The following is a 72,089-nucleotide window of genomic DNA, read 5'->3' as shown; positions in this document are numbered from 1 at the left end:
TTTTTTTTTTTTGCTAAACTCTTGTTAAAAGCAGAATCATTCTCAGTAAACAAAACATGGTTTCACTCTGTTTTAATGACCTGGATTCACTAGCCAGCATTACAATTAACAACTACATTAATTGTAATCAATGTTGTATGTCATTTTGAAGTAAGATTAATTAGATCATTAGACATTAAACTTGACAGCACTTGTTACAAAGAAAATTCATATGGTAACATCAGGACTGCTAGTGTCGTTTGTTTAGCTAGGGAAGAATGTTTATTAGATGAATAATGCAAATATTTTTGTTTATTTTTGTGACATGTGACTGTTAACAATGGGCCATTTATATTAGAAAATCACATGATTCATTCACATAGTTCAACTAATATGTTAAACCAAATCAATTGCATTAAGTACAAGAATAGTAATAGTATCCAACAACAAAGTATGTACTATTCTCGTCAAGTGTCAGTTTTCGTGAAGAAGAACATAGATTTGCTAGTCATTATAGCAAAGATCTACATGGGTTCCAAAAAGCAAATACTCTGATGGAGCAGTAGAGGTATAATAGACTATTGCCAGTCAGGTATGTGCTTACGAGGTAGATTAATATATTTATGCATTTATCTGTAAATATCATATGGTGCATTTCAGGAATATAGAGGTGAGATTCAAGCGATGTGGGCTGTGAATGTAATAGGGAATAAGAGGTTACAAAACACTTTCCTCTGTTAGAATATGTCCACAATGATGTAGCTCTCATGCATTTCATATGAGAACAGCTTATATTATTTGGACATTCACCATTGACATAACTGGCATAAAGCAAAGGATTTGTCTATTTCACAAGCTATACTGTTTTTTACCTACGGTATTTTTCTGCAACTGCATATCTTTTGACCCAGGTAGCTTGACTGCTCTATGAATTCAGATCTGCTGTACAGACTTCAATCCAACTCTGCTATTCCTCTATGTTGTTTTGCCTAAACCTCTCAGCTATACTCCCACTACACCTGCAACAAAATTGGTACACTCTTCTCTTCCCTGATTCTGAGTTCTGTTAAAATGCTTTTTCCAGCTATAAATACGTAAGACCTAGGGGTCTATGTAAATTTCACAAGTATATTCTTGGATGAACCCATCTATCCTTTGCTCTAGTAGATTTTGGCACAGCCCATCTTGTTTTAAGTTTGTTTCTGGGTTCAAGTCTATTCCCCGTGCTCTACATCTCGACTCTGCTACTCCACAGTTAGAAACTTGGCTCTGCATGAGTCTTCCCTATTTGTTTCTAGACTGTCTGGTTACTTAGAGAATAAGTTTCTAGCAACAAGTAAAAATAAAAATCTAAGTTTATAGTATATCCAATAAAAACAAGTGCGCATTACAGCAAAAAAATGACTTACTTGTTTCCTATCCTCTCAGGGATTCTTAATCATAATCATGTCTCAATAGAAATCAGTAACTTACATAAGTGAAACAATAGAAGAGGTTGGATTAACCTATACCGTGATAGAAACATATCAAAAGTGAAAATTTTAACCAGCTACAGATAGCAACCAACAATAAATAAATATGCATATATGCACATAAATACATAATAAATTTATATATACGTTACATTGGATTTGAAATGATTATTTATTAAAGTGACATTCATTTCATGGCGCTGTACATATCATAAGTACAGATGAGCAAATTTCTCAAAAATTCGATTCAGTCGTTTCTCCGAATTTTCAGAAAAGATTCGATGTGATCCAAATTTCACTTCGCACTTTACTCATTTGGTCAATTACGGGGCCAAAACTGACCAAATAACTCAAGTGTAAACAGCCTTACAGGTCAATGTTAGCGCCAGGTATAAAGAACTATGCAGAGGCCTACTGTAGATCCTACTATAGCGTGAAAGTGCGCACCCCTTTTACACCATTGTCAGCTGATTCCACATAGATATCTATAGTAATTCATCAGTATTGCTAAAGCCAAAACAAAAACAGTAGTGGATCCAAAACAGATATGACACGTGAATTGAATATTTGAATGTCTTGAGTGTTTTGTACTCACTCCTGCTTTTGGCTACCAAATCATAAACCAATTCTGATTCAAAATAGGGACCATGTCATACAGGCCTTACAGCTGCTACATAGCCAGGATGCGTTGTGCGTCTCATTTTTATTTCCTTCTGACAGATCAGAAGAAGGTTCAAATAAATGATGATGTCAACCAGGCCAGAAAAGCTAAATAGTGGCCCATTCATGGAATGGGGAGGGTGGGAACAGCATGAACAGTCCACAGAGTGGCCCAGTGACAGAGTGGTGAGGTAGCAGCAGCATGAGGAGACCACAGAGTGGTCCAGTGACATAGTGGTGAGGTGGCAGCAGCATGTGGAGACCACAGAGCATTGAGGTGGCAGCAGCATGAGGAGACCACAGAGTGGTGAGGTGGCAGCAGCATGAGGAGACCACAGAGTGACCCAGTGACATTGTAGTGAGGTGACAGCTGCATAAGGAGACAACAGAGTGGCCGAGTGAAATAGTGGTGAGGTGGCATCAGCATGAAGAGACCACAGAGTGATGAGGTGGCAGCAGCATGAGGAGACCACAGAGTGGTGAGGTGGCAGCAGCATGAGGAGACCACAGAGTGGTGAGGTGGCAGCAGCATGAGGAGACCACAGAGTGGCCCAGTGACATAGTGGTGAGGTGGCAGCAGCATGAAGAGACCACAGAGTGGCCCAGTGACATAGTGGTGAGGTGGCAGGAGCATGTGGAGACCACAGAGAGGAGAGATGGCAGCAGCATGAAGAGACCTCAGAGTGGCCCAGTGACATAGTGTTGAAGTGGCACCAGCATGAGGAGACCACAGAGTGACCCAGTGACATTGTAGTGAGGTGGCAGCTGCATGAGGAGACAACAGAGTGGCCGAGTGAATTAGTGGTGAGGTGGCATCAGCATGAAGAGACCACAGAGTGATGAGGTGGCAGCAGCATGAGGAGACCACAGAGTGGTGAGGTGGCAGCAGTATGAGGAGACCACAGAGTGGTGAGGTGGCAGCAGCATGAGGAGACCACAGAGTGGCCCAGTGACATAGTGGTGAGGTGGCAGATGCATGAGGATACCACAGAGTGGCCAAGTGACATAATGGTGAGGTGGCAGCAGCATGAAGAGACCATAGAGTGGCCCAGTGACATAGTGGTGAGGTGGCAGGAGCATGTGGAGACCACAGAGTGGTGAGGTGGCAGCAGCATGAAGAGACCTCAGAGTGGCCCAGTGACATAGTGTTGAAGTGGCACCAGCATGAGGAGACCAAAGGGTGTCCCAGTGACATAGTGTTGAGGTGGCAGCAGCATGAGAAGACCACAAAGTGGCCCAGTGACATAGTGTTGAGGTGGCAGCAGCATAAAGAGACCACAGAATGGCCCAGTGACATAGTGGTGAGGTGGCAGCAGCATGTGGAGACCACAGAGTGGTGAGGTGGCAGCAGCATGAAGAGACCACAGAGTGGCCCAGTGACATAGTGTTGAAGTGGAACCAGCATGAGGAGACCACAGGGTGTCCCAGTGACATAGTGTTGAGGTGGCAGCAGCATGAGGAGACCACAGAGTGGCCCAGTGACATAGTGTTGAGGTGGAACCAGCATGAGGAGACCACAAGGTGGCCCAGTGACATAGTGTTGAAGTGGCAGCAGCATGAGAAGACCACAGAGTGGTCCAGTGACAGAGTTGAGGTGGCAGCAGCATGAGGAGACCACAGAGTGGCCCAGTGACATAGTGGTGAGGTGGCAACAGCATGTGGAGACCACAGAGTGGTGAGGCGGCAGCAACATGAGGAGACCACAGAGTGGCCCAGTGACATAGTGGTGAGGTGGCAGCAGCATGTGGAGACCACAGAGAGGTGAGGCGGCAGCAGCATGAGGAGACCACAGAGTGGCCTAGTGACATAGTGGTGAGGTAGCAGCTGCATGAGGAGACCACTGAGTGGCAGAGTGAATTAGTGGTGAGGTGGCAGCAGCATGAGAAGACCACAGAGTGGTGAGGTGGCAGCATTAGGAGACCACAGAGTGGCCCAGTGACATAGTGGTGAGGTGGCAGCTGCATGAGGAGACCACAGAGTGGCCAAGTGACATAGTGGTGAGGTGGCAGCAGCATGAGGAGACCACAGAGCATTGAGGTGGCAGCAGCATGAGGAGACCACAGAGTGGTGAGGTGGCAGCAGCATGAGGAGACCACAGAGTGACCCAGTGACATTGTAGTGAGGTGACAGCTGCATGAGGAGACAACAGAGTGGCCGAGTGAATTAGTGGTGAGGTGGCATCAGCATGAAGAGACCACAGAGTGATGAGGTGGCAGCAGCATGAGGAGACCACAGAGTGGTGAGGTGGCAGCAGCATGAGGAGACCACAGAGTGGTGAGGTGGCAGCAGCATGAGGAGACCACAGAGTGGCCCAGTGACATAGTGGTGAGGTGGCAGCAGCATGAAGAGACCACAGAGTGGCCCAGTGACATAGTGGTGAGGTGGCATGAGCATGTGGAGACCACAGAGTGGAGAGATGGCAGCAGCATGAAGAGACCTCAGAGTGGCCCAGTGACATAGTGTTGAAGTGGCACCAGCATGAGGAGACCACAGAGTGACCCAGTGACATTGTAGTGAGGTGGCAGCTGCATGAGGAGACAACAGAGTGGCCGAGTGAATTAGTGGTGAGGTGGCATCAGCATGAAGAGACCACAGAGTGATGAGGTGGCAGCAGCATGAGGAGACCACAGAGTGGTGAGGTGGCAGCAGTATGAGGAGACCACAGAGTGGTGAGGTGGCAGCAGCATGAGGAGACCACAGAGTGGCCCAGTGACATAGTGGTGAGGTGGCAGATGCATGAGGATACCACAGAGTGGCCAAGTGACATAGTGGTGAGGTGGCAGCAGCATGAAGAGACCATAGAGTGGCCCAGTGACATAGTGGTGAGGTGGCAGGAGCATGTGGAGACCACAGAGTGGTGAGGTGGCAGCAGCATGAAGAGACCTCAGAGTGGCCCAGTGACATAGTGTTGAAGTGGCACCAGCATGAGGAGACCAAAGGGTGTCCCAGTGACATAGTGTTGAGGTGGCAGCAGCATGAGAAGACCACAAAGTGGCCCAGTGACATAGTGTTGAGGTGGCAGCAGCATAAAGAGACCACAGTATTGGCCCAGTGACATAGTGGTGAGGTGGCAGCAGCATGTGGAGACCACAGAGTGGTGAGGTGGCAGCAGCATGAAGAGACCACAGAGTGGCCCAGTGACATAGTGTTGAAGTGGAACCAGCATGAGGAGACCACAGGGTGTCCCAGTGACATAGTGTTGAGGTGGCAGCAGCATGAGGAGACCACAAGGTGGCCCAGTGACATAGTGTTGAAGTGGCAGCAGCATGAGAAGACCACAGAGTGGTCCAGTGACAGAGTTGAGGTGGCAGCAGCATGAGGAGACCACAGAGTGGCCCAGTGACATAGTGGTGAGGTGGCAACAGCATGTGGAGACCACAGAGTGGTGAGGCGGCAGCAACATGAGGAGACCACAGAGTGGCCCAGTGACATAGTGGTGAGGTGGCAGCAGCATGTGGAGACCACAGAGAGGTGAGGCGGCAGCAGCATGAGGAGACCACAGAGTGGCCTAGTGACATAGTGGTGAGGTAGCAGCTGCATGAGGAGACCACTGAGTGGCAGAGTGAATTAGTGGTGAGGTGGCAGCAGCATGAGAAGACCACAGAGTGGTGAGGTGGCAGCATTAGGAGACCACAGAGTGGCCCAGTGACATAGTGGTGAGGTGGCAGCTGCATGAGGAGACCACAGAGTGGCCAAGTGACATAGTGGTGAGGTGGCAGCAGCATGAGGAGACCACAGAGTGGCCCAGTGACATAGTGGTGAGGTGGCAGCTGCATGAGGAGACCACAGAGTGGCCAAGTGACATAGTGGTGAGGTGGCAGCAGCATGAGGATACCACAGAGTGGCCCAGTGAAATAGTGTTGAAGTGGCACCAGGATGAGGAGACCATAAGGTGGCCCAGTGACATAGTGTTGAGGTGGCAGCAGCATGAGAAGACCACAGAGTGGCCCAGTGACACAGTGTTGAGGTGGCAGTAGCATTAGGAGACCACAGAGTGGCCCAGTGACATATTGGTAAGGTGGCAGCAGCATGTGGAGACCACAGAATGGTGAGGTGGCAGCAGCATGAAGAGACCACAGAGTGGCCCAGTGACATAGTGTTGAAGTGGAACCAGCATGAGGAGACCACAGGGTGTCCCAGTGACATAGTGTTGAGGTGGCAGCAGCATGAGGAGACCACAGAGTGGCCCAGTGACATAGTGTTGAGGTGGAACCAGCATGAGGAGACCACAAGGTGGCCCAGTGACATAGTGTTGAAGTGGCAGCAGCATGAGAAGACCACAGAGTGATCCAGTGAATGAGTTGAGGTGGCAGCAGCATGAGGAGACCACAGAGTGGCCCAGTGACATAGTGGTGAGGTGGCAACAGCATGTGGAGACCACAGAGTGGTGAGGCGGCAGCAGCATGAGGAGACCACAGAGTGGCCCAGTGACATAGTGGTGAGGTGGCAGCAGCATGTGGAGACCACAGAGAGGTGAGGCGGCAGCAGCATGAGGAGACCACAGAGTGGCCTAGTGACATAGTGGTGAGGTAGCAGCTGCATGAGGAGACCACTGAGTGGCAGAGTGAATTAGTGGTGAGGTGGCAGCAGCATGAGGAGACCACAGAGTGGTGAGGTGGCAGCATGAGGAGACCACAGAGTGGCCCAGTGACATAGTGGTGAGGTGGCAGCTGCATGAGGAGACCACAGAGTGGCCAAGTGACATAGTGGTGAGGTGGCAGCAGCATGAGGAGACCACAGAGTGGCCCAGTGAAATAGTGTTGAAGTGGCACCAGGATGAGGAGACCATAAGGTGGCCCAGTGACATAGTGTTGAGGTGGCAGCAGCATGAGAAGACCACAGAGTGGCCCAGTGACACAGTGTTGAGGTGGCAGTAGCATTAGGAGACCACAGAGTGGCCCAGTGACATATTGGTAAGGTGGCAGCAGCATGTGGAGACCACAGAGTGGTGAGGTGGCAGCAGCATGAGAATACCACAGAGTGGTGAGGTGGCAGCAGCATGAGGAGACCACAGAGTGGTGAGGTGGCAGCAATATGAGAAGACCACATAGTGGCCCAGTGACATACTGGTGAGGTAGCAGCTGCATGAGGAGACCACAGAGTGGCCCAGTAACATAGTTATTGAGGTGGAAGCAGCATGAGGAGACCACAGAGTGGCCCAGTGACATAGTGATGAGGTGGTAGCAGCATAAGGAGACCACAGAAAGTCATAGCGACATAGTGGGGAGGTGGGGGCAATACCAGTACCAGCTGAAGATGGTGGGTGGCTGTAGGAGCACCTGGTAGCAGGTGTGGCATCAGGCGGGTAGCATCAGAATAGTAGCTGAAGCAGGTAGCCAGAAGAAACATGTCTCTTTTGTCAAATTGTAGGTGTGGCACCATGGATGATCTAGTCTGATGCATCAGGCAATAGTGTTTGAAAATCCTGGCTGATCCACACCTCATTCATCTTCACAAAGGTCAGTTTCTCCACATTTTGGGTGAACAAGCGAGTTCTCCTTGGGGTAACTGTATGGCCCCCGCCGCACTAAACACCCGCTCTGATGCCACAATGCTGGCTGGGCAGGAAAGCTTGTCCAGGGCAAACTCGGACAGTTGCGGCTACAAATTGGGTTTTGCTGTCCAGTAGTTAAGAGGATCTTCAATGTGGGGTGTCAAGGTGCACTCTAAGTATGCCACAACCTGCTGGTTCAAGTTCTGCTCTATGTTCACCTGCTGCTGCTGGTGAGTAGTTTCTTCAGTAGGCCAGTGAAGAAAACTGCTCATCAGCGACTCTAGACTTAAGTTGCTGCTGATGGGGCTGGTACTGCTCCTGCCCTCCAACCTTCCCCCCAGCAGTCATGGCAGTTGAATGTGAGCTCAGAGAGCCCCCCTGGTCAGACCTGCATGAGGACTTGGTGATGGCGCACAGGCAGCAGCCAACTGACTATATAGGATGTCTTGATAGTAGTTCAGTTTGTCCTCCTTCTCAGCGGTAGTGAGGGTCTAACATGGTGAAGAGCCAGTAGTCATTCCTCTGCCGAATGGTAACAATTCGACTGTCACTACGCAAGCAACTAAGTATGCATTTTGCCATTCTTGCAAGTGACTCGGAGGGACTCCCTGCCTCCATCTCCACTGCACACTGAAACGGTGTGCCTGGGTCATCTGCCTCGTCTTCCTCATTGCCCTGTAGCTCCTCTGGCTGCTCCTGCTTCTCCTCTCCTGTGTAGAAAAAACTGTCATTTCTCTACGCATTGCTTGTGCTCCAATGTCCTCCTCCTTCTCCAGTTCAGCCCCCACAGGGCTCATGTGGCCATAAGATGTAGTCACCCCATCTCCTGTCCCCTGGCTAGCCAGATTTAGCAGCATCTGTTCCAGGACATGAATCAGTGGAATGACATTGTTCATCCCATAGTCCTCCCAAAGTTACCTCCTTACCAAAGGGCCCAAGCAAACGGCAGGTGTCACGCATGAGCTGCCACTGGCTAACATCGAAGTTACACAGGGGACTACCTCTGTCCGCCTGTATCATCAAGAAATTGTTTATGGCCTTTCTCTGTTCATATAATCGGTCCAACATATGGAGTGTAGAATTCTAACAGGTGAATATGTTGCATATCAGCCTATGTTGGGGGATGCCGATCTGCAGCTCAAGGAGGGTGTGCTTTGCGTTGTACAAGTGGCTGAAGTGCATGCAAAGTTTCCTGGCCATTTTCAGGATGTCTTGCAGATAGGGTAAAGACTTCAGGAACCGCTTTACAACCATATTGAACACGTGCGCCATGCAGAACTTAGCCCTCCTTGACGCAGCGCCGACATCATGTTCTTTCAGTTGTTGGTCTCCATGGTTCCGATTTTGAGTTGTCGAGGAGAAAGCCAGGATTCGATTTCTTGATGAAGGACGCAAAGCAGTTCCTACCCTGTGTGACTCCATTCGACCAGGCAAACTAAATGCAGAACAGCGTGAAAGCGAGGAGCACTGTGAATTGTCCCTGCAGTGGCGGATGAGGAGGAAGAGGCTGACATTTTCGTAGGACCAACGGCGTGAGAAGGTGGAGGCGGAAGCGGCATGCATCACCTGGCCAAGTTGCTGGTGTGGATGGGCAGGAACCACATTTACCCAGTGGGCCGTAAAGGACATATATTGTCCTTGACCGTAGTTACAGCTCCATATGTTGGCGCTGCCGTGCACTTTGGCAGACGCCGACAGGCTCAAGGACTGGCCCACCTTCTGCTGTACATATGCTTACAGTGCTGGTACTGCCTTTTTTGCAAAGAAATGACGGCTTGAGACTCTCCACCTCGGCTCGGCACAAGCCATGACTTCTCTGAAAGGTGCAGAGTCCACCACTTGGAAAGGAAGGGACTGCAGCACCAGCAACTTGGCCAGGAGCCCATTCAGCTTTCTCCTCCATTGGATGAGAGCATGCATATTGTTGTTTCTGGGCAATCGCTTCGGTGATCGATTGCTGACAGAATGACTAACAAGGAGCAGAAGCATCAAGACTAGCAGATGATGGGAAAGACAGACAGATCCCTTCAGCTGAGGTGGTGGAGCCTTAACTGCATAAAATTGGGCGCGTGCCACTGGGTGATGCAGCGGTTGCTGCGGCAGGCTAGACAACCACATCGGAGCCACAGTTCTCACAGGCCACTTTATAGTGACGCTGCATATGTTGGCGCGGGGCCGTGGTGCCAACATTGACACTTTGTCAGCGCTTCACTTTCTGCCCACAATTTCTGCGGCCTAACAAAATATTGGCATACCGCCGAGTATAGCATTTTGCCCCAACACTCTGCTCTTACTGCCTGCTACCGCTGCCTCCGTGAACCCCTGCACCGCTACTTTTGGGGTTGGTAGGCTCCTGCTAAGTGGGTGGTCTATTCCCGGGCATGTTTGGCTCCCAACCTCCCACTGCTGACTCACAGCCAAGCTACCACCCTGTTGGCATCACTGATGTCCCCCTCAGCAGTCTCAGGGTCAGAAGCCTGACCGCTCGGAACACCTGCCCCCCACGTGACTCTTCTTGAGGCACCCCTGAGGAAGCCAGCAGAGCCTGGCGATACACGTTGGGCTTGTTTCCTGACCACCATGCATACCTCCACCATGTCATCTTTAATGATAAGTATTACAGCTTTCCACTAATTTCATTGTTGATTGATTACATGCATTTTACTTTTCTGCTCATTTGTATGTGTGGGGATTTGCTCATGGTGTTGTGGTGAGTCAGGCAGGGCATGTTACGTGATTTGTTCACATGGCCCATATTCATTGAATACAATGTTTTTAATTCAATTTCTGTTGTGTCTGTTGTCCTTAATAAATTTGATACTTTTATAGATGTGCGGCTATTATCTCGGTATTCTTTTTTCTCTTGAATTACATAGTGTGTTTTATACCGTGTGCCGACACTCTTACTCTAATTTTGATGTGCCCCCGTTCCTTTGGATTATACACGTGACTCTTCTCATCACTACTTGCCCGCCTACCAGAGGAAGCGGCAGATGTCTCCTCCAGATCTTGGCTCGGCAGTAGCTGATGACTGTCCTCTAGTAGCTCGTCCCTCACTGAAAAGTGGAGCCGAGCCTACGGCATATAATACTTCTCACGCTGAGGGAACTGAAAATGACAGAGGAAGGTTCAGGACAGGTGGAGGCACAGGGCCTGCTCCCAGGCCATGCCAACTAAGTGTTGTGTTAGAGGAACCCACCAACTCTTGGCTGGGGCTGTCTGAAATCGAAGACCGAGTCAACCATTCAAACACCGCTGGGTTGCTGGTCAAGAAGACACGACAGCTAGATGACACCAGGAGTTCAGGCCTCTCGCTGCAACTCCTGCTGCCACCCCCCCTTCTTCTGCTGTCTGTGACAGAAACATTTTGGCCACTGCCCTTTCCCTTTGAAGGGCCTGTCACCTGTGTGTCTGACATACTGTATAATAAAATATTTAAATTAAAATTAAATTAAAATAATACCCCCCAAAAAGACTGTAGTACAAACTTCACCGCTGAACTGCAATTAAGACATATATTTTTTTTTCTGATTAATAAATTTCCCCCCCAAAAAAATATAATACCAATCACAATTCACCGAAGAACGGCAATTAAGGGTACTTTTACACTTGCTTTAAAGTTTTCCGGTATTGAGTTCCATCACAGGGGCTCAATACTGGAAAACAACGCTTCAGTTTTATCCTAATGCATTCTGAATGGAAAGCATTCAGTTCAGTATGCATCAGGATGTCTTCAGTTCAGTCACTCTTACGATATTTAAATGAAAATCCGGAACACTTGCCGGAATGCCGGATCCAGCATTAATTTCCTATTGAAATGTAATAAAGGGGTTATCCCATCTTAGACAATGGGGGCATATCTCTAGGCTATGCCCCCATTGTCTGATAGGTGGGGGTCCTACCTCTGGGACACACACCTACACGGAGAACGGAGAAAGTTGAGGAGGGCGCACAGCGCATGCTGCGTAGCCGCCCTCCATTCATTTCTATGGAGCCACCGTCGGCCCCATAGAAATGAATGGGAGCGGTGGCTGCACATGAGCGGTGCTCTCCCATTCACTTCAATGGGAGAGGCGGGGAGCTGCGTCTGGTGGTGGACGGACCCCGGGAAACCTGGTGTCCTCTAGCCACAACTCTATCCGGCTCTGAGATGGGACCCACACCTATAAGACAATAAGGGCATATCCTAGCGATATGCCCCAATTGTCTAAGATGTGATAACCCCTTTAATGCAGGATCCAGTACTAAGTGTTCTGGAAAACCGGATCCATTTTTTCCAGATGACACCAAAGAGATGGATCCGGGGTTTCAATGCATTTGTCAGCCGGATAAGCATCCGGATCCGGAAACAAATTCTATCCGTTTGCATATGGATTTCCGGATCCGGCGGGCAGTTCCAGCAACGGAACTGCCTGCCGGAATCCAACAACGCAAGTGTGAAAGTACCCTTAGACGTATTCTTTTTCCTATTATTACACCCCAAAAAAAGAAATATACCAGTCACAATTCACCGCAGAACGGCTAATGGGACGTACGTATATTTCCTTTTAATACACCGCGTAAATGGCTGTAGTATAATGCATAATGTAACTTCACCGCTGAACAGTAATTATGACATATATTTTTCCCTTTTTTTTTCCTATTAATACACCCCCAAAAAAATAAACTATGTGAAATCAATGCAGAATGGCTAATGGGACGTGCGTATCTTTCCTATTAATACACCATGTAAATGGCTGTAGTACAATGTAACTTCACTGCTGAACAGCAATGACATATATTTTTTCATTTTTTTCCTATTAATACACCCCCCCCCCCCCCAAAAAAAATAAAAAAATAAAAGTAAAACAATGTAAAATCAATGCAGGACGGCTAACGTATGTATCTATTAATACACCCAGTATATGGCTGTATTACACAGCACTTGCATCCTAATCACAAGCAAGGTTTGTTGGAATTAGTGATGTATCATATAGTGAAAACAACCTAAAAGCAGCAGTATAACTGTAATTTGGATTCCCAATTAGTGCAGCAAGGTGTAATAGGTTTGCTCCTATTACCCAGGCTTCACACTCTCCTATTCTACCCTGTTCTCCTTTTATAGTGTAGATAATGCCTCCCTATCCTTTCCCTACACCTTGAATAACCTTTCCCTAAACTTGTAAATCGTTTTTTTCAGCACAATAAAGTCTTTTCTACCACTTTCCCTAGCGCCTGCTGACATGTCTCCCTGCACTAAGCACACTGGAAAATGGCAGAATCCAAAATGGCTGAGGCTATTTATAGGGTTGTGACATCACAGGGCTGGGTGGCTGCTGATTGGCTGCATGCATGGCATTGTGGGTGATCCCTCGTTCCCAGAGTTCTTTGCTCCATGTCATAACATGTGCAGCAGCCATTTTAGGAAAAAATGTGATTCGTTACCACGATTCGTGAGGAAATTCGGATTCCCTCATTTTCAAGCCCACCTGCACAAATCTTACATCAAAACGTTCAGCTATCCCTGCTGTCACAGAAAATGTCCACGGCTAAGCCATAGTCCTGATAGTTTTCACAATATGACCATTTGTTTGCAACTCACGCCGCCCATTGACATTCATTGAAACTCCACTCTAGCCACCTCAAATTTGAAGGGCAATTTCTAAACTGCGACTGTGCCTTCATTGTTAGTATGTCAGAGACAAAATGTAGGTCTGGGTCTTGTGATTTTTACAATATAAAGCTCTTCACTGTAGGATTTATAGTTTTTAAACTACAACCGTTTGAAGATGGCAACCGCCAGTGAAGTGACCTCTCTTTACTGCTGGGACTGGGGTGTGCTTTCTATTGCTGTGTCTGTACAGAAGTCTGAGGGTCTCTTGTCTCTATAGGAACAGAGGTGGGCGGGGATATCATGTGACTACTCCTCTGAAGATGCTTGCTGCAATGCATGCTGGGATATTTACTTTCACTTTCCAGCTGTAAATGTATGTTTTAATGTAACTGTGAAGCACTTTGGGCAACAACATTGCAATTAAATGTGCTATATAAATAAATAAAAGTTGAAATGCATTTCTCACTCTACCAAGCTTGCCATGTGCACTTTTTAAATTTGATCAATCAATTGGTTAGTGTAATGTTTACTATCTTTACTCACTCCAAATACTCCACACAGTTACTCTGCCCAGTCCAAACTTTCCACAGTTACTCCAGCCACTCCAACCACACAACAGTTACTCAAGCCACTCCACCCAGTTACTCCACCCACTCCAGTTCTAAGCTACTAGTGGAGGCAAGATGTCATGCCCTGCTCAGGTTATGTGCGAAGGTCTGCCAAATTAGCAGCACGTGTGTAGTTTGTTTTGTTTTGGGTTTGGATTTGAGCTGTATCCACCTCCTTTCAGGTGCACTGGGTGGGGTCGTTTGTATAAGTTTAAATTACGCCCCTTCCCAGAGTCCTGTGCGGGTTATAGCTTCTATCTTGCTCTGAGGAAGGAAGGAAGGAATCGCTGTTTCTGCTGAGCTACAGATAAGTTGGTTTTGTTTCTCTCTTGTGTTCTGTCTAGGCTGTTAGGGAGACACCTGCTCCCTCCTTGCTTGAGAAAGCAGGCTGTCTCTTTTCCCCTTTTCCACCATCTTAGGGATTTTAGGGATTCTTCAGTCTTAGGCATGGGGGCACGTATAGTCCCACCTTCAGGGTCTGAACGTGGGCACAGAAGTCCAGGGAGAGTTGGTAGGGATTTGTCAGGAGATGACCTTTATCCACAGCTTCTGGCTTAGACATTTGTTTTATGGTTTTCTGTGTTTCTTTTGTATCTTGTATCCTACCCAGCGTGACACACGAACACTTCACACAATTTCCCCAGAAATTGTAGCTTTTCTAGTTATATTAGCAATTGTATGAATTTCAGTAGAGAAAAATACAACTTGCAGACAAGTTGTACTTTCTAATGCCACCATTATTTATGGCATATAATGTAGTTGGAAGCAGTAGAAAAATTCTAAATGGTGTGGAATTAGAAAAAACGCAATTCCTCCACCATTTTACGGGTTTTGTTCCCACGGCATTCCGTTTGCAACAAAACTGACCCATGTCTCTTCATTTTTTCCGCTATGCAATTTGCCATATTGGAGAAATATTTTTATATTTTAATAAAACAGACATTTTCAGTCGCGATGATACCCCTGATGCTTATATTTTTTATTTAGGTATTTATTTTTTTTATTATACAGATGGGGGAGTGATTTAACCACTTCACATCTGGGTCATTTCCCCTTTCCTGACAGAGCCTTTTTTTGCAAATCTGACATGTTTCACTTTATGTGGTAATAACTTTCAAACGCTTTTACTTATCCAGGCCATTCTGAGATTGTTTTCTCGACACATATTGTACTTTGTGACAGTGGTAAAATTAAGTAAAAACATTTCATTTTTGTTATATATAAAAAAATACCAAATTTACCAAATTTTTTTAAAGATTAGCAAATTTACAAATTTCAATTTTTCTACTTTTATAATAGACAGCAATTCTTCCCCAAAATTTTTATTACTATACATTCCCCATAGGTCTACTTTATGTTTCGATCATTTTGTGAATGTCATTTTATTTTTTGGGGACGTTAGAAGGCTTAGAAGTTTAGAAGCAAATCTTGAATTTTTTCAGAAAATTTCCAAAACCCACTTTTTAAGGAGCAGTTCAGGTCTGAAGTCAATTTGTGAGGCTTACATGATAGAAACCACCCAAAAATGACTCTATTTTAGAAACTACACCCCTCAAGGTATTCAAAACTGATTTTACAAAGTTTTTAACCCTTTAAGTACTCCACAAGAATTAATGGACAATGGAGATGAAATTTCAGAATTTCACTTTTTTGGCAGATTTTCCATTTTAATCATTTTTTTCCGCTAACAAAGCAAGGCTTAACAGCCAAACAAAACTGAAAATTTATTGCCCTGATTTTGTAGTTTACAGAAACACCCGATATATGGCCGTAAACTGCTGTACAGACACACGGCAGGGCGCAGAAGGAAAGGAACACCATATGGTTTTTGGAAGGCAGATTTTGCTGGAATGGTTTTTTGACACCATGTCCCATTTGAAGCCCCCCTGATGCTCCCCTAGAGTAGAAACTCCAAATAAGTGACCTATTTTGGAAAATGCACCCCTCAAGGTATTAAAAACTGATTTCACAAACTTTGGTAACCCTTTAGGTGTTCCACAAGAGTTAATGGAATATGGAGATTAAATTTTAGAATTTCTATATTTTGTCAAATCTTTATCCATTTTTTTCCAGTAACAAAGCAAGGGTTAACAGCCAAACAAAACTCAATATTTATTGCACTGATTCTATAGTTAACAAAAACACCCAATATGTGGTCATAAACTGCTGTACGGGCACACGGCAGGGAGCAGAAGGAAAGGAGCGCCATGTGGCTTTTGGAAGGCAGATTTTGCTGGACTGGTTTTTTGACACCATGTCACATTTCAAGACCCCCTGATGCACGCCTAGAGTAGAAACTCCAAAAAAGTTACCTCTTTTTGGAAACTACAGGATAAGGTGGCAGTTTTGTTGGTATTATTTTAAGGTACATATGATTTTTGGTTGCTCTATAATACACTTTTTGTGAGGCAAGGTAACAAAAAAATAACAGTTTTGTCACATTTTTTATTTTTTGCTATTTACAATGTTTATCTGACAGATTAGATTATGTGCTATTTTTATAGACCAGGTTGTTACGGACGCGACAATACCAAATATGTTTGTTTGTTTCAGTTTTACATAATGAAGCATTTTTGAAAAAAAAACATTTTTTTAGTGTCTCCACATTCTAAAAGCCATATTTTGGTTTTTTGGGCGATTGTCTTACGTTAATTTTTTCCGGTCTAAGATGACGGTTTGATTGGTACTACTTTAGGATGCATATGACTTTTTGATCGCTTGGTATTACACTTTTTGTGATGTAAGGTGACAAAAAATTGCTCTTTTGACAACGATTTTATTTATAATTTTTTTTACGTGTTCACCTGAGATGTTAGGTCATGTGATATTTTTATAGAGCAAGTTCTTACAGACACGGCGATACCTAATATGTATACTTTTTTATTTACTTAAGTTTTACACAATAACAGCACTTTTGAAACAAAAAAATATATATATTTTAGTGTCTCCATCTTCTGAGAGTCATAGTTTATTTATTTTTTGGGCTATTGTCTTATGTAGAGGCTAATTTTTTGCGGGATGAGGTGACTGTTAGATTGATACTATTTTGGGGGGCATACACCTTTTGATCGTGTGGTGTTGCACTTTTAGTGCAATAACATGACCATAGGGTTGGGACAGGAAGCGCATAGCGCTGTATACACAGCACTCGGTGAGCACTGTGTACACAGCGATCTAGAAGGCAGGGACACCTAGGAACTGTTCCTGCCTTCTCTCTGGGTTGCCCTGCTGTCACTGACAGCGGGCAATCCGCTTTTCAGCTGCACGATTAGCTTGCAACTGCGATCTCTGAATGGACGTTCCAGAACGTCCATTCAGAGTTAAACATCCACCCATAGGACGTTTATATTCTATGGGCGGATGTGAGGTGGTTAAACTTTTATATATAATTTTTTTAAATCATATATTTAAGTTTTTTTTGCTTTTTTGTAATAATTTTGAAGCTTGTATTTGAGCATACAAAATCAATTTAATTTTGAACAATCATGTATTTTTAAAATCACTTTATTACAGTCTATTGCTCATTTCTTAAGTTGGCCTGCCACCTGGTGGCCAAAGTAAAAATTGCAGTTTAAAGGCTCTTGGCCTCGTCAGCAAGGCTGAGCACTTACAAATCAATTACCAGCATCCTCACAGGCTACAGAAGATGCCTGTAATACCCCCAGAATCGTGAGCGTCCTGGTTTTTGCACATTTAGATACTGTGATCTCAATTGATCACGGCAACTAAAGGCTTTAATTACTGCGATCGGCAAGGTTGCCATAGCCACATGTTCGGTATAGGGCATGTGTCTGCAGATTTGTACCTATGAAACTGGCTGACCTGTTACATGTGCACTTGGCAGCTGAAGGCATATGTGTTTGTCCTATGTTCATATGTTCTAGCAGAGAAAAAATAGATTTTAATATATGCAAATGTAAGTTCCCCATAAAAGATTGGTATTAAAGGGGTTATCCATGTTATATAATGCCCCCCCCCCCCCACCCTCTCCCAATAGAGGTTGTACTTACCTCACTCCCCGGCACCCGTGTTGCTTCTCATACTGGCTAGGGAAGCTTGTTCCTGTTGCGGCCTGCTCTTGGCGCGACAGGAGATGCAGCGGAGGCTGTGCCAGCATCGGAAGTGACACGGGTGCTGGGAATCAAAGTACAACCTGTGTGAGGGGCCCTGGCATATGGGTGGGCATTATAGAACGTGGATAACCCCTTTAACATTGAAACTATTGCAGTCTCATGAGCTGAAGCTGACGTTTTTTCTTTTTCTTTTTCATATGGAGAGATTTTAGATTGACCGCTGTGTGACTGCAGTATTCACACCGTCGCCATTTATATACCTTATTGTTTTAATAATTTAAATCATTGGTAAATTTGGATTTATTAATGGCAAGAATTGATTTCACCAGATATACCAAACCATTGTACAGTTTTGTTTCCATAGCGCTATATTACAGATGCAGTGGAAATTTCTTAATGACTATTAACCTCGCTGAGGACATACATATTTATAATTGTGAATTCATGCAATGGGAGCATATGGATCACAGTAAGCATGAATAAAACATAACTTTTAATGTTAAATATTAAATATTCAATGATCCACCCACTTCAAACAAACAAGGATACATACAAACATATATAAGACCTGATAGTCTCAATAGTACTTGAAGGGGAAGGCAGAATAAGAGAATGAGGACAACGTGAGGGACCTCACTATCCCTATGGGGACCCTCACTATTGCCTCAACCCACAGGAACACCATGATGGTGGATGGCCTGTGGTCCCGTACCTGCCCTAACTCTCCCTCAACCGACCCTAAAACCTCCCAACGCGTTTCCCCTTGAAAAGGTTCATCAGGGGAGAGATAATGGGTAAAGAAACAGATCAACACATACAATAACATATACGTCTTGGATGAAAGCTTGATATATCACCCAATACAGGGTACAGATATTACAATCAATCAAAAGCACCTAGAATTGATAATCTTGCTTATGACACCAGCTCATGTAGTTATGATAAATATACGATTTATATAATATGTCCAGGAGTCACACCAATGTAAAGAGAGATATATTGGTCACCTTACTGATCATTAATCAGATGTTTTAAATTAATTAATCAAGCACTTATTCCTCAAAGTCACACGTATGAAATTAGCGATGTCACATATTGTGAACCTTATTTTGATGCAAGCACCTAATTTTACAGGACCACATGCATAAGATTAACACTGCAGACCTTATTGTCAATGCATACTAGGACCTGAGTGCATAATACTCCTGTTCACACCCTATAGAGTACATATCAATCTTATATACGGCTTCAGAATAGAATAACAGGTTGTGGTCTGAGGACCTCTTACTTGTCCTTTGATAGGGAACCTGGTGTATACATTACATGGCCATGTCGCTGGTGGAGGGAGCTTTTATGGAGGCGGATGCCCTGTGAGGTTTTAGGGTCGGTTGAGGGAGAGTTAGGGCAGGTACGGGACCACAGGCCACCGACCATCAGGGTGTTCCTGTGGGTTGAGACAATAGTGATGGTCCCCATAGGGATAGTGAGGTCCTTCGCGTTGTCCTCATTCTCTTATTCTGCCTCCCCCCTCAAGTACTATTGAGACTATCAGGTCTTATATATGTTTGTATGTATTCTTGTTTGTTTGAAGTGGGTGGATCATTGATTATTTAATATTTAACATTAAAAGTTATGTTTTATTCATTCTTACTGTGATCCAGAAATTCCCTAATGGTGTGCTGTAGGGTGGTAATTGTTCAAATGCAGTTTTTAAAGGGGTTGTCCCACAAAAAATATTCTACAGTTTTCAAACTAGATCTGAATACTTTATTATTGCATGTAATTAAACATTTTATATAGCCTCTGAGATATTCTATAAAATGCATCTGTATAGTGCCACCCCTGTTCTTTTTCTTATTTCTTTGTCCGGCTCACTGCGATGGCTGCACATGCTCAGTTTCATCCTTCATCTGCCTCCCAAGCTGTGATAGGGAGAGCTGAGACACGCCCCCTGAGCTGCAGCAGAAAAGACACACACCCTGAGCTGCAGTAGAGCAATGAATTGGGAGATCTCTGGATCCAGGTGAGGTACAGGGCTGGTTCTAGATTTTTTAGAAAGAGATTGTACTATATGATTTTCATTTTTTACATTAATCATGGGATATCCCCTTTAATGATAAGTTCCATTAACTTTAAAGGGAACCTGTCATGTGGATATTTAATTATAAGCTAACTAATTATATGCAATCATTAACTACTAAAAAGTACCTTAGATGTATTCACTTACTGGTCTGACAGATGGTTACCTCATAATATACACACAAAGATGCCACATGCCGCATGCTAATGAGCTGATTTGAATCCAGCGTGATGTCAGTGAGTCCAGCGTTTATTTAATTCAGAGCTATAGCCACTCCCCTGCCCACCTGCTGCTGATTGATATGGAAAATAACTGTCAATCAGCAGCAGGTAGGCGGAAAGAGTCATGAGCTCATAAATATTCATGACTCATCATTATCAGCTGGAGCTTTTCAATACAAGATGTTGGAAGATTTTGCTAACCTAGCATTTTGCCAAGAGAATCAGTCACTTATTTATGTTGCCCTTGGTTAGGACACCATAAAACTGGTGACAGGTTCCCTTTAAAGAACTGTTTCTTAATATAACATTGCATATCTCTGTAAACTGATCATTGTACACAGTGGTTAGGGTTTTCTTTAGGACCACATGGGATCAGATATTTTTTTTCCCTGTACTAGTGCAGTGTGGTTACATTCTACCAAACACATAGCCCTTGTTAGGCTACTTTCACATTTGCGGCATAGTGATCCGGCAAGCAGTTCCATCGCCGGAACTGCCTGCCGGATACGGCAAAACGTATGCCAACTGATGGAATTTGTAAGACTGATCAGGATCCTGATCAGTCTTAAAAATGCCTGATCAGTCAGAAAAACGCATTGAAATGCTGGATCCGTCTTTCCGGAGTCATCTAGCAAAATGGATCCGGCATTTTTTTTTTTCGCCTTTTTTTCGGTAAGGACAGATCCGGCATTCCAGTATTTTGAACTAATACATTCCTATGGGAAAAAAATGCTGGATCCGGCATTCAGGCAAGTCTTCAGTTTTTTGGGCGGAGATAAAACTGTAGCATGCTGCAGTTTTATCTTTTGCCTGATCAGTCAAAAAGACTGAACTGAAGACATCCTGATGCATCCTGAATGGAATGCTCTCCATTCAGAATGAATGGGGATACAACTGATTAGTTCTTTCCCGGCATTGAGCCCTTTTGACGGAACTCAGTGCCGGTAAAGAAAACTGCAAGTGTGAAAGTACCCTTACTTTACTTTTTCCAGGTCTTTCATTAGCCCTGTACGGTTTATGAAAGAAATATCCAAATTACCCTCAGTAAACAGTGCCTGACTTCCATAGTCCATGTTCCAGTTTTGCTGATGCATTTGCTGAAGGATCCACATTCCCAATGTTGTAACATTGCTTTTGCTAAACATTAATCCATTGACTGCATATTTTATCTTTAATAAAGTAACGTAAAACCAAAACACACCATGCACCTTGATGGCTTATAAGGCTACTTTCACACTAGCGTTCATAGGTCCGTTCGTGAGCTCCGTTTGAATGCTTGCAGCGTTCAGCTGTCCGCCTGGCCGTGCGGAGGCGAGCGGATCCGTTCAGACTTACAATGTAAGTCAATGGGAACGGATCCGCTTGAAGATGACACCATATGGCTCAATCTTCAAGCGGATCCGTCCCCCATTGACTTTACATTGAAAGTCTGAACGGATCCGCTCAGGCTACTTTCACACTTAGAATTTTTTCTAAGTTATTAATGCAGACGGATCCGTACTGAACGGAGCCTCCGTCTGCATTAATATGATCGGATCCGTTCAGAACGGATCTGATCGAACGCTAGTGTGAAAGTAGCCTTAGTATGATAATCCATCAAGTCTAATCTGTGGTCTCCTGGCCAGTTTTGACTATTACTGGTGGAAGACAGTCTCTGAAAAAGGTAAGAAGAGCTTATAGGAACCAAAGTAGCATGTCGAATTCCTTGCTCCACTGCCAGTTAATTCCATCAATATGCAGTGGTCAGAGCCTCACCATTTAGAAATTGATAACATATCCTTGTGATATGCCACTGTTTGAAGTGAGACAATACTAGTAAAAAGTATTTTCTCTTGGTATCACCCTGTATATGTGATAGCTCTATTTGGTCAAGCATTCATTTAGAAAAAAAAAATGTAACTGGCCAGAATTTTCATCTTTTGTGTAAATGAAGAATAAAGCTAGCCATACACAGTGGCATACCGACCATGGAAGCAGACAACTCAACTGCTATGGGGCCCATGGTGAGGGTGGGGTGAGGGACTTAACTCTTGAATATTGTTGACAGTATAGGTCATCAATATCAGATAGGTGGGGGGTCTGACTGCTGACACCCCCATCAATCAGCTGTTTGAAAAGGTCACAGCACTCAGACAGGAGTTGCACTCTCATGACAGTATACTATGCACAGAATTGTACATTGCACAGTGGCTGTGCTGATTATTAAAGCTCAATCCCATTCACTTGAATAGTACTGAGATGCTCAAAGGCCATGTGATCATTTATTGTGACGTCACAGGCCATGGAAGAGACTGCAGTGTTCATGTGAGCCCCTTTGAACGACTATTTGGTTAGAGTGCCGAGAGTCAGACCTTCCATTGATCAGATATTGATGACCGACCCCAAGGATGGGTCATCAATATTTGAATTCCAGAAAAAAAACTCTTTAACCATTTCAAGGCCAAGCCAGTTTTCACCATAAGGACCCAACCACATTTTGCAAATCTGACGTTTCAGTTTTATGTGGTAATAACTCTGGAATGCTATTACTTATCCAAGAGATTCTGAAATTGTTTTCTTGTGACATATTGTATTTCATGTATTGGTGAATTTGAGTCAATATGTTTTACCTTTATTTATAAAGAAATCCCAAATTTATGGAAAATTTGGAAAAATGCACTATTTACAAAATTTCTATTTATCTGCTTTTAAGACGGATAGTTATACCTCATAAAATAGTTACTACTTAACCTTCCCCATATGTCTACTTTATTCTGGCTTCATTTTGTAAATGTCACAAAAAAATTTAAGATGTTAGAAGGCTTTAAATTTTAGAAGCAGTTTTGAAAATTTTCAAGAAAATTTCCAAACCCACTTTTTTTGGAGTACTAATTCAGCTACAGGGTCATTTTGTGGGCCTTAAATAGTAGAAACCACCCATAAATTACTCCATTTTAGAACCCACTCCAATTAAATTATTTAAAACTGATTTTACAAACTTTGGTGTTCCTTAAGAATTAAATGAAAATGGAGGTGGAATAAAAAAATATATTTTTTTGCAGATTTTCCATTTTTAAAAGTTTTTCTTGTAATACAAAAAAGGGTTAACAGCCAAACAAAACTCTATATTTATTACCCTGATTCTGCAGTTTACAGAAACACCCCATATGTGGTTGTAAACTGATGTATGGGCACACGGCAGGCACAGAATGGAAGGACCGCCATATAGATTTCACTGGGATAATTTTAAGTTGCCATTATTGCTACTATTTTGGGGTACATATGATTTTTGATCTCTTGATATTATGTTTTTTTATGGACGTGACGGTAATAAATATGTGTATTATTTTTTTTTGTTTCAGTTTTATATAATAAAGCATAAAAAAAAATTATTACACTAGCCGGTAATCAGATTTTCCAGACCCCACAACAGCACCACAGAGAGAGAGAGGATCCGCCCCAGGGACAGGAAACCTGCAAAATAAAAAAGTGGAGCCTCTCTCCTGGTTTGCAGAGCATGAGGGACTCCAACCTAGGTTAGTTTACCAATTATGTAATAATATACTATATATATTTTATTTATTGATTTATTTATTTTTTTGCTACACCCTGTGCAACTTAACCAAGAACGGTGAACACCAGGGAGGGAATAAGGAAAGGTGCTGTCATGGATTCTGGAAAATCCCATTAATAGGGAGTGTAATCATCATTTTTCACTTACCCCACGACAGCACCATAGAGAGAGATTACAGATAGAGTTGAGCGGACACCTGGACGTTCGGGTTCGACGGGTTCGGCCGAACTTCACAAAAAAGTTCAAGTTCGGGACCCAAACTTGACCCTGAACCCAAACCCCATTGAAGTCAATGGGGACCTGAACTTTTGAGCACTAAAAAGACTCTAAAAATGTCATGGAAAGGGGTAGAGGGCTGCAAATGGCATCAAAATGTGGTTAAGAGCATGGCAAGTGTTCTGCAAACAAATGTGGAAAAGGAAATGACTTTAAATAACATAAAATACATAAAAATAAAAAATAATAATCTTGATCTAGGAGGACCAGGTCCATATGGAGTAGGAGGTTGAGGAGGCGGTGGATGTGGCGGTGTAGGTGGAAGCGGCGGTGGAGGAGGTAGCCTACACTGGTTTTTGGTTTTACGTGAGCTTGTCCACATTAGCTGTGGACAGGCGGATGCGCTTGTCTGTGATAACGCCCCCTGCCATGCTAAATTCAGATAATACACTGGCTGCAGGGCAGGCCAGCACCTCCAAGGCGTAAAGGGGAAGCTCAGGCCATGTGCCCAATTTGGAGACCCAGAAGTTAAAGGGGGCAGACCCGTCATTCAGTACGTGTAGGTGTGTGCACAAATACTGCTCAACCATGTTGGTGAAAAGCTGCCTCCTGCTAAGACGTTCCATATCAGCTGGTGGTGCTGGTTGTTGTAGCGTGCTGACAAAGCTTTTCCACATTTCAGCCATGCTAACCCTGCCTTCTGAGGTGCTTCCACTGTGCCCCCGCTGTCAGGTGCGAATGCCACCAGCAGTGCGTCTACCAGCGTGCGCTTGTACTCGCTCATCTTACGATCACGCTCCAGTGAGGGAATTGAGGACGGTACGTTGTCCTTGTAACAGGGATCCAGAATGTGTGCCAGGCTGCCCAAAGGCAACGAAAAGCTGTCCTCTGTGGCAGGTGTATTGTCTGCGTCCTCTGTATCCCCCCAGCCACGCACCAGTGATGGCCATGAGCTGGTCTGGGTGCCACCCTGCTGTAAACATGGTTACTCCTCCTCCATCTCCTCATCCTCCACCTCGTCATCCTCCAGAACTGTGCCCTGGCTGGATAATTGTGTACCTGGCGTTTATGGGTGCAGGAACCCATCCTCGGAGCCTCTTGTGAATGACTGGCCGGAAACCCTATGAAATTACTTCCTCTTCCTCCTCCTGTGCCACATCCTCTTCCATCATCACCACCAGCGTTTTTTCAAGGAGGCAAAGAAGTGGGATAGTTACGCTGAGAACAGCATTATTGGCACTGGCCATGTTGGTGGAGTACTCGAAACAGCGCAGCAAGGAACATAGGTCTCGCATGGAGGCCCAGTCTTGGTGGTGAAGTGATGCTGTTCCGTCGAGCGACTCACCCGTGCGTGCTGCAGCTGAAACTCCACTAATGCCTGCTGCTGCTCGCACAGTCTGGCCAGCATGTGCAAGGTGGAGTTCCACCTTGTGGGCATGTCGCATATGAGGCGGTGAGCGGGAAGGCTAAAGTTACGCTGCAGCGCTGACAGGCGAGCAGCAGCAGGGTGAGAACGCCGAAAGCGTGCACAGACGGCCCGCACTTTATGCAGCAGCTCTGACATATCGGGGTAATTTTAAAGGAATCTCTGCACCACCAAATTCATTACATGCGCCAGGGAAGGGATGTGCGTCAAACCGGCTAGTCCCAGAGCTGCTACGAGATTTCGCCCCCATTATCGCACACCACCAGGCCGGGCTTGAGGCTTACTGGCACCAACCTCTAATCGGTCTGTTATTCAAGGCCCGTCCACAGATCCTGTGGGGTTTGTCCCCCAAACAGATAAGTTTTAATACTGCCTGCTGTCGTTTACCCCTGGCTGTGCTGAAGTTGGTGGTGAAGGTGTTATGCTGACCGGATGAGGAGCCGGTAGAGGATGAGGAAGCGGAGTAGGAGAAGGAAGCAACAGGAGGCAAACTGAAGCGCCCCTCAATCCTTGGTGGTGGAAGGACATGCGCCAAACTGCTATCCGCCTCATGCCCAGCCTGTTATGGAGATATAACGTCCCTTACCGTGCTTACTGGTCCACGTATCCGTAGTGAGGTGCACCTTGCCACAGATGGCATTGCGCAGTGCACACCTGATTTTTTCTCCTACTTGGTTGTGCAGGGAAGGGATGGTTCGCCTGGAAAATTAGCGGTGTCTGAGCTCGAAGCACTGTTGGACAGCCACCGCCATAAGGCCTTTAAAACTATTTGTCTACAACAGACAGAATTACAGCATTTCAAAGGCCAGTAATATAGAAATGCCGGCATTCAGGGCTAGGGATCGTGGGTGGGTAGGGGGGTCCAGTGTTTGGGAGAAGGAGAGCTTAATGCTTCCGTGGAACATTGTGGAAATGCTTGGTGACTCAGGTGGTGGTGTTGCTGGCAGATCCTCTGTTTGCGGGGTGGCAGGTGGTACTATAACTTCAGAGGTGGATGAAGAGGCCGAGACTGCAGCAGAAGAGGAAGCAGGAAGAGCCAGAGATGTTTCTTGGTTTTTGAGGTCTCTACTCCACTGCAGCTAGTGCTTAGCAACAGGCAACAGAAAATTGCATTAGGCTTGTCAGTAAAAGCAAAAAAAAAATGGAAGAGACCACTGTGGTACTCAGCAGAAGTGGCCCAAATCATTAAAAACAAAAATATAGCATTTAGTAATTATAAAAAAAAAATTCAAATAAAGAATGGAAAGATGCTTTCTCGGCTACAGCTAAATTCACTAGATGCGCAGACCATTTAGAAAATGCTAGGAAAATTTTCTATAGGTGGTATAGAACTCCTACATTGCTTAATGCAATATTCCCTGAAGTGTCTTCATTATGTTGGAGATGCCATAAGGAAATGGGTAATTACCTACACATGTGGTGGTCATGTCCTCGTATCAAACAATTATGGCATAACGTTTTTAACCTCCTGTCAAGTGTTTTGCATATCACAATATCTCTATCTCCAGAGTTGGCCCTCCTTTCCATAGGCTTGAACTCAATTCCTATCAGCATGAGATCCTTTACCATTCATCTCCTTATTGCCACTCGGAGCAGAATTGCAGCCTGCTGGAGATCCAAGTCCATCCCCAACATTAATAGAGTCACGAGAACACTAGACAATAACTGTGTACTTGAAGGTATCTGGGCTTCCTCTAGAAACAAGAAATCAAAATTTAAGAAAGCATGGGAGCTTTGGTTGGATAGTCATATATGTCAAATTGACGTAAACTCATTTATCAGGTCCTAATTCTTAATTTCACTACTTTCACTTGTGATGATCACAACTAGGGATGAGCGAACCCGAACTGTATAGTTGGGGTTCGTACCGAATTTTGGGGTGTCCGTGACACGGACCCGAACCCGAACATTTTTGTAAAAGTCCGGGTTCGGTGTTCGTCACTTTCTTGGCGCTTTTTGAAAGGCTGCAAAGCAGCCAATCAACAAGCGTCATACTACTTGCCCCAAGAGGCCGTCACAGCCATACCTACTATTGGCATGGCTGTGATTGGCCAGTGCAGTATGTGACCCAGCCTTTATTTAAGCTGGAGTCACGTAGCGCCGCACGTCACTCTGCTCTGATCAGTGTAGGGAGAGGTTGCAGCTGCGAGATTAGGCAGTGATTAACTCCTCCAAAACACTTAAGTCAGTGATCGATCTACAGCTGTGGATCATTGAACTGCTGCTATTCAATTGCTCACTGTTTTTAGGCTGCCCAGAGCGTTTTTCAGTCACAAGCTGCCACCAAGTACATTTAACCATCAGCAGTGTGGTTATTTTTTGGCTATATCCTACATCAGGGTCAAGCTGTCACCAAGTGCATTTAACCATCAATAGTGTGGTTATTTTTTGGCTATATCCTACATCAGGGTCAAGCTGTCACCAAGTGCATTTAACCATCAATAGTGTGGTTATTTTTTGGCTATATCCTACATCAGGGTCAAGCTGCCACCAAGTGCATTTAACCATCAATAGTGTGGTTATTTTTTGTCTATATCCTACATCAGGGTCAAGCTGTCACCAAGTGCATTTAACCATCAATAGTGTGGTTATTTTTGGCTATATCCTACATATGGGGCAAGCTGTCACCAAGTGCATTTAACCATCAATAGTGTGGTTATTTTTTGGCTATATCCTACATCTGGGTCAAGCTGTCACCAAGTGCATTTAACCATCAATAGTGTGGTTATTTTTTGGCTATATCCTACATCAGGGTCAAGCTGTCACCAAGTGCATTTAACCATCAATAGTGTGGTTATTTTTTGGCTATATCCTACATATGGGGCAAGCTGTCACCAAGTGCATTTAACCATCAATAGTGTGGTTATTTTTTGGCTATATCCTACATCAGGGTCAAGCTGTCACCAAGTGCATTTAACCATCAATAGTGTGGTTATTTTTTGGCTATATCCTACATCAGGGTCAAGCTGTCACCAAGTGTCACGGCTGTTTAAGGGTAACCAGAGCATACACAGTAAGAAGAGCTACTGACCGGACCCCAAACTAGGGAAGAGAAAGGGTGACCCCTGTCAGACCCTCAACACTCTCCCTATGCTGCTAAAGCACATGCCCGGATCCAAATGGTGGAACGAGGCATGCCCACGTACCTTAGACTGATGAGCCCTGTAACCCCTACAATAGTGGAAGGGGCACGGCCACCGATGCCCTGCTCAGAATATGGAGGGAACCGTGGCCACCTCAGATCCAGTCAGGAAATCACCAGGTACACAACAAAGTCTGCACACTTAGCTGATGGAGCTGCAGCCGCAGAGAAGACGGATCCAAGGGCTGCTGGCAATTTCCGGAGTGCTTGTAGCAGCAGAACACAGGTCCAGAGAACTAGTAGCTAAAGAAGTGAAGATACTCAAGGCAGAGCTACAACTGAAAAGAGAAATATAATCCACGCCCTGCAATAGGAGGAGGGGTGATTTAAAGGCAGGGAAATCAAAGACAGGAGAGACAGCTGGGAGTAAAGACCTAATCACAGGGGCGGAGAAACAGAACAGTGAGAACACCTCCAAACTCTAAGTGACATCATCACAGGGATGGAGACACAGAGCTGTGAGAACGTCTCAAAGCTCTGGTAGTGACACCAAGTGCATTTAACCATCAATAGTGTGGTTATTTTTTAGCTATATCCTACATCAGGGGCAAGCTGTCACCAAGTGCATTTAACCATCAATAGTGTGGTTATTTTTTGGCTATATCCCACATCAGGGGCAAGCTGTCACCAAGTGCATTTAACCATCAATAGTGTGGTTATTTTTTGGCTATATCCTACATCAGGGGCTTGGCTGTGCTTGCTATTTTATTGAGGGGTGAAATACAATTGCCAAAATAGCAGTACCCTAAATCTGGTGTTTCAGCTGTGGCCAGCCAATTGTAATACTGTCTGCTGTCTGGCAAAGGATATATTTTTGTTCAGGGCTGAAATACAATTCCCAACTTAGCTATTTCCTAAATTAGTGGTTTCTGCTGTATCAGAGCTACTTTAAATCTATTAATTAAAAGGGTATATAAGATTCAAGGTGCAGATAGGGTCATTCTCAATAACTTCACACACACGCTACTGTGCAATTCCAAGTCTAATTCTGTGTGTAAACGTATACCTGTCACCCAGCGCCTAAATACTAGGCCTTAAATTTATATTCATCTAAATCTGTGGTTATTGCTGTGGCTGGGCAAGTTATTTAGTGTCCGTCAAAGCACAGTTTTTGTTCTGGGTTGAAATACAATTCCCAACTTAGCAATTCTCTAAATTAGTGGTTTCTGCTGTATCAGGGCTACTTTAAATCTATTCATTAAAAGGGTATATAAGATTCAAGGTGCAGATAGGGTCATACTCAATAACTTCACACACACGCTACTGTGCAATTCTAAGTCTAATTCTGTGTGTAAACGTAAACCTGTCACCCAGCGCTTAAATACTAGGCCTCAAATTTATATTCATCTAAATCTGTCATTATTGCTGTGGCTGGTCAAGTTATTTAGTGTCCGTCAAAGCACAGTTTTTGTTCTGGGTTGAAATACAATTCCCAACTTAGCAATTTCCTAAATTAGTGGTTTCTGTTGTATCAGGGCTACTTTAAATCTATTCATTAAAAGGGTATATAAGATTCAAGGTGCAGATAGGGTCATTCTCAATAACTTCACACACACGCTACTGTGCAATTCCAAGTCTAATTCTGTGTGTAAACGTATACCTGTCACCCAGCGCCTAGATACTAGGCCTCAAAGTTATATTCATCTAAATCTGTCATTATTGCTGTGGCTGGTCAAGTTATTTAGTGTCTGTCAAAGCACAGTTTTTGTTCTGGGTTGAAATACAATTTCCAATTTAGCAATTCTCTAAATTAGTGGTTTCTGCTGTATCAGGCCTACTTTAAATCTATCCCTAAAAGGGTATATTAGATTCAAGGGGCAGATAGGGTCATTCTCAATAACTTCACACACACGCTACTGTGCAATTCCACTCTAATTCTGTGTGTAAATGTATACCTGTCACCCAGCACCTAAATACTAGGCCTCAAATTTATATTCACCTAAATCTGTCATTATCGCTGTGGCTGGGCAAGTTATTTAGTGTCCGTCAAAGCACAGTTTTTGTTCTGGGTTGAAATATAATTCCCAATTTAGCAATTCTCTAAATTAGTGGTTTCTGCTGTATCAGGCCTACTTTAAATCTATCCCTAAAAGGGTATATTAGATTCAAGGTGCAGATAGGGTCATTCTCAATAACTTCACACACACGCTACTGTGCAATTCCAAGTCTAATTCTGTGTGTAAACGTATACCTGTCACCCAGCGCCTAAATAATAGGCCTCAAATTTATATTCATCTAAATCTGTGGTTATTGCTGTGGCTGGGCAAGTTATTTAGTGTCCGTCAAAGCACAGTTTTTGTTCTGGGTTGAAATACAATTCTCAATTTAGCAATTCTCTAAATTAGTGGTTTCTGCTGTATCAGGCCTACTTTAAATGTATCCCTAAAAGGGTATATTAGATTCAAGGTGCAGATAGGGTCATTCTCAATAACTTCACACACACGCTACTGTGCAATTCCAAGTCTAATTCTGTGTGTAAACGTATACCTGTCACCCAGCACCTAAATAATAGGCCTCAAATTTATATTCATCTAAATCTGTCATTATTGCTGTGGCTGGTCAAGTTATTTAGTGTCCGTCAAAGTACAGTTTTTGTTCTGGGTTGAAATACAATTCCCAATTTAGCAATTCTCTAAATTAGTGGTTTCTGCTGCATCAGGCCTACTTTAAATCTATCCCTAAAAGGGTATATTAGTTTCAAGGTGCAGATAGGGTCATTCTCAATAACTTCACACACACGCTACTGTGCAATTCCAAGTCTAATTCTGTCCGTAAATGTATACCTGTCATCCAGCGCCTAAATACTAGGCCTCAAATTTATATTCAGCTAAATCTGTCGTTACTGCTGTGCCTTTATTAGTGTAATACGTTACCTAGATAGATAGCCAGATAGTGTTAGGTGTCTGTAAAAAAAGGCCTGAATTTGAATTCAATACATTGGGCCAAATAATATTTTTGTTATTGTGGTGAACGGTAACAATGAGGAAAACATCTAGTAAGGGACGCGGACATGGTCGTGGTGGTGTTAGTGGACCCTCTGGTGCTGGGAGAGGACGTGGCCATTCTGCCACAGCCACACGTCCTAGTGTACCAACTACCTCCGGTCCCAGTAGCCGCCATAATTTACAGCGATATTTGGTGGGGCCCAATGTCGTTCTAAGGATGGTAAGGCCTGAGCAGGTACAGGCATTAGTCAATTGGGTGGCCGACAGTGGATCCAGCAGGTTCACATTATCTCCCACCCAGTCTTCTGCAGAAAGCACACAGATGGCGCCTGAAAACCAAGCCCATCAGTCTGTCACATCACCCCCATGCATACCAGGGAAACTGTGTGAGCCTCAAGTTATGCAGCAGTCTCTTATGCTGTTTGAAGACTCCGCTGGCAGGGTTTCCCAAGGGCATCCACCTAGCCCTTCCCCAGAGGTGGAAGACATAGAATGCACTGACGCACAACCACTTATGTTTCCTGATGATGAGGACATGGGAATACTACCTCAGCACGTCTCTGATGATGACGAAACACAGGTGCCAACTGCTGCGTCTTTCTGCAGTGTGCAGACTGAACAGGAGGTCAGGGATCAAGACTGGGTGGAAGACGATGCAGGGGACGATGAGGTCCTAGACCCCACATGGAATGAAGGTCATGCCACTGACTTTCACAGTTCGGAGGAAGAGGCAGTGGTGAGACCGAGCCAACAGCGTAGCAAAAGAGAGAGCAGTGGGCAAAAGCAGAACACCCGCCGCCAAGAGACTCCGCCTTCTACTGACCGCAGCCATCTGGGACCGAGCACCCCAAAGGCAGCTTCAAGGAGTTCCCTGGCATGGCACTTCTTCAAACAATGTGCTGACGACAAGACCCGAGTGGTTTGAACGCTGTGCCATCAGAGCCTGAAGCGAGGCATTAACGTTCTGAACCTTAGCACAACCTGCATGACCAGGCACCTGCATGCAAAGCATGAACTGCAGTAGAGTAAACACCTTAAAAACAAGGAAGTCACTCAGCCTCCCCCTGCTACTTCTTCTGCTGCTGCCGCCTCGGCCTCTTCTGCTGCTTCCGCCGCCTCGGCCTCTTCCTCCGCCTCTGGAGGAACGTTGGCACCTGCTGCCCAGCAAACATGGGATGTACCACCAACACCAGCACCTGCGTCACCAAGCATCTCAACCATGTCACACAGCAGCGTTCAGCTCTCCATCTCACAAACATTTGAGAGAAAGCGTAAATTCCCACCTAGCCACCCTCGATCCCTGGCCCTGAATGCCAGCATTTCTAAACTACTGGCCTATGAAATGCTGTCATTTAGGCTGGTGGACACAGACAGCTTCAAACAGCTCATGTCGCTTGCTGTCCCACAGTATGTTGTTTCCAGCCGGCACTACTTCTCCAAGAGAGCCGTGCCTTCCCTGCACAACCAAGTATCCGATAAAATCAAGTGTGCACTGCGCAACGCCATCTGTGGCAAGGTTCACCTAACCACAGATACGTGGACCAGTAAGCACGGCCAGGGATGCTATATCTCCCTAACTGCACACTGGGTAAATGTAGTGGCGGCTGGGCCCCAGGCGGAGAGCTGTTTGGCGCACGTCCTTCCGCCGCCAAGGATCGCAGGGCAACATTCTTTGCCTCCTGTTGCCACCTCCTCCTACTCATCTTCCTCCTCCTCTTCTTCCACCTGCTCATCCAGTCAGCCACACACCTTCACCACCAACTTCAGCACAGCCCGGGGTAAATGTCAGCAGGCCATTCTGAAACTCATATGTTTGGGGGACAGGCCCCACACCGTACAGGAGTTGTGGCGGGGTATAGAACAACAGACCGACGAGTGGCTGCTGCCTGTGAGCCTCAAGCCCGGCCTGGTGGTGTGCGATAATGGGCGAAATCTCGTTGCAGCTCTGGGAGTAGCCGGTTTGACGCACATCCCTTGCCTGGCGCATGTGCTGAATTTGGTGGTGCAGAAGTTCATTCACAACTACCCCGACATGTCAGAGCTGCTGCATAAAGTGCGGGCAGTCTGTTCGCGCTTCCGGCGTTCACATCCTGCCGCTGCTCGCCTGTCTGCGCTACAGCGTAACTTCGGCCTTCCCGCTCACCGCCTCATATGCGACGTGCCCACCAGGTGGAACTCCACCTTGCACATGATGGACAGACTGTGCGAGCAGCAGCAGGCAGGCCAAAGTGGAGTTTCAGCTAGAGCATGCACAGGTCAGTCGCACTGCGGAACAGCACCACTTCACCACCAATGACTGGGCCTCCATGCGAGACCTGTGTGCCCTGTTGCGCTGTTTTGAGTACTCCACCAACATGGCCAGTGGCCATGACGCCGTTATCAGCGTTACAATACCACTTCTATGTCTCCTTGAGAAAACACTTAGGGCGATGATGGAAGAGGAGGTGGCCCAGGAGGAGGAGGAGGAGGAAGAGGGGTCATTTTTAGCACTTTCAGGCCAGTCTCTTCGAAGTGACTCAGAGGGAGGTTTTTTGCAACAGCAGAGGCCAAGTACAAATGTGGCCAGCCAGGGCCCACTACTGGAGGACGAGGATGAGGAGGAGGTGGAGGAGGATGAGGATGAAGCATGGTCACAGCGGGGTGGCACCCAACGCAGCTCGGGCCCATCACTGGTGCGTGGCTGGGGGGGAAGGCAGGACGATGACGATACGCCTCCCACAGAGGACAGCTTGTCCTTACCTCTGGGCAGCCTGGCACACATGAGCGACTACATGCTGCAGTGCCTGCGCAATGACAGCAGAGTTGCCCACATTTTAACGTGTGCGGACTACTGGGTTGCCACCGTGCTGGATCCACGGTACAAAGACAATGTGCCCACCTTACTTCCTGCACTGGAGCGTGATAGGAAGATGCGCGAGTACAAGCGCACATTGGTAGACGCGCTACTAAGAGCATTCCCAAATGTCACAGGGGAACAAGTAGAAGCCCAAGGCCAAGGCAGAGGAGGAGCAAGAGGTCGCCAAGGCAGCTGTGTCACGGCCAGCTCCTCTGAGGGCAGGGTTAGCATGGCAGAGTTGAGGAAAATTTTTGTCAACACGCCACAGCTAACTGCACCACCACCTGATATGCAACGTGTTAGCAGGAGGCAACATTTCACTAACATGGTGGAACAGTACGTGTGCACACCCCTCCACGTACTGACTGATGGTTCGGCCCCATTCAACTTCTGGGTCTCTAAATTGTCCACGTGGCCAGAGCTAGCCTTTTATGCCTTGGAGGTGCTGGCCTGCCCGGCGGCCAGCGTTTTGTCTGAACGTGTATTCAGCACGGCAGGGGGCGTCATTACAGACAAACGCAGCCGCCTGTCTACAGCCAATGTGGACAAGCTGACGTTCATAAAAATGAACCAGGCATGGATCCCACAGGACCTGTCCATCCCTTGTGCAGATTAGACATTAACTACCTCCCCTTAACCATATATTATTGTACTCCAGGGCACTTCCTCATTCAATCCTATTTTTATTTTCATTTTACCATTATATTGCGGGGCAACTCAAAGTTGAATGAACCTCTCCTCTGTCTGGGTGCCGGGGCCTAAATATATGACATTGGACTGTTCCAATGTTGGGTGACGTGAAGCATGATTCTCTGCTATGACATGAAGACTGATTCTCTGCTGACATGAAGCCAGATTCTCTGTTACGGGACCTCTCTCCTCTGCCTGGATGCCGGGGCCTAAATATCTGACAATGGACTGTTCCAGTGTTGGGTGACGTGAAGCATGATTCTCTGCTATGACATGTAGACTGATTCTCTGCTGACATGAAGCCAGATTCTCTGTTATGGGACCTCTCTCCTCTGCCTGGGTGCCGGGGCCTAAATATATGACAATGGACTGTTACAGTGGTGGGTGACGTGAAGCCAGATTCTCTGCTATGGGACCTCTCTCCAATTGATATTGGTTAATTTTTATTTATTTTATTTTTATTTTTATTCATTTCCCTATCCACATTTGTTTGCAGGGGATTTACCTACATGTTGCTGCCTTTTGCAGCCCTCTAGCCCTTTCCTGGGCTGTTTTACAGCCTTTTTAGTGCCGAAAAGTTTGGGTCCCCATTGACTTCAATGGGGTTCGGGTTCGGGACGAAGTTTGGGTCGGGTTCGGATCCCGAACCCGAACATTTCCGGGAAGTTCGGCCGAATTTTTCGAACCCGAACATCCAGGTGTTCGCTCAACTCTAATCACAACCAATGTTGGTACTTTGCCACCCATTGTCACTCGTATTTTGAAGTCTAGGGAAGAAATTTATGATGTAATCCTATTACTCTATCTCTCTTTTTGCAGTTACTAACTTTTGTAATGTGTAATTTACATTTGCCAAACCACATTCTTTCCAATATATTATGTTTCGCTACATTATATCTGCATACGTAACTCACTATTCCTGTTACGCACTGTATACATGGTTTCCTATTTTGACAAAATCTAATAAAAACTATTGTTCACTAGAGTTGAGCGAACACCTGGATGTTCGGGTTCGAGAAGTTCGGCCGAACATCCCGGAAATGTTCGGGTTCGGGATCCGAACCCGATCCGAACTTCGTCCCGAACCCGAACCCCATTGAAGTCAATGGGGACCCGAACTTTTCGGCACTAAAAAGGCTGTAAAACAGCCCAGGAAAGAGCTAGAGGGCTGCAAAAGGCAGCAACATGTAGGTAAATCCCCTGCAAACAAATGTGGATAGGGAAATGAATTAAAATAAAAATTAAATAAATAAAAATTAACCAAAATCAATTGGAGAGAGGTTCCATAGCAGAGAATCTGGCTTCCCGTCACCCACCACTGGAACAGTCCATTCTCAGATATTTAGGCCCCGGCACCCAGGCAGAGGAGAGAGGTCCCGTAACAGAGAATCTGTCTTCATGTCAGCAGAGAATTAGTCTGCATGTCATAGCAGAGAATGAGGCTTCACGTCAGCCACCACTGCAACAGTCCATTGGCATATATTTAGGCCCAGCACCCAGGCAGAGGAGGGAGGTCCCGTAACAGAGAATCTGTCTTCATGTCAGCAGAGAATTAGTCTGCATGTCATAGCAGAGAATGAGGCTTCACGTCAGCCACCACTGCAACAGTCCATTGGCATATATTTAGGCCCAGCACACACACAGGCAGAGGAGAGAGGTCCCGTAACAGAGAATCTGGCTTCATGTCAGCAGAGAATCAGTCTGCATGTCATAGCAGAGAATGAGGCTTCACGTCAGCCACCACTGCAACAGTCCATTGGCATATATTTAGGCCCAGCACACACACAGGCAGAGGAGAGAGGTCCCGTAACAGAGGATCTGGCTTCATGTCAGCAGAGAATCAGTCTGCATGTCATAGCAGAGAATGAGGCTTCACGTCAGCCACCACTGCAACAGTCCATTGGCATATATTTAGGCCCAGCACACACACAGGCAGAGGAGAGAGGTCCCGTAACAGAGAATCTGGCTTCATGTCAGCAGAGAATCAGTCTGCATGTCATAGCAGAGAATGAGGCTTCACGTCAGCCACCACTGCAACAGTCCATTGGCATATATTTAGGCCCAGCACACACACAGGCAGAGGAGAGAGGTCCCGTAACAGAGAATCTGTCTTCATGTCAGCAGAGAATCAGTCCGCATGTCATAGCAGAGAATGAGGCTTCACGTCAGCCACCACTGCAACAGTCCATTGGCATATATTTAGGCCCAGCACCCAGGCAGAGGAGGGAGGTCCCGTAACAGAGAATCTGTCTTCATGTCAGCAGAGAATTAGTCTGCATGTCATAGCAGAGAATGAGGCTTCACGTCAGCCACCACTGCAACAGTCCATTGGCATATATTTAGGCCCAGCACCCAGGCAGAGGAGGGAGGTCCCGTAACAGAGAATCTGTCTTCATGTCAGCAGAGAATTAGTCTGCATGTCATAGCAGAGAATGAGGCTTCACGTCAGCCACCACTGCAACAGTCCATTGGCATATATTTAGGCCCAGCACACACACAGGCAGAGGAGAGAGGTCCCGTAACAGAGAATCTGGCTTCATGTCAGCAGAGAATCAGTCTGCATGTCATAGCAGAGAATGAGGCTTCACGTCACCCACCACTGCAACAGTCCATTGGCATATATTTAGGCCTAGCACACAGGCAGAGCAGAGAGGTCCCGTAACAGACAATCTGGCTTCATGACAGCAGAGAATCAGTCTGCATGTCATAGCAGAGAATGAGGCTTCACGTCACCCACCACTGCAACAGTCCATTGGCATATATTTAGGCCCAGCACCCAGGCAGAGGAGGGAGGTCCCGTAACAGAGAATCTGTCTTCATGTCAGCAGAGAATTAGTCTGCATGTCATAGCAGAGAATGAGGCTTCACGTCAGCCACCACTGCAACAGTCCATTGGCATATATTTAGGCCCAGCACCCAGGCAGAGGAGGGAGGTCCCGTAACAGAGAATCTGTCTTCATGTCAGCAGAGAATTAGTCTGCATGTCATAGCAGAGAATGAGGCTTCACGTCAGCCACCACTGCAACAGTCCATTGGCATATATTTAGGCCCAGCACACACACAGGCAGAGGAGAGAGGTCCCGTAACAGAGAATCTGGCTTCATGTCAGCAGAGAATCAGTCTGCATGTCATAGCAGAGAATGAGGCTTCACGTCAGCCACCACTGCAACAGTCCATTGGCATATATTTAGGCCCAGCACACACACAGGCAGAGGAGAGAGGTCCCGTAACAGAGGATCTGGCTTCATGTCAGCAGAGAATCAGTCTGCATGTCATAGCAGAGAATCAGGCTTCACGTCAGCCACCACTGCAACAGTCCATTGTCATAAATTTAGGCCCAGCACCCAGGCAGAGGAGAGAGGTCCCGTAACAGACAATCTGGCTTCATGTCAGCAGAGAATTAGTCTGCATGTCATAGCAGAGAATGAGGCTTCACGTCAGCCACCACTGCAACAGTCCATTGGCATATATTTAGGCCTAGCACACAGGCAGAGGAGAGAGGTCCCGTAACAGACAATCTGGCTTCATGTCAGCAGAGAATCAGTCTGCATGTCATAGCAAAGAATGAGGCTTCACGTCACCCACCACTGCAACAGTCCATTGGCATATATTTAGGCCTAGCACACAGGCAGAGCAGAGAGGTCCCGTAACAGACAATCTGGCTTCATGACAGCAGAGAATCAGTCTGCATGTCATAGCAGAGAATGAGGCTTCACGTCACCCACCACTGCAACAGTCCATTGGCATATATTTAGGCCTAGCACACAGGCAGAGCAGAGAGGTCCCGTAACAGACGATCTGGCTTCATGTCAGCAGAGAATCAGTCTGCATGTCATAGCAGAGAATGAGGCTTCACGTCAGCCACCACTGCAACAGTCCATTGGCATATATTTAGGCCCAGCACCCAGGCAGAGGAGGGAGGTCCCGTAACAGAGAATCTGTCTTCATGTCAGCAGAGAATTAGTCTGCATGTCATAGCAGAGAATGAGGCTTCACGTCAGCCACCACTGCAACAGTCCATTGGCATATATTTAGGCCAAGCACACACACAGGCAGAGGAGAGAGGTCCCGTAACAGAGAATCTGGCTTCATGTCAGCAGAGAATCAGTCTGCATGTCATAGCAGAGAATGAGGCTTCACGTCAGCCACCACTGCAACAGTCCATTGGCATATATTTAGGCCCAGCACACACACAGGCAGAGGAGAGAGGTCCCGTAACAGAGGATCTGGCTTCATGTCAGCAGAGAATCAGTCTGCATGTCATAGCAGAGAATGAGGCTTCACGTCACCCACCATGTCCGACCATGTCCACGACCATGTCCACGTCCGCGTCCCTTACTAGATGTTTTTCTCATTGTTATGGTTCACCACAACAACAAATATATTATTTGGCCCAATGTATTGTATTCAAATTCAGCGGGATATAAATTTGAGGCCTAGTATTTAGGCGCTGGGTGACCGGTATGGATTTAGTGACAGAATTAGACTTGGAAATGCACAGAAGCGTGTGTGTGTGAAGTTATTCTGAATGACCCAATGTGCACCTTGAATATTATATACCCTTTTAGGGATAGATTTCAAATAGCTCTGATATAGCAGAAACCACTAAATTATGAAATTGCTAAATTGGGAATTGTATTTCAACCCAGAACAAAAAATGTGCTTTGACGGACACTAAATAACTTTCCCAGCCACAACAGGACAGCGTTAACGAGAGATTTAGCAGGATATAAATTTGAGGCCTAGTATTTAGGTGCTGGGTGACAGGTATGGGTTTAGTGACAGAATTAGACTTAGAAATACACAGTAGCGGGTGTGTGTGAAGTTATTCTGAATGACCCAATGTGCACCTTGAATATTATATACCCTTTTAGGGATAGATTTCAAATAGCTCTGATATAGCAGAAACCACTAAATTATGAAATTGCTAAATTGGGAATTGTATTTCAACCCAGAACAAAAAATGTGCTTTGACGGACACTAAATAACTTTCCCAGCCACAACAGGACAGCGTTAACGAGAGATTTAGCAGGATATAAATTTGAGGCCTAGTATTTAGGCGCTGGGTGACAGGTATGGGTTTAGTGACAGAATTAGACTTAGAAATACACAGTAGCGGGTGTGTGTGAAGTTATTCTGAATGACCCAATGTGCACCTTGAATATTATATACCCTTTTAGGGATAGATTTCAAATAGCTCTGATATAGCAGAAACCACTAAATTATGAAATTGCTAAATTGGGAATTGTATTTCAACCCAGAACAAAAAATGTGCTTTGACGGACACTAAATAACTTTCCCAGCCACAACAGGACAGCGTTAACGAGAGATTTAGCAGGATATAAATTTGAGGCCTAGTATTTAGGCGCTGGGTGACAGGTATGGGTTTAGTGACAGAATTAGACTTAGAAATACACAGTAGCGGGTGTGTGTGAAGTTATTCTGAATGACCCAATGTGCACCTTGAATATTATATACCCTTTTAGGGATAGATTTCAAATAGCTCTGATATAGTAGAAACCACTAAATTATGAAATTGATAAATTGGGAATTGTATTTCAACCCAGAACAAGAAATGTGCTTGAACGGACACTAAATAACTCGCCCAGCTACAGCACTAAGGACAGATTTAGCTGGATATAAATTTGAGGCCTAGTATTTAGGCGCTGGGTGACAGGTATGGGTTTAGTGACAGAATTAGACTTGGAAATGCACAGTAGCGGGTGTGTGAAGTTATTCTGAATGTCCCTATGTGCACCTTCAATATGATCTACCCTTTTAGGGATAGATTTCAAATAGCTCTGATATAGCAGAAACCACTAAATTATGAAATTGCTAAATTGGGAATTGTATTTCAACCCAGAACAAGAAATGTGCTTGAACGGACACTAAATAACTCGCCCAGCTACAGCACTAACGACAGATTTAGCTGGATATGAATTTGAGGCCTAGTATTTAGGCGCTGGGTGACAGGTATGGGTTTAGTGACAGAATTAGACTTGGAAATACACAGTAGCGGGTGTGTGTGAAGTTATTCTGAATGACCCAATGTGCACCTTGAATATTATATACCCTTTTAGGGATAGATTTCAAATAGCTCTGATATAGCAGAAACCACTAAATTATGAAATTGCTAAATTGGGAATTGTATTTCAACCCAGAACAAGAAATGTGCTTGAACGGACACTAAATAACTCGCCCAGCTACAGCACTAAGGACAGATTTAGCTGGATATAAATTTGAGGCCTAGTATTTAGGCGCTGGGTGACAGGTATGGGTTTAGTGACAGAATTAGACTTGGAAATGCACAGTAGCGGGTGTGTGAAGTTATTCTGAATGTCCCTATGTGCACCTTCAATATGATCTACCCTTTTAGGGATAGATTTCAAATAGCTCTGATATAGCAGAAACCACTAAATTATGAAATTGCTAAATTGGGAATTGTATTTCAACCCAGAACAAGAAATGTGCTTGAACGGACACTAAATAACTCGCCCAGCTACAGCACTAACGACAGATTTAGCTGGATATGAATTTGAGGCCTAGTATTTAGGCGCTGGGTGACAGGTATGGGTTTAGTGACAGAATTAGACTTGGAAATGCACAGTAGCGGGTGTGTGAAGTTATTCTGAATGACCCTATGTGCACCTTGAATATTATATACCCTTTTAGGGATAGATTTCAAATAGCTCTGATACAGCAGAAACCACTAAATTTTTAAATTGCTAAATTGGGAATTGTATTTCAACCCAGAACAAAAAATGTGCTTTGACGGACACTAAATAACTTTCCCAGCCACAACAGGACAGCGGTAACGAGAGATTTAGCGGGATATAAATTTGAGGCCTAGTATTTAGGCGCTGGGTGACCGGTATGGATTTAGTGACAGAATTAGACTGGGATATGGCCAAAAAATAACCACACTATTGCTGGTTAAATGCACTTGGTGATGGGCGCAGCTTGCCCCTGATGTAGTATATGGCCAAAAAATGAACAGACTATTGCTGGTTAAATGCACTTGGTGTCACAGCTTGACCAACCACACTACTGAGGGTTAAATGCACTTGGTGACGGGCGCAGCTTGCCCCTGATGTAGTATATGGCCAAAAAATGAACAGACTATTGCTGGTTAAATGCACTTGGTGACGGGCGCAGCTTGCCCCTGATTTAGTATATGGCCAAAAAATGAACAGACTATTGCTGGTTAAATGCACTTGGTGTGATAGCTTGACCAACCACACTACTGAGGGTTAAATGCACTTGGTGACGGGCGCAGCTTGCCCCTGATGTAGTATATGGCCAAAAAATAAACAGACTATTGCTGGTTAAATGCACTTGGTGTGACAGCTTCACCCTGATGTAGGCTTTAGCCAAAAAACAAACGCACCATTGAGGGTTAAATGCACTTGGTGACAGGCGCAGCTTGCCCCTGATGTAGTATATGGCCAGAAAATAAACAGACTATTGCTGGTTAAATGCACTTGGTGTGACAGCTTCACCCTGATGTAGGCTTTAGCCAAAAAACAACCACACCATTGAGGGTTAAATGCACTTGGTCGCAGCTTGTGCTGGCGCACCACAAGACACAAAATGGCCGCCGATCACCCCAGAAAAATGTGACTGACAAACGGTCTGGGCAGCCTAAAAACAGTGAGCAATTGAGGATCAGCAGCTCAATGATCCACAGCTGCAGATCGATCAGTTAATCAAGTCCTTTGGAGGAGTTAATCTGCCTAATCTCGTCCTACTGTCGCAGCCGCAACCTCTCCCTACGCTAATCAGAGCAGAGTGACGGGCGGCGCTATGTGACTCCAGCTTAAATAGAGGCTGGGTCACATGGTGCTCTGGCCAATCACAGCCATGCCAATAGTAGGCATGGCTGTGATGGCCTCTTGGGGCAAGTAGTATGACGCTTGTTGATTGGCTGCTTTGCAGCCTTTCAAAAAGCGCCAAGAAAGCGTCACAAAAGCGCGAAGAAAGCGACGAACACCGAACCCGAACCCGGACTTTTACGAAAATGTCCGGGTTCGGGTCCGTGTCACGGACACCCCAAAATTCGGTACGAACCCGAACTATACAGTTCGAGTTCGCTCATCCCTATTGTTCACAAAAAAAAAAAAAAGAGGATGACAGGCAAATTTATAAGATTAGCCAGAGAGAGGCCAAACAAGTAATAAGAGCTTCTAAAGCGCAGACAGAAAATAAATTAGCTCAGTCAGTGAAAAAAGGCGATAAGACATTCTTCAGATACATAAATTAAAAAAGGAAACTAAAACAAGGAATTACCAAATTAAAAATAAAAGAAGGAAGGTATATGGAAGAAGATAAAGAACTAGCTGACTGCCTCAATGAATACTTTTGTTCAGTTTTTACAAAGTAAAATGAAGGAAAAGGACCTCAGTTAGGAAGGAAGACTAATAAATCTTTTGATGCATGTGTCTTTACAGAGGAAGAGATTCTAAGTCAGCTGTATAAAATTAATACAAATAAGTCACAGGGGCCTGATGAGATATACCCAAAGCTATTAACATAGCTCAGTGGTGAACTAGCTAAACCATTAACAGATATTGTTAACCAATCACTGGTAACAGGAGTCATCCCAGAAGATTGAAAGTTAGCAAATGTTGTGTCACAAGAAAGGTAGTAGGGAGGAAGCGGGCAACTATAAGCCAGTAAGCCTAACATCAATAGTGGGGAAATGAATGAAAACCATACTCAAGGAGAGGATTGCTGAACATAAAAAATCCCATGGATTGAAAGATGAAAAACAGCATGATTTTACTTCAGGGAGATCATGTCAAACTAATCTTATTTTTTTTTTTGATTGGATGACTAAAATAATAGATGGCGGAGGGGCAGTAGACATTGCTTATCTAGACTTTAGTAAGGCTTTTGATACTGTCCCACATAGAAGGCTTATCAATAAATTGCAGTCTTTGGGCTTGGACTCCCATATTGTTTAATGGATTAGGCAGTGGCTGAGGGACAGACAACAGAGGGTTGTAGTAAATGGAGTATATTCAGACCATGGTCTTGTTACAAATGGGGTACCTCAGGGATCTGTTCTGGGACCCATATTGTTTAATATCTTTATCAGCGAAATTGCAGAAGGCCTCGATGGTAAGGTGTGTCTTTTTGCTTTTAACACAAAGATTTGTAAAAGGGTTGATTTTCCTGGAGGGATACACCAAAGGATTTAGGAAAACTAGAGGAATGGTCAAAAATTTGGCAAATCAAATTTTATGTTGATAAGTGCAAGATAATTCACCCGGAGTGTAAAAACCCAAGAGCAGAATATAAAATCAGTGATACAGTCCTAACCTCAGTATCTGAGGAAAGGGATTTAGGGGTCACTATTTCAGAAGACTTAAAGGTAGGCAGACAATGTCATAGAGCAGCAGGAAATGCTAGCAGAATGCTTGGGTGTATAGGGAGAGGCATTACCAGTAGAAAGAGGGAGGTGTGCATGCCGCTCTACAGAGCACTAGTGAGACCTCATTTGGAGTATTGTGCGCAGTACTGGAGACCATATCTCCAGAAGGATATTGATACTTTGGAGAGAGTTCAGAGAAGAGCTACTAAACTAGTACATGGATTGCAGGATAAAACTTACCAGGAAAGATTAAAGGACCTTAACAAGTATAGCTTGGAAGAAAGACGAGACAGAGGGGATATGATAGAAACTTTTAAATACATAAAGGCAATCAACAAGGTAAAAATGGAGAGAATATTTAAAGAAGAAAAACTGCTATAAGAGGACATAGTTTTAAATTAGAGGGGCAAAGGTTTAAAAGTAATATCAGGAAGTATTACTTTACTGAAGGAGTTTAAGCATGCATGGGATAGGCATAAGGCCATCCTTCATATAATATAGGGCCAAGGGCTATTCATAGTATTCAGTATATTGGGCAGACTAGATGGGCCAAATGGTTCTTATCTGCTGACACATTCTATGTTTCTATGTTTCTATAAATGCCTGGTCATGCAGGTTGTGCTCAGGTTGAGAACATTTATGCCTCGCTTCAGGCTCTAAATGCACAGCGTGCAAACCACAAGTGTCTTGTCGTCAGCACATTGACTTAAGAACTGCCACGCCACGGAACTCCTTGGAGCTGGCTTTGGTGTGCTCGGTCCCTTGCTGGGGTGGGCAGTAGCAGGCATGCTGTCTAGAGGACGGCCGCTCTGCTTTTGCACTCTGCTACCTCTTCTGATGTGCTGGTGGCTCTGTGCGACTACCGCCTCTTCCTACGAACTACATAGGTTACTCGCATGACCTTGATTCCATGTTGGGTCGAGGACCTCATCATCCTCCACATCATCTTCCATCCAGTCTTCACCCCTGCCCTCCTTGTTGGTCTGCACACTTTCGAAAGCCCCAGCAGTTGGCTCCTGTGTTTCATCATCATCTGAGACGTGCTGCGATGGTCCTCCCATGTACTCATCTTGAAACATAAGTGATTGGACATCAGTGCACTCAATCTCTTCCACTTCTAGGGCAGGGATAGGTGGATGTCCCTGGGAAACTCTGCTAACAGAGTCATCAAAAAGCAGAAGAGACTGCTGCATTACATGGGGCTCAGACTGCTTGGCTGATTTGCAAGGGGGTGAGGTGAAAGACTGATGACATGGTCTGCATGTGCCAACTCTGATCTTTCAGCAGGAGACTGGGTGGGAGATAATGTGAAGGAACTGGAGGCACTGTCAGCAACCCAATCTACTATCGCCTGTACTTGTTCAGGCCTCACCATTCATAGAGCTGCATTAGGCCCGACCAAATACTGCTGCAGGTTCTGTCGCCTACTCCACCTGAGGAAGGGGTTTCACTTGTGCATGTAGCTGGCACAGATCAACCACATCCTCTCCCTGCAACAGGAGCTCCACCAGCAGCACCACGACCTGGGCCACGTCCCTTATTTGATGCTCTCCTTATATTTCTCAAATATAGGATCTTGCCCTAAATGGGTGTTTAACTAATAGTAGAATGGAACGACAGTATGTACAGGGTGTATCTCACACGCCCTGAACCAGACTAGGCCTCAATTATTATTTTTTGCCCAAAATGGCTGTATTTCAAATACCTGAATAGAACCCCTGTAAATAAAGGGTGTAAATCACACTCGCTTATCCAGACTAGGCCGTAATTAAAGATTTATGCCCAAAATGGCTGTATTTTAAATAACTGAATATAACCCCTGTATATAAAGGGTGTATTTCACATGTCCTGACCCACACTAGGCCGCAATTAAAGATTTATGCCCAAAATGGCTGTATTTCAAAAAACTGAATATAACCCCTGTATATAAAGGGTGTATCTCACAATGACATCTGCAGCAAAGGCTGGCAAATAATTTTAATTTGCCCAAACAGGTGTTTGTTTAATAACTGAATATGACAGCAGTATATAACCCTGTAATTTCAAACGTTTTGATACTGCAAGGGCACAACAATTGTGTATTTTGCCCAAAAAAGGGTGTTTTATTAATAAAAGAATATAACCCCTGTATAAAAAGGGTGCATCTCACATGCCGTGACCCACACTAGGCCGCAATTAAAGATTTGTGCTCAAAATGGCTGTATTTCAAATAACTGAATATAACCCCTGTACTTAAAGGGTGTATCTCACATGCCCTGACCCACACTAGGCCGCAATTAAAGAATTGTGCCGAAAATGGCTGTATTTCAAATAACTGAATATAACCCCTGTATATAAATGGTGGATCTCACACGCCCTGACCCACACTAGCCCGCAATTAAAGATTGGTGCACAAAATGGCTGTATTTCAATTAACTGAATATAATCCCTGTATTTAAAGGGTGTATCTCACAATGACATCTGCAGCAACGGCTGACAAATTAAAAAAAAATTGCTCAAAAGGGTATTTGTTTAATAACTGAATATGACAGCAGTGTATAACCCTGGAATTTCAAACGTCTTGATGCTGCAAGGGCGAAAAAATTGTGTATTTTGGCAAAAAAGTGTGTTTTTAAAAACCCTGAAAATTATGGCTGTATTTCTAGCTTAAATTGCACACTGACTAATCCAGAAGTTGTATACTGCCAAAAAAAGTGTGGTTTTTTTACTAACAAAATGTGAAAGCTGTATATATTAAACTTGAATTTCACACTTGCTGTAAAATAGTGGATTTTGACCCCAAAAAAAGTGTATTTTGAAAAACCCAGCAAATTATGGCTGTATTTCTAGCTTAAATTGCACACTGACTAATCCAGATGTTGTATATTGCCCAAATTTTTTTATTGTATTTTTATTTATTTATTTTTTACTAACAGAATATGAAAGCTGTATATAACATTTGAATTTCACACGTCCAGATGCAGCTAGGGACTTTGCACAAAAAGGGTGTTTAAAAAAAACTGAAAATTATGGCTGTATTTCTAGCAAAAATTGCACACTGACTAATCCTGCAAACGCATCAGATGTTGTATATTGCCAAAAAAGGATAGTTTTTTACAACCAGATTATTAGTGCAGTTTTCCAAGATTGGATTTCAATGTCACAAAAGCTCAGATGCAGTGCTGGTGCACTGAGCTTGCATAAAATGGCCGCCGCCCACCTAACAGACGTTTAAAAGTTGTTGTTTTTCAGTCACTGGGCTCAGGGCAGGGTAAAAAGATTGTGCTTTCCACCCACACAACTAAAAGTATGTTGATCAGTGAGTTAGATTCACGTTCTGAACCAAAGATTCTCTCCTATTCTCTCCCTGAAATCACCAGCCGCATCCTCTACCTACACTAGTAACAGCAGAGTGACGTGCAGCGCTACGTGACTCAAGATTATATAGAGCCTGGGTCACATGCTGCACTGGCCAATCACAGCCATAGGGTAAAGCGGATAAAAAAAAAGGAAGGGGGGTTAATCTCTATTCTTCCCAAAGGAAGTTCGAGAGTATCCAGCAGGGCGCCAGAGGAGGGACCTGAAAATTTATTAGTGTTATGTATTTCCGTATTTTTGGTGTTAGAGGGATATTAGGCTGCCAGGGGGAAAAAACCATCAGGGGGGTCCCCTAATGGATAAGATATAGGCACAAGAGATTGAAAAAAAAAATGTTTTTCACCCCTTTACAAGGCGCCACCATCCCTCGGATAAGAAATATTTAATAAAATTTAACTTTTTGATAAGTTATTAAAATTCAAGTTTAGTGCGTTATTAAACTTCAAGTTACTAGCACATATGTTCAAAGGCTCAATTAGCAGTTATGATGTCATATTATGAATAAAATAAAATAAAAACAATTTTAACTCACTTCACCCAGGAGGTACCGGATGGCATAAACTCAAAACACCCACCGGATTACCTCCTGCAGCTGGGTCGCCTATACGATCTCACAGAATGACAGCAGTCCAGTCGAGCCTCTTGTCAATCGTCTTAATTTAAACCACAGGGTGGGGTGAAGGTATCTTGCTCTACGCGTTTCGGGGTATAAGAGACCCCTTCATCAGGAGCATCCTGATGAAGGGGTCTCTTATACCCCAAAACGCATAGAGCAAGATACCTTCACCCCACCCTGTGGTTTAAATAAAGACGATTGACAAGAGGCTCGACTGGACTGCTGTTATTCCGTGAGATGATATAGGCGACCCAGGCGCAGGAGGTGATCCGGTGGGTGTTTTGAGTTTATCCCATTCGGTACCTCCTGAGTGAAGTGAGTTAAAATTGTTTTTATTTTATTTTATTCATTATATGACATCATAACCGCTAATTGAGCCTTTGAACATATGTGCTAGTAACCTGAAGTTTAATAACGCACTAAACTTGAATTTTTATAACTTATCAAAAAGTTAAATTTTATTACATATTTCTTATCCGAGGGATGGTGGCGCCTTGTAAAGGGGTGAAAAACATTTTTTTGTTCAATCTCTTGTGCCAATCACAGCCATGCCATTAGTAGACATGGCTGTGATGGCTTCTAAGGGCACAGAGTTAATCGCGTGTTGATTGGCTGCTCTGCAGCCTTTCAAAAAGCGCTGAGAAATCACCGAACCGCAAACCCGAACTTTTACTGAAATGTTCGGGTTCGGGCGGTGCGGTGTCCAAAAATCCTAAAGTTTGGTAAGAAACCGAACTTTACAGTTCAGGTTCGCTCAACCCTAATTACAGAGAAACCCCTTCCTTAAGGGTCGGTAACCACTTCAAGAACTGTCTTCCCAAACAGAAGATCAGACAGGATTCAGTTGAAGATGATAGTGACAGTAGAAGGTAGAAGGAGAAGACCACGTGGCAATCTTACAGATTTATTCAATAGAAACATTAGCCCTTTCAGCCCAAGGTAGAGACTGTGTGAGTAGAATGTGCTCTCAGAAGAACTTCCAGAAAAGGTGTAAGCCAGGGAAATAACTGTCCTAATCCATCTGGCTAGTGAACTCTTTGAGGCCACCTTATCTTTATTTATGCCAGAAAGAGAACAAAAAGCGCAGAGGACTTACTTCATTCCTTGGTTACCCCTACGTAATGTATAAGGCATCTCCTGACATCCAGGCAGTGATCAAACTCTTTCTTTCTGATCACCGGGCTAATTAAAAGTGCTTGAAAGGTAATCTTTAACTAAGAATACTCAGATGGAAGCATAGGGAACCCCCAAACTTAGGAAATTTTAATACCAGACACTACAGTTAAAACCCAGCATAGTCTTATAAAATAAATCTCATATGGGTTTCCTATCAAGTGTTTAACAATGTAAACATAATAGATTTAACAAAACATTTTAGAGAAGTACTTATCTTGAGAAGAATGATCAAAACTGAAGCTGATTACTGATCACAGATTCCTTTGGTGCGGAATTTATTGCAAGACAGATTCTTTGATCCAAGATTCACTGGAGGCACTTTGTTACATCACCAGAAGAACTTTAGATGTCCAAATTTCCTTGCAATCTGGAATCCATGATGGAGCTTTACCATGGCATCATCCCCTGGAGGAGCTCACGGATCTGCCGCAAGAGGTCCAAAGAGCCCGTGGACCCTTCAGACCCCCTAGGGTCCCCGCCGGAACTACCACACGAACGACCCAGCCGATCCTCCAGGGCCTCTCTGGGAAATTCTAGGCTGGCAAGTATTTATAAGGTTTTGCTGGTGCGCCAATATACATGTATGCCATCCAGACTAAATGTTCCAGTCCATCTTCTTACTCCCAACCAGGAGCCATATAGAGCTTTGTTGGTACGCACTACATCCTGTAGGCCATCCAAGCAATATGGTCCAACCCATCTTCTAACCAAGAGCATTATAGGGCTTTGTTGGAGTGCTATGCTTATTGTAGACCCTCAACTACAAATAGACAACCAGACATAGCCACAGAACTAGTTCTCTCTGCCTGCATTGCCCCCAAAGTAGACCGCCACCGAGGCATGACAGCACCTCAGGCACAGCTAGTCACATAGACATCCACTTAGAGCCAAGAACAGTCATCCAGACCCCACTGCATGAGCGGTCAGGAAGACATGGCAACAGAAGACACCAGCCCCGTAGACACGGCCGCAGAATTCGTCAACCATGCAGACATGGTGGCAGAAGCCGTCAACCCTGCATACACGGCAGCAGAAGCCATCAGCCATGCTGAAACGGCGCAGAAGCCATCAGCCACGCAGACCCGGCTGCAGAAGCCATCAGCCATGCAGACACGGCCACAGAATCCATCTGCCATGCAAACACGGCCTCAGAAGCCATCCGACATGCAGACACGGTGCATACACTGCGGTAGAAGGTTCCAGACGATCAAACACAACTGCACTAGATAAGCCCAGCAGCAGAAAACAGACAGCTACAATGCAATGCTGTAAGAGCAGTCATCCCAGCAAGCATAAACACAGAAGCAACCAGCTCCATAGGCACATGAGGCCATTCAGGCCTATACTAAAAGGCAGTCAGCCAGGAAAGCATCCAGCAAGCCAGGCACAGACTCAGAAGGCAGCCATCCAGGCACAGACTCAAAGGCAGCCAGGCATTGACTCAAAGGCAGCCAGCCAGACAGGCACAGACTCAAAGGCAGCCAGCCAGACAGGCACAGACTCAAAGGCAGCCAGCCAGAAAGACACAGGCTCAAAAGCAGCCAGACAGACAGGCACAGACTCACAGGCGTTCAGCCGACCAGGCAGAGACGCTACAGGCTTTCAGCCAACAAGGCATAGACGCTGCAGGCGTTCAGCCGACCAGGCAGAGACGCTACAGGCGTTCAGCCGACCAGCATCATTCAACAAAGCAGGTATAAAGCAAGACATTCAACCAAACAGGCATAGATGCAAAGGTGTTTAGCCATACAGGCATCAGAATTTAGCTAAACCAACATAACACCAAAGGCATACAGCCAGAAAGGCCCGAAGCCCAAAGCTAAGAGGCAGACAAATAGGCCCTGAGGCCAAGATGCAGATAACCAGACCCTGAAGCCAAGCAGGAGATGAGGCCAAGAGGCAGACAACAAGGTCCTGAAGCCCTGAGGCAGACAACCAGGCCCTTAAGCCAAGAGGCAGACAACCAGGCCCCGAGACTAAGAGACAGACACCAGGCCCTGAGGTCAAGAGGCAGACAACCAGGCCCTGAGGCCAAGAGGCAGACAACCAGGCTCTGAGGCCAATAGGCAGACAACCAGGTCCTGAAGTCCATAGGCAGACACCCAGGCCCTCAAGCCCTGAGGAAAACACCAAGGCCCTGAAACCCTGAGGCAGACACCAAGGCCCTGAATCCCTGAGGCAGACACCCAGGCCCTGAAGCCCTGAGGCATACACCCAGGCCATGAAACCATGAGGAAGCCATCCAGGCCCTGAAGCCATTAGGCAGCCAACCAGGCCCTGAAGCCATTAGGCAGCCAACCAGGCCCTGAAGCCATGTAACACAAATATTTGCTGTAAACCTATGCTTTTTTGGAAGAGACGTCCACTTCTCACACTTCTCTGGATCGCATGCATAGGAAAACGGCGCTCCAGAAGACCCGAATCCCTGGTGGGTCCCAGCCGCATCCGGAGGAATACAACACCCCACGTGGGGCTGCTTCCATTTCCTTTATGGTTCAGCGTGGCCTCACTCCCATTAAGGAGCGCACATGCACCTGCTGCAAGAGCCAAGCCCCGGACCACCACCGGCTCCTAGGGTCCTGCCAGCCCAACATATGGGCGATAGACCCCAGCAGGTATGTACAGTACCTCATAGCCCTCCAGAGCCTCTCTGGGACTTCCATGCTATGGGTAAGGTCTCCCACTCCAGGGAGTCCCCTGGGGCCTATCCTCTCTCTCTCTCTCTCTCTCTCTGTGGTGGTGTCGTGGGGCAAGGGAAAAATCACGTTTTTATGTCTTCATTTTCTGAAAACTACATTTCTTTTATTTTTCTGCTGATTGACTTGTGTAGGGGCTAATTTTTTGCAAGAAGAGTTGACGTTTTTATAGGTACATGTAATTTTTGGATTATTCATTATTATACTATTATATATAATATTTTTGGGGGCAAGGTTAACAAAAAATGCTATTTTGGCATTTTTTTTTTTTTAACAGCGTTCACCTGATGAGGGTAGATCATGTGATACTTTTATAGAGCAGGTCATTTTGGAAAAAAAAATCATGTTTTTTGTGTCTCCATTTTCTGAAAGCTAAATATTTTTCAGTTTTCTGCCAATCGTCTTGGGTAGAGATGAGAGAACTTCAGGTAATGAAATTGGTTAACACTTCGTTTACTGGTAAAAGGTGAATTGCGATATGGATTCCGTTACCACGGACCATAACGCAATTCTATGGCGGAATGCATAACAGAATGCCTTTAGAAACATTCCGTCATAATAAAAGTCTATGAGCTGCAAAAAGGATCTGTCCTGTTTCCGTTATGCAGGAGAGGACTCCCCTGGATAACGGAAACGGGACGGATCCATTTTGCAGCCCATAGACTTCTATTATGATGAAATGCATAACGGAATGCCTCTAAAGGCATTCTGTTATGCATTCCGTCATAGAATTGCGTTATAGTCCGTGGTAACAGAATCCATAACGCAATTCAGCTTATATTAGTAAACGAAGCGAGAACGAATTTCAAAATATGAAATTCACTCATTTCTGGTCTTGGGTAGTGGCTAATTTTTTGCGGGCAGCGTTAACATTTTTATTGGTACCATTTTAGGCTACATATAATTTTTTTTGATCAATCAATATTACACTTTATGGGGCAAGATGACCAAAAAATAGTTTGGTACAGTTTTTATCTTATTTTTTTTGGCATTCACCTTAGGGTCTAGACCAGGGGTGCACAACCTTTTTTGGTCTGGGGGCCGCATTGTCACATCGCTCTATTTCAAGGGGCCGCAAATAAAAAAATCGTTGATCGGCGCTCATCTGCCTATTACACAAGCAAAGTGACTGGGGAGGAGTGATCGCTGCCACAGTCATTCTGCCTTCATTTAGATTATACAGGGAGATGTGCAGCAGATAATTGTACATCTTTCATAAAATATGCAAATCAGCCGACAAATGAGCGATTCCTTGTTTATCGACTGATCAGCTGCACGATTATACCGGCCAGATATAAGATATGAGCGCTCCTATGAACACGTGTTCCCAGTAATTGTCCCAAATATCGTGCTGCAGCATAACCCCTGAAACCGAAGAGTTATACTTACCTGCTCCCCCTCTCTCTGGTTCTTCGAACTGCCTCCGCTGTTTACACCTGGCAGTGCATGGACATGGTCATACACCACTCCAGCCAATGACTGGCTTACGCAGTGATGTGGCCACAAGCAGCGTGTCACTGCTGAAACCAGTCATTGACTAGAGCCGTGCAAGTGACCATGGCCATGCACTGACAGGTGTAAACAGAGCAGGAACCGGAAGATGGAGGCAGCGGGGGCAGTGCAGAGGACCAGAGCGGAGTGGAGCAGGTAAGTATGAATTTTCTATTTCAGAGGCCATGCTCTAGGCCTCATTTTTACCAGAAAAGTGGCGACATTTCCTATTTATAAATCAGCGTTTTCCTTCACTGCAGAGGACGGAGGTCACTGGTTATCATCATCTCCTGCCAATCCAGTTATAGGCGCCCTGCAGTAACCAGTAAGCACATTACCTTGCTAGTGGGGAAGGCGCCTATTGGTTAACGCTTGAATGACCAGGCCTGAAAAGGCCTTAATGACCAGACACTTTTTTGTGATTTAGCGCGCGTGGTGGTTCAAACTGTTGTAACTATCTTATTTGTTGGACTACCAAGATAATTTTTGCAACAATTTTTATTTGGGGGAAACTGTACAAAACGTTTTTTGAAAAGTATATATTTTTTCAAACTATAGCTCCTTATTCTTTAAATATGCAAACTGACACCAAAATAAATTATTATAATTAGATCTCTATTTGTGTATTTTGCTATATAATATTAAAAGTTTCACGTGAATGGGGCGGTAATGGTGACGGTTTTGATTGGTGTGGGTTTCTTTTCTTTTATGTATGAACTTTTTTTTAACTTAATATATTTCTGATACATAATATGTCCCCCAAGAGGTCATAAAAAGACCTTGGGGGACACTGTCACTTTTTAAAATTTTGCACTTTTTCATAAAAAGACTGTGGTGGGACAGTGAACACTCTCTTTTATTAAGCACTTTTAACTTTTTATTTTATTTTATTTTATCTTATTTTTTTATTTATTTAGTTTTCAAATTTTTTAACATTTTTTTTAAATATATTTTTACCACATAATTTGTCCCCAAGAGGTCACTGAAAGACCTTTGGGAGACAATAAGTGACTTTTTTTTTGTACTATTTCCACTGTAACTGGATCATCCAAAGGAGCCCCAGTTAAAGGCAAACCAGCCTGCTGCGGAGGCTTTGTACCAGGGCAGCGCTCCTCTGCCCCCGAGACACCTAGAGATCATGTGATAGCCGGGTCCACACTGCAGAGCGCTCATTGAGGAGAAGGCAGAAGCGCTAATAAAGCTCTTCTGTCTTCTCCTCGGCTTCCCCGCTCTCACTAATAGCCGGGGACCCTTTCTGATCCTGCTACAGTGCAGGAGCAAAACCTGTGATCCATCTGCTGTGCAGCACTCTGTGCAATAACACAGCTAATTGCAGGATCAGCTGCGTTTCTGCCCAGCAGGGCGGGGGCCGCAAACCATGGCTCTGGGGGCCGCATGCGGCCCGCGGGCCGCAGGTTGTGCACCCCTGGTCTAGACCATGTGATATTTTCATAGAGCAGGTCGTTGTGAATGCGGCAATACCTAATATGTCTACATCTTTTAAACTTATTTCAGTTTTACACAATAAAAGCATTTTTGAAAGCCATATTCTGTATTTCTTTTTTTGAACAATTGTCTTATTTAGGGGCTAGTTTTTTGCAAAATGAGGTGACGTTGTAAAAAGACAAAGATAAATAATTTCAGAACTTTTTCCACCTTTAATGTGACCTATAAACTGTACCACTCAATTGAAAAACCAACTGAATTTTTTTGGGTGGAGGGAAGAAAACAAAAAAACTAAAATAATGTGGTTGCATAAGTGTGCACACTCTCTTATAACTGGGGATGTAGCTGTGTTCAGAATTAAGAATTCAAAATAATGTTAAATAGGAGTCAGCATACACCTGCCATCATTGAAAGTGCCTCTGATTAGCCCCAAATAAAGTTCAGCTGCTCTAGTTGATCTTCCCTAAAAAGTTCTTTGTCGCATCCCACAGCAAAAGCCATGGTCCACAAAGAGCTTCCAAAGCATCAGAGGGATCTCATTGTTAAAAGGTATCAGTCAGGAGAAGAGTACAAAAGAATTTCCAAGGCATTAGATATACCATGGAACACAATGAAGACAGTCATCATCAAGTGGAGAAAATATGGCACAACAGTGACATTACCAAAAACTGGACGTCCCTCCAAAATTGATGAAAACATGAGAAGAAAACTGGTCTGGGAGGCTACCAAGAGGCCTAAAGCAACTTTAAGGAGCTGCAGGAATATCTGGCAAGTACTGGCTGTGTGGTACATGTGACAAAAATCTCCCGTATGCTTCATATGTCTGGGCTATGGGGTAGAGTGGCAAGACAAAAGCCTTTTCTTACAAAGAAAAACATCCAAGCCAGGATACATTTAGCAAAAACACATCTGAAGTCTCCCAAAAGCATGTGAGAAAAGGTGTTATGGTCTGATGAAACCAAGGTTGAACTTTTTGGCCATAATTCCAAAAATATTTTTGGCGCAAAAACAACACCACACATCACCAAAAGAACACCATACCCACAGTGAAGCATGGTGGTGGCAGCATCATGCTTTGGGGTGGTTTTTCTTCAGCTGGAACTGGGGCCTTAGTTAAGCTAGAGGGAATTATGAACAGTTCCAAATACCAGTCAATATTGGCACAAAACCTTCAGGCTTCTGCTAGAAAGCTGAACATGAAGAGGAACCTAATCTTTCAGTTTGACAAAGACCCAAATTAACAAAGGAATGGCTTCACCAGAATAAGATTAAAGTTTTGGAATTGCCCAGCCAGAGCCCAAACCTGAATCCGATTGAAAATCTGTGGGGTGATCTGAAGAGGGCTGTGCACAAGAGATGCCATTGCAATCTGACAGTTGGAGTGTCTTTGCAAAGAAGAGTGGGCAAATCTTGCCAAGTAAAAATGTGCCATGCTGATAGACTCATACCCAAAAAGACTGAGTGCTGTAATAAAATCAAAAGATGCTTCAGCAAAGTATTAGTTTAAGGGTGTGCACACTTATGCAACCATATTATTTTATTATTATATTTTTTCTTCCCTCTACCTAAAAGATTTCAGTTTGTTTTTCAATTGAGTTGTACAGTTTAAATGTCACATTAAAGGTGGAAAAAGTTCTGAAATTATTTATCTTTGTCTCATTTTTTTTACAGCACAGAAACCTGACACTTTAACAGGGGTGTGTAGACTTTTTATATCCACTGTATATGTTTTTGATCGCTTGGTATTACACCTTTTGTGATGTAAGGCGACAAAAAAATTGCTTTTTTGGAACTGTTTTTATTTATTTTTTATTTATATTTTTTTTACAGCGTTCACCTGATGGGGTAGATCATGTGACAATTTTATACAGCCAGTCATTACGGATGTGGCGATACCTAATTTGTCAGTTTTTTATTTTAATCATACATGATTTCATGGTGAAATGGCATTGTTTTTTTTACTTGAAACTTTTTTTTATTAAATTTTTTATTATTAAAAAACAGTAACTTTTTTTTGTTCCACTCGGGGACTTTAACTTTTTAGGGTTTTATCCCTGTTTTAATCCTGTACAATACATTATTGAACCGTCAGTGTCTTAGGGCTCATTCACACGACCGTATGTATTTTGCAGTCCGCAAAAAACATAACCACAAAAAGTATGGATGACTTCCGTGTGAATTCCGTGTTTTGCGGAACTGAACAGCTGGTCCTTCATAGAACAGTACTATCCTTGTCCATAATACAGACAATAATAGGACATGTTCTATTTTTTTGCGTAACAGAAATAAGGACATGCAGAAACAGAATGCAGGTGGAGTAACTTCCATTTTTTTTTGCTGAACCATTGAAATGAAAAAGAAAAAAAAACTAATGAAAATTGAAAAAATATACGGTCATGTGAATGAGACCTTACAGTATAAGATGCTGACAGTTGCTTATAAGGCCCAGCCCGGGGGCTGGATTTCCTAGGCTTCCATAGATGGTAGGCTCCAATACTTGTGCTAGGCATTGGGGCTGCCATAGCAACCATCGACCCCCTTTTACTGCAACACGGGGCGCAATGGAGTCAGAGGGAGCGCCCTTTCTCTGTAAAACCCACATGTGCCACAGTCAGCACTAACCACAGCATGTGAAGGGTTAATTCACCAGCATCGTAACAGATCAGTACAGTAATCAGATCACGTGCATATATGTGGGGATGTGGCAAGAGACCAAATTCCCTCATGTACATGTAAGTAAAACTGCTGGAAGGGGTTAAGGATATGTAAACATAGAACAGGAAATACAGGCAACTGTAACAGTGACTGCTGTGTGCCGCTGCTCCCCTGCTTACCGCATATGGTCCCGGGAGCCGTGTTCAGCTGTGATCTGCTTCCAGCGCTTCCCATTCACCGCTGCATTCATGGGCTCTGTCTTTGTAGGTACTGTTGTTCTGGGAACAGCTCCACAGTTTCCTCTCAGACCTGGCCAGTGGCCACAGCATGCTAGCTGCTTTTTACCTGCAGCAGTTCCTTAGGGCTGGTGCACATCTCTTCCTGTGCTTTATTTAGGTCATTTGACCTCGCTGACCAATCCTAGCCCTCCTGCACATATATAAGTGTCTCAGCCCCCTTCCCAGATGCCTCAGTGTTAAGTTCTTTGTGTCCTGCTAAGGCTACTTTCATGGTGTTATATTCCACCACTAACCAAAGTAAACACAAAAGAGACTGAGGCTCTGCCAAATTAAATAATAAGATATTTTATTCTTATAAATTTAACATTGTTTTGGACATATAAAGGCCACAGGGTTTTTACGTTACCTTTTCTTAGACAATCAAAATTATTTAAATCATAAGAACTAATTAAAACCAAGACCTTGTCTAAGACCCAAACTAGTCCGCACAAGAAGCGACTTTTACCTCGTATAAACACTGTGACGAAAACAAAAAGGGGGGGTGGGGTTGGGGGATTCTTCGCTGTCAACTTCTGTATGAGCAGCAAGTAACTGAAATCTTCTTCTCTTACAGGTAACTCGTGCTGACCGTTACCAGCAGACCAATCAAGACCTTCACGTGCCCACAAGGACAGTTTCAGCCCAGCACACATTACAGGTAAGTAAACAAACGTAACCCATTCACATCCAAATATACCCTTGCACATACCAAAGGGGGGGTGTTCCCTGATACCATGTCCCCCCTTTTGTATACGCAAAAGGTTATCTCATGGTGTCATATTCCACCACTAACCAAAGTAAACACAAAAGAGACTGAGACTCTGTCAAATTAAATAATAAGATATTTTATTCTTATAAATTTAACATTGTTTTGGACATATAAAGGCCACAGTGTTTTAACGTTACCTTTTCTTAGACAATCAAAATTATTTAAATCATAAGAACTAATTAAAACCAAGACCTTGTCTAATACCCAAACTAGTCCGCTCAAGGAGCGACTATTACCCTATCGCCATCAGCAACAGCCAGATGGCTAAACCGCCGTAGCCAAATCTATTAAATTTTGCAATCCGACATAAAAAATGTCTAAACCTATTTCCGACAAAGAGCTCTTATCCAAATTATAGAGCCCGGGGAGAAATCTCTCCAATTCGGAGTGCCTACAAGTAAAACCATTAAAACAGAACATGACTTTTTCAAGGTGTTTGTTAATTCTCTTTTTTATTTTTTCCAGGAAACGCATTTGAGTAGACTGCCATTCCCATTTTGAGATTATGTCTGAAAATGCCAACAAAGTCGAAGGCAAAGTCATTTGAAGAGCTCTCAACTTACTGGTATAATCTTCCAACAAGAGATTAGTCTTAACAATACCCAAATCACTACCACCTAAATGTAAAATTATAAAAAATGGAGTAGGCCAAATTTTTTAAATTTGATAACACAAATTAACAAAATCACAAAGTCTAAAATTAGGGATACCTTTCCAGAACATATTTATGTTCTTACCAAAACCGACGTTATCAGATTTAAACCTCAACCTTGAACGGTAACAGGCTTCGGAAATCAATTCAGACCCCAAAATCCAAATGTTCTTGGTATCTGAAACAAAGAATTATCTTTTTAAAAGTAATTCTGGCCTTATATAAAGTTAGAATTTGTCAGAATTCAATCTGCCCAATCTCTTCATTATGTTATCTTGAAGGCCAAGGTTGTTCGCATAGGTTGCCGCACCTATGCGAAAAGAATGTAACGATAATTTTACGTCACTTAAATTGAATTGAGACTTGCATTTTTTTTAACATGTAATTAAATTGGTATCTAGTTAAAGGGGAGTGGTCAACATGCATGAATAATGGCCCGATAGAACTAGACCTAAAAGTTAACCTTTTTTTTTAAGCTAAAACTGGGCAAATAACCGTATCTTGAATTTTATTTAATGACACCCTTGACCTTTTTGATTGGTTTTGGATTTCTTTATAAAGATACAACCCTTATTATTGTAAATTTTTACATCAGATAAATACAAAGGGGTTCTGTGTTTCTTTTTACAGCTGCAAATTCTTAAATTCGAAGTTTACCAAAAACGGCCGCTATAAATACAGTGCTAAAAACACAAATAAGGTAAGTAGTTTACAAATTTTGTAAGATAAACAGGACATAAAGGTATAATTCTTTCTTTAACTGGGGCCAACTTGTCAGCTCCCTTAATAAATTGTTTTACACAAAAGTTATTAGAAAATGGTGGTAAATTAAAACATTTTTTAAAGTAAGACATGCCTGCCCCAAATTTTTGGACGTATCTTCCTGTCTTACCAGATTTAATGAGGTCTAAAACAAAATGGATACAAGATTAGGGATTAGAATCTCAAGTCTCATAATTGTTGACTCTGCAAAAAGTCACCCAACATCTCCAAGCTGACAAATATGCAGCCCAGGTATTACTTGCAAGTGCATTTTTTAATAAGTCAAATATTAAGATAGAATTAGCTCCCACAATTGCGGTAGACACTGGATCCCCTCCAAATCTGCATCCGGGATTAGCTTCCTGAATATCTGGAATTCCTCCCGAGATAAAGAGCCGGCAATTACATTTTGTTTACCCTCCACATATTTAGCCTTGAGCCAAATATTGTTTTCCAAACATAACAAAACTATAAATCTTAAAGTAGTGGTTACTTCAACAGATTTTGCAGACAAACAATTAATAGAAAAAACTACACCCTTATTATCAGACAATAAGAGTATACGTTTATTTCTAAAATAATCTTTCCAGATATTCAAGGAAACTAACACCGGAAACAATTCCAGAAAATTTATATTTTTCATAAACGGTTTATCCCTCCAAATGCTAGGCCAGGATTCTGCAGACCATTGCTTGTTAAAAGATGCACCGTATCCGACTGAAGCTGCAGCATCAGTGAATAACATCAAGGAATATGAATCAATAAACTCCTCTTGCCAAGCAGAACATCCGTTGAAATTTTCCAGGAAATGAATCCAGATACGAATATCATCTTTTAAAGCTGCAGTAATCCTAATATGAGCATGCGCCTTCTTTTTTCCTGCAATGGATGCATAAAGACGTTTAGAGAACACCCTACCCAAAGAATAACCCTAGAGATAAAATTCTGAGATCCCAGAACAGACTGCAATATCTTCAGAGTGGTCTTTTTACACTGTAACAAACAGTTTAAAACTTTCAATGAGGAGTTAATTTTTTCTTCAGGAATCTTAAACAACATGTTGACCGAATCAATTTCAATGCCCAAGAATTTTATAAAAGTAGTTGGTGGAACCGTTTTTTCCTCAGCTAAAGGAACGTTGAAATAGGAAGATATAAGTCTAAATGTCTTTAATAAATTGGCACAATCATCAGACTGGGCATCGCCAATGAATAAAAAGTAATCCAAATAATGCAGGGTGTAACCTCCTTTATAATGCGACTCAAGCATCCATTGCAGGAAAGTGGAGAACGCCTCGAAATATTGGCAAGATAAGGAAAAACCCATGGGTAATGCCATGTCATAAAAATACTGACCATCCAATTAAAAATCTAATGAATTATATCCAGACAGATTAATTGGGAGTAACCTTAATGCAGATTTGATGTCCACTTTAGCTAACAACGCTTTTGGTCCTGCTTTCATTAAAAAAGACAAAACCTGATAAAAAAAAATGCGTAATGCACTGAAGTAGAGTCCTTATTAATAGAATCATTAAGGGAGGAATTAAATGGATAAGATAAATTATGAATCAAACGGAAGCAACCCGGCTCCTTTTTGGGAACAAAACCGAGAGGGGAAATTCTAAAATTTTTGAAAGGGGGAGAAGAGAAAGGGCCTGCAATTCGATGTTCCACAATTTCATTATTCATTTTTTCCAAAACTCTATTTTTATTAACCCCTTAAGGACATAGGACGTAACGGTACGCCCTATTTCCCGAGTCCTTAAGGACCCAGGACGTACCGGTACGTCCTAACTTTAAATCGGGATTCCGGCGCCCCAGGGGTTAATCTAAATAGGATGCAGGCTGAAATCATTCAGCCGGCATCCTGTCACAATGCCAGGGGGGGTCATGTGACCCCCCCGTGTCGGCGATCGCAGCAAACTGCAGGTCAATTCAGACCTGCGGTTTGCTGCGCTTTTTGCAGTTTCTGATCCCCGCGGTCCCTGACCGCGGGGATCAGAAACTTTAGAGTGCCTAAATTAGAAATTTTCACCCCCCCCCTGCACGATTTGATGGCGGCGGGTGGTGCAGGGGGGGGTGTCGCAGGCGGTGGGGGCGTTGCGGGAGGCGGGCGGTGCGGCAGGCGGGATCGCGATCCCCCACCCGCCTCCCCTTGAATAATCGTTGGCATCTAGTGGGTTATACCAGGGTGCCAGTGCATCGTTGATGCGATGTCAGCCGTTTAACCCTTTCCATACAGGAGTCCGTACGGACCGCTGTATGGAAAAGGTTAACAGCGCAGGGAACTCCCTCCCTCTCCGATCGGGGGGCTGCTGTGCCTTTGCAGCCCCTCCGATGAAGAGGGAGAGAGCCCCCAGAGAGCCCCCCGAAGCCCCATCCTCACCCTTCCCCGTCTGCGAAGTTGTGGGGTGTTTCTGTAAACTACAGAATCAGGGCCACAGTTTTGTTTGGCTGTTAACCCTTGCTTTGTAACTGGAAAAAAAATATTAAAATGGAAAATCTGCCAAAAAAGTGAAATTTTGAAATTGTATCTCTATTTTCCATTAAATCTTGTGCAACACCTAAAGGGTTAACAAAGTTGGTAAAATCAGTTTTGAATACCTTGAGGGGTGTAGTTTCTTAGATGGGGTCACTTTTATGGAGTTTCTACTCTAGGGGTGCATCAGGGGGCTTCAAATGGGACATGGTGTCAAAAGAACTGTCCAGCAAAATCTGGCGCACCTTTCACTCTACGCCCCGCTGTGTGGCCGTACAGTAGTTGACGGCCACATATGGGGTGTTTCTGTAAACAGCAGAGTCAGGGCAATAAAGATACAGTCTTTTTTGGCTGTTAACCCTTGCTTTGTTAGTGGAAAAAATGGGTTAAAATGGAAAATTAGGCAAAAAAATGAAATTCTCAAATTTCATTCCCATTTGCCAATAACTCTTGTGCAACACCTAAAGGGTTAACGAAGTTTGTAAAATCAGTTTTGAATACCTTGAGGGGTGTAGTTTCTTACATGGGGTCATTTTTTTGGAGTTTCTACTCTAGGGGTGCATCAGGGGGCTTCAAATGGGACATGGTGTCAAAAAAACTGTCCAGCAAAATCTGGCTTCCAAAAACCATACGGCACACCTTTCACTCTACGTCCCGCTGTGTGGCCGTACAGTAGTTTACGGCCACATATGGGGTGTTTCTGTAAACAGCAGAGTCAGGCCAATAAAGATACAGTCTTGTTTGGCTGTTAACCCTTGCTTTGTTAGTGGAAAAAATGGGTTAAAATGGAAAATTAGGCAAAAAAATGAAATTCTCAAATTTCATCCCCATTTGCCAATAACTCTTGTGCAACACCTAAAGGGTTAACGGAGTTTGTAAAATCAGTTTTGAATACCTTGAGGGGTGTAGTTTATAGAATGGGGTCATTTTTGGGCAGTTTCTATTATGTAAGCCTCGCAAAGTGACTTCAGAGCTGTAGTGGTCCCTAAAAATTGGGTTTTTGTAAATTTCTGAAAAATTTCAAGTTTGCTTCTAAACTTCTAAGCCTTGTAACATCCCCAAAAAATAAAATATCATTCCCAAAATAATTCAAACATGAAGTAGACATATGGGGAATGTTAAGTCATCACAATTTTTTGGGGTATTACTATGTATTACAGAAGTAGAGAAACTGAAACTTTGAAAATTGCTAATTTTTCTAAATTTTTGGTAAATTAGGCATTTTATTATGCAAAAAAATTATTTTTTTTAACTTTATTTTACCTGTGTCATGAAGTACAATATGTGACAAAAAACAATCTCAGAATGGCCTGGATAAGTAAAAGTGTTTTAAAGTTATTCACACATAAAGTGACACTGGTTAGATTTGCAAAAAATGGCCTGGTCCTTAAGGTGAAAATGAGCCCGGTCCTTAAGGGGTTAAGTGTTGGAAAAGTGGAAGGTGATTATAAATATGCTATTCATTCTAGATAACGGAATTATTGGTAAATTTGTAAATGCATCCCAATGTGTCCACATTCACAAAGCTGAATAGGGAAAATTCAGTAGGGAATAGAATAGTCATTAAAATAAACTTCTCCATTAGGCAGTTTTAGGAATATTCTATAAATGTCAATTTCCAATTGCACACTTATTATTGAAGGTGCTAATTAATATATAGCTAAAATAGTATACAGTAACATCAAAAGTTATGGCTCTTAGAATGCCAAGAGGAGAAATCTGAAAAAATATGCTGCCTTCTTTAGGTAAAAAATTGATGCATCCTTAGAAGATAATGAAAATAATGTTTGTGAGACAATTGGCTTCAGTAGTAATATGTGTACAGGATCTAATAACAAAAAAGAATAAAATAAAGCACACTCTTAAATTATGCCTGTGTTTAGTGTACAATAGAAGAACTATACCCGCACTAAATCCGGACCTATTCACTTCTATGGGGCTGTGCACATGAGCGGTGATTTTCACACATCACTTGTGCGTTGCGTGAAAATCGCAGCATGCTCTATGTTGTGCATTTTTCACGCAACGCAGGCCCCATAGAAGCTTATGGGGCTGCGTGAAAATCGCAAGCATCCGCAAGCAAGTGCGGATGCGGTGCGATTTTCACTCATGGTTGCTAGGATGAAAGTCTATTCACTGTATTATTTTCCCTTATAACATGGTTATAAGGGAAAATAATAGCATTCTTTAATACAGAATGCATAGTAGAAGGCCAATATAATAAACATTGGTGGTGCAGTGCGCCCCCCCAACACCCCAGTATGATAAACATTGGTGGCGCAGTGTGCCCCCAATATAATAAACATTGGTGGCGTAGTTCGTCGCCCCAACACCCCAGTATGATAAACATTGGTGGCGCAGTGCGCCCCCCAATATTAGAAACATTGCGCCCCGAACACCCCAGTATAATAAACATTGGTGGCGCAGTGTGCCCCCGTCAATATAATAAACATTGGTGGCGCAGTGCGCACCCCCCCAACACCACAGTATAATAAACATTGGTGGTGCAGTGTGCCCCCCCCTCAATATAATAAACATTGGTGGCGCAGTGCGCACTCCCCCCAACACCCCAGTATAATAAACATTGGTTGCGCAGTGTGCCCCCCTCAATATAATAAACATTGGTGGTGCAGTGCGCACCCCCCCAACACCCCAGTATAATAAACATTGGGGGGCGCAGTGTGCCCCCTCAATATAATAAACATTGGTGGCGCAGTGTGCACCCCCCCCAACACCCCAGTATAATAAACATTGGGGGGTGCAGTGTGCCCCCCCTCAATATAATAAACATTGGTGGCGCAGTGCACCCCCCCCCTCAATATAATGAACATTGGTGGTGCAGTGGGCAGTGCCAATGAGGGTTAAAAAAAAAATTAACTCACCTCCTCCAATTGATCGTCTCCTGTTCCTTCTTCAGGACCTGTCAAAGGACCTGTGGTGACATCACTGTGCTCATCACATGATACATCACATGATTCATAACCATGGTAATGGACCATGTGATGAGCTCAGTGACGTCACCACAGGTCCTGAAGAAAGAACAGGAGACCGGCAGCTACGCGATTAACTGGAGGAGGTGAGTTAATTTTTTTAAATTATTTTTTAACCCTCATTGGCACTTCCCACTGAGCCACCAATGTTTCCTATACTGGGGTGTTGGGGGGGAGGGGGGGCGCACTGTGCCACCAATGTTTCTTATACTGGGGTGTTGGGGGGCACACTGTGCCACCAATGTTTCTTATACTGGGTTGTGGGGGGGCGCACTGTGCCACCAATGTTTCTTATACTGGGGTGTTGGGGGGGGGCACACTGTACAGGGAGTCTAAGAAAGAATCGAATGAGTCACTAACTAAGTCGGATCTTTAGATTCTTTTAACCTGTAGAGACTCATTAGATTCTTTCTTAGACTCCCTGTACAGTGTGTGACTCAGACTCAGAGCTGCTAGTGCTTGCATTGCCTCAGCTTTGATTGGTTGGTAGGCGGGAGGGGAGGGGCTGGCAGAAGCAGCTTCCACTCTAGGATCAAATTTCACTCCTCTGGGGCCCTCCCCTCCCTGCTGCCAGCATCTCTGCTATTGTGTGCTGTGACCGAGCTGACTCAGACTGAGAAGAACATCAGCGGCGGGGCAGAGAACTATCATCTCCTGTGCCTGCTGCTGTTCAACGGCAGAGCTGCCGCAGAGGGTCTAGTCGCAAATGGCGACAAGACTAAAAAGTCTTGTCGCCATTTGTAAATTCTAAGTCGCATTGGCGACCATTTTGGTCGCCAACTGGAGCCCTGAGTGGTTCACAGAATAAGGAAACAAAAGGCTCAGAATTAACACGCGACTTCTCCCAGCCAACAGATATTATTCAAATTAAAGATAAACTTCTATCAATCTCAATTAATATATATATGTATATATTAGACTTAGACAGACCATTAACTAAAACTGAAATCAGTATATCAGTATAAATGTATATATTAAATGTATATATTTATCTCCCAAGATTGATCAACATAATTTATACTGCAGTTAAAATGATCCCAAATCAATCTAGATCCTAAGAACAACATGGTCTAGCCTAATATAGCTATGGCTAATCAATGGCCTAATATAAAGATAGAAATTTATACTATACCAGCAAATTAAAATTTAGTTGCCTGGAAGAAGTCAGCGGTTACAGTTCAGAAACAAGAGATGGTCAAGTTCTCTTTCTGCCTTGTCTTTGATGGTCCCCCCCCACCCCCCCTACCCCCACTGGCTTCTGATGTCTTTTATCCCCCCCTGGAATGTGGCCTTGGTTTGGTCTTTCACGTGACTAATGACATCATAGTGCATCAATTAATATGTATGACTCATTCTGACCATACTCACCACCATCACAAGGGTACACTAGTGTTCTATGTAAAAGTTTGTGTAATTACATTCAAGTCTAATATTTTCTAAAGATCTAACAGAAAGATAACTTTTGACCTAGGCTTTGGACAAAGCTCTAAATATGGAAAAAAATAACATTAATGGATACCAACGGTCAGACATTAAGTCTGCTTATAGATTAACTACTTTTTAAGATTATCTACCAAAGTACTTAATCTTCCTTCTCCACATACTTTGAAAGTGAGATAATTAGTTCACACACTAGCTTTTTACACTTAACAAAAATATATTGTATATACCACCAAATTCTATGTACAAACCGGATTCCAATGATGTGGAGATGGCAAATGTCAATATTATATTTGTAATAGAACGTAGATGACAGATCAAACGTTTAATCTGGGTAAATGTATAATTTTAAAGGAAAAATATGTTGATTCAAATTTTCACTGTGTCAACAAATCCCAAAAAAGTTAGGACAAGTAGCAATAAGAGGCTGGAAAAAGTAAATTTGACCATAACGAAGAGCTGGAAGACCAATTAACACTAATTAGGTTAATTGGCAACATGATTGGGTATAAAAAGAGCTTCTCAGAGTGGCAGTGTCTCTGAGAAGCCAAGATGGGTAGAGGATCACCAATTCCCACAATGTTTCGCAGAAAGATAGTGGAGCAATTTCAGAAAGGTGTTACCCAGCGAAAAATTGCAACTGTGCATAACATCATCCGAAGATTCAGAGAATCTGGAACAATCTCTGTGCGTAAGGGTCGAGGCCGTAAAACCATACTGGATGCCCGTGATCTCCGGGCCCTTAAACGACACTGCACCACAAACAGGAATGCTACTATAAAGGAAATCACAGAATGGGCTCAGGAATACTTCCAGAAACCATTGTCAGTGAACACAATCCACTGTGCCATCTGCCGTTGCCAGCTGAAACTCTACAGTGCAAAGAAGAAGCCATTTCTAAGCAAGATCCACAAGCTCAGGCGTTTTCACTGGGCCAGGGATCATTTAAGACGAGTCACGATTCGAAGTTCTTTTTGGAAATCTGGGACGCCATGTCATCCGGACCAAAGAGGACAAGGACAACCCAAGTTGTTATCAACGCTCAGTTCAGAAGCCTGCATCTCTGATGGTATGGGGTTGCATGAGTGCATGTGGCATGGGCAGCTTGCATGTCTGGAAAGGCACCATCAATGCAGAAAAATATATTCAGGTTCTAGAACAAAATTATGCTCCCATCCAGACGTCATCTCTTTCAGGGAATACCCTGCATTTTTCAACAAGATAATGCCAGACCACATTCTGCATCAATCACAACATCATGGCTGCGTAGGAAAAGGATCCGGGTACTGAAATGGCCAGTCTGCAGTCCAGATCTTTCACCTATAGAGAACATTTGGCGCATCATAAAGAGGAAGGTGCAACAAAGAAGGCCCAAGACGATTGAACAGTTAGAGGCCTGTATTAGACAAGAATGGGAGAGCATTCCTATTTCTAAACTTGAGAAACTGGTCTCCTCGGTCCCCAGACGTCTGTTGAGTGTTGTAAGAAGAAGGGGAGATGCCACACAGTTGTGAAAATGGCCTTGTCCCAACTTTTTGGGGATTTGTTGACAACATGAAATTCAGATTCAACATATTTTTCCCTTAAAATGGCACATTTTCTCAGTTTAAACTTTTGTTCCGTGATTTATGTTCTATTCTGAATAAAATATTAGAAGTTGGCACCTCCACATCATTGCATTCAGTTTTTATTCACAATTTGTATAGTGTCCCAACTTTTTTGGAATCCGGTTTGTATTTCAAAAATATAAAACCCCTATGTTAAAATATATACTAATACCTTTCCATGGGTACACTCAATACAATATATAATGAATATAGTTTGGATATGGAAAAAAAATACAGATTTATATTTTACTTCCAATTAATCAATAAAATAAGCATATAAATATTGCATATAATAACATAATACAATTACATTATTTCTAATATTATCACTGCAATGAATAGTGAAGTTACATAAGGCAACTTTTCAATAAACCCCTTTTCTATTCATTGAGAAGAAAAAAAAAATGTTTAGAACATTCCATTCCTGGTTCATTATTTTTTTGTAGAAGCCTGAAGGGTCTTTATGGTACCTGTCTGAGAATCTCCACAATTTATGGCATGAGAATGTTAATGTTGAGATTCTTGACTTTTCTGTAAGTCTTTCTAAAAAAAAATATATATATAAACTCGCATTGACCTTCTCTCAAGCAGACAATGCCCATATACCAATATGTAAAGCAAGTGTCAATATGTAAAGCAATATGTATAGGTCTTTATAATATTGATTCTTTTCTGCCCAATATTTTTGACAAATCCCCCACCCCCCTCTTCTTCCATGTAATTCGGGTGTATAACCTCAGACATATCTGGGGAAAAGGTCAGAAGAAATGTCATGTCCACCAAAAGATATATATTTTAATTTCTTCAAGCAGAAATTGGGATATATTGTATTTCCTTTAAATGGATATCCGTCAAAATATTCTTATCCGTCAATAAGCATCCTGGATCATCTTGCAATATGACTCCTGATGAAGGACCCGGTTCGATAACAGGTTCAGTCCTAAACTGGGCAGCAAGGATTAACACCATCCATACAATAGCTGTGTCTTTGGCAGTCATCATCGTCTTTGCATTCAATGACTTGGTTTAGACAGTCTCTCTTTTCTATTAAAGAATCCGATAGTATGAATACATGTTTTTATCAATTGATATTTACAGTCTTCTAGTTATACTATGCATAAGCATTTTGCCTAGAAGCACACGATTTGAAAATCTGTAAGCTGAGAGAGAATATAACAATGTCAAATCATTTATCATATCTTCTTGAGGTACTTATTAAGTCTCTTCTTCGGCATAATCTTACAGTATTCTCAGCTGAGACCTAGGATGACAAACCATTTCTCTACAAAACCATCATTCTTAACAATTTTTATTTTGTAAACCACGGGTGAGATTTTGTGATAAGGACCTTTCCACGATGGAAGAAACTTCTTTTCTATTACCTGGTCCCGAGCAAAATTGTAAAGATACACTTTATCACCATCTCATACTCTTTCTTAGTGGTTTTGAGATCATAATAAGTTTTATTACTTACTGCTGCTTTCTCGAGAATTATCTGTGTGAAAGCAAAAGCTTGTTGAAGATGCCAACGAAGGTGTGTTGTGGCTGCATTGATCAAATTGTAATCAGAGGTGCGATACAACAGATGTTATGGAAGTACCATTCTCTACCGGTCATCAGCTCAAAGGGTGACATCTTAGTAGCAGCACTTGGAGTGGCTCTAATAGCCATGAGCACTAAAGATAACTTCATGTCCCAGTCTTTACCTGATTCCTTAACGTACTTCTTAAGGATGTTGACCACTAGATGCTGGACGATAAGCAATGTGTAATTTCCGTTTGAGACCCAAGATCTTTCACATGTTAGACATTGCCTCACTTATGAAATGCGCTCCACGGTCTGTATCAATCTTTATCGGTAGCCTAAATCTGGAAAATACATGGTTAATAAGCAAAGGGACACGTTTCGGCTGTGTTATTGCGAGCTGATAAAAACACATTACCCACTTGTATTTGTTAGCATGTATTTGTTTCCCCTGGATGACCTTGTGACAGGACCTATAAAGTCAATCTGTATATTGGACCATGGCAATGTGAAACCCTTTTTCTGAAGTGGGGCACAATGTGTTGGACCTTGAGGTTGGAACTGAGCACAAACCAGACAACCTTGACAGTAAGTTTCAACATCTTTCTGCATGTGAGGCCAATAATTCCATGGTGACCTGCTGTAGGTGCATCATGAGCATGTTTTAACATTAGTCCTCTAAATGTAGTCTGAACTACCCACTGGTGAATACTCTTGACTCCATTGAGCCACATTATTTGCAGTCTGTAACCTAGCTTGGCATCTAGTGACAGCTTCAATTGGTATCATTCTTAGTAGATAATCTACTCGATTTAGGCTACTTTCACACTAGCGTTCGTCGGTCCGCTCGTGAGCTCCGTTTGAAGGGGCTCACGAGCGGACCCGAACGCTTCCGTCCAGCCCTGATGCAGTCTGAATGGATGCGGATCCGCTCAGACTGCATCAGTCTGGCGGCGTTCAGCCTCCGCTCCGCTCGCCTCCGCAAGGACAGGCGGACAGCTGAACGCTGCTTGCAGCGTTCGGGTGTCCGCCTGGCCGTGCGGAGGCGTGCGGATCCGTCCAGACTTACAATGTAAGTCAATGGGGACGGATCCGTTTGAAGATGCCACAATATGGCTCAATCTTCAGGCGGATCCGTCCCCCATTGACTTTACATTGAAAGTCTGGACGGATCCGTACGAGGCTATTTTCACACTTAGCTTTTATATGCTAAAATAATGCAGACGGATCCGTTCTGAACGGAGCCTCCGTCTGCATTATTATGATCGGATCCGTTCAGAACAGATCCGATCGAACGCTAGTGTGAAAGTAGCCTTAATCAAGTAATTCGACAGAAAAAAATCCTCTATGCAATTTTTTTTTGTGTCATGTGACCATGGAGTGGGAGTGATGCACTTTCTATTACTTACCGCTCTGTGGTCACCCGCCAGCCCGTACCACACTTTCTTCCTGACACATTGTCAGGTCATAGTGCACGGAAGCATGCACTATGACCCGATGCTGTGTGATGTCAGGACGACAGTGCAGAGCGCAGAAAAGAAGATGGAGGATCTGTGGAGCATTGCCCCTACAGGAAAGGTAAGTACTGTTGCTGGAGACATGGCTAGGAGGGGGAGATGGTGGCACTGGGGGGTAAGCTCATGGCACTGGGGGGCAAGCTGATGGCACTGGCGGGCAAGCTGGTGACAGTTGGTGGCACTGGGGGGCAGTTGGTTGCACTGGGGGGGCAAGTTGGTGGCACTGGGGGCAAGGTGATGGCTCTGGGAGGCAGACGTTGGCACTGGGTGC

This window comes from Bufo gargarizans, chromosome 2 (assembly GCF_014858855.1).
Source record: "Bufo gargarizans isolate SCDJY-AF-19 chromosome 2, ASM1485885v1, whole genome shotgun sequence".
Taxonomy (NCBI): Eukaryota; Metazoa; Chordata; class Amphibia; order Anura; family Bufonidae; genus Bufo; species Bufo gargarizans.
The sequence above is the reverse complement of the archived record's forward strand: the minus strand, read 5'-3'. Positions refer to the sequence as shown.